This window comes from Triticum aestivum, chromosome 1D (genome assembly GCF_018294505.1).
Source record: "Triticum aestivum cultivar Chinese Spring chromosome 1D, IWGSC CS RefSeq v2.1, whole genome shotgun sequence".
Taxonomy (NCBI): Eukaryota; Viridiplantae; Streptophyta; class Magnoliopsida; order Poales; family Poaceae; genus Triticum; species Triticum aestivum.
Genome location: NC_057796.1, coordinates 113,483,133 through 113,555,221, shown reverse-complemented (window position 1 = coordinate 113,555,221; position 72,089 = coordinate 113,483,133).

Below are 72,089 nucleotides of genomic sequence, written 5' to 3'. Positions count from 1 at the left end.
GTGCACATCAACATACCGGGCCGGACCTGTCTGCATGAGCTGTTTATTGAGTATGAGCAAGTCACAGCTTGGGTAGCCCGGTTTTCTTTCAAATTGGAGGCAAATTATCATCAACTGCCGTTTGCACTGGATGGCTCAATGGAAAGGCGCACAAGTCGCCGCCACTACAGTTTTGTTAACTTCAGATCGCTAGTTGGAAGGAACCATTGGCCGAGTTGCTGACACGGCTCATACGGGATCATTTATAACCCGCCGCAGTCACCTCAACCTTCTGTGGATTCACATCGTGCTATCAACACCAATGATATACAAGTTATGCCGGCTTATATCACGGTCAAGTATGGAGAATCTCAAGCCAACTCCTTGAGTCACCTTGAGACTCGGGGGCTAGAATGATATGACTCAGCAAATGTTGCCGGTTTTCAGTGCAGTCAAGAACCCCAGGACGTTGGAGGGAAAGATAACCCGGTCCCGGAGGCTACTACCATATGAATGAAAATTTAAAGGCCGTCAGAAAATTTCTGGTTTAGAAAATATATGACAGTTACAAAAACCCGGCTTAATGAAGAAGGTCCGGGTCATCAGAAAGGATTCCAGTTTAAAATCCGGCTCAAGGGAAGTCAGTTTCACTGAAGCTCTCGAATATCCGGTTTACAATCCGGTTCAAGGAAAATCTGTTCTCCCACAAGGCTCTGAAGCTCTCAAATCTGGTTTAAGAATTTCCGGTTCAAAAAGAATTAATCTCTCGCAAGTTTGAGTTTAAATGCCATCAGAAAATTTCTGGCTGAAAATAAAGATTCCGGTTTAAAGTCCGGTTCAAGTGAAAGATGTCTCCCACAAAGCTTTGAAGCTCTCAATATCCGGTTTAAAAATCCCGGTTCAAGAACAATTTATCTCTTGCAAAAAGTTAAAGGTTGCCGAAGAGGGCATGTTGGCATGATGCGCGGTTCAAACATGGGTATTCCGCCTTATTGGCTTATCATATTATTGATCACTTGGGGGCTTGGTCGTATCCGAACCATAGCTACACCTCTTGATCGGCGCAATGCCACAAAGTCACTTGGGGGCTTGGTTGTATTCGAACCATAGCTACACCTCTTAATCCACGACAGTAAGTCACTTGGGGGCTTGGTTGTGTTCAACCATAGCTACACCTTTTGGCTGGCGCAATGCCATTACTTAGGGGCCAAAGAGTGTTGTCAAGAACAACTCAAACATAGGCACCCGTTGAGCACAGCTCAAAATGTTGCTTGGGGATTCTTTGCTATCGCAATGAACAAATAAATCTACACTTGCAATAGGCTATCAAGCCGTGGCTTGGAAGCCTGGTATATACACCTAAAACCCCGGGTTAACCTGCCTTCATTAAGTAAATCACTCCACCTAGGTAAGCCTGGTATGACCCGCCAACTTGACAAGTCAATCGCATATGACCCTGAACTTGTCAATGATAGACCGGCGATTGGTTAAAGATGGAGGACCATCTTAAAAGGCTTTGTGAAATGGTTTAACTCAGTGGCCTGGCAGCCCATGAAAAGCCTCGAATTTGGGGCCTGGTAGCCCGTGAAAAGCCTCGACTACAAGTTTTTCATATGCTTTTGTTTGCCAAGTTTTTTCTATTTTGGTGACATTTATAATGTTTTGATAAACCGGTGTTCATTAAACCGGCTTGACTTTCAACTACAAGTTGTCAGTACATGATCAGTTATAATCCGGTGTTTATTAACCCGACCTGGCTTTCGACTATAAGTCGGCAGTATATATTTGGATTGCGCCATTGGAATCATGCGCTTATAAGTCATTGGATTATATTATTCAAAATAGCCAACATGGCTGGATTTTTATTATGGTTATCAATAGCCAATATCATGATGGAGGTCTTCAAAGTCGCTTCAGCGCAATGGTTATTATTTTATTAATGGACATGATTTATTTTTACAATGGAGGGAATAGTCCCGAGTCGCTGCAGGCTCACGACCCGGCGCTTGGGGGCTACATTATTCAAATTGAGATTACATCAAATATGCAAGTCCCATGTCGCTGCCAGCATGCACCATGGCACTTGGGGGCTAATGCAAAGTCATTTTTTTGCTCACTTTATGGAAGACCCGAATCGTCACATTGTAATGAGCCGGCCCTTGGGGGCTACCAATTGCTCCTGTCAACAATTCAAGGCACACAAGTCTTAAAACCATTATATTGAAAGGTCCATTGCTCAGTTGGTAAAGCACAAAGCTCTTAACCTTGTGGACGTGGGTTCAAGCCCTACGATGGAAGCTACATTATAAGATGTTATTTTCATTGAAGTATATATCAAGTCCCGGTTCAGTATTATTTTACTAAGCCGACCCTTGGGGGCTACACTGATTGAAGTTTTTATAAGCAATTACAAGTCCCAGGTTGCTGCAAGCATGACAACCCGGCACTTGGGGGCTACATATATGGAGTATTCAGTTTATATGATTGAGATGAACAAACCGGATTTCTTCAAGGTTGAAAACACTTATTGGAGCAAGTCTTATGTTATCACTATGTTCTCCTCTTAAGACTTGGGGGCTACAGGTATTATGCATATAAAGGAGGAACGTCTTCAGTTTATCAGTTTTGAGCAAATCAGGAAGATCAATTACATGACCCGGTGTCGACAACAATTATGACCCGGTGCCATCAATATTTATAAACCGGCAATTTTGGTAATATTAAACCGGCAAGTTCTACATCTTCAAACCGGTTGAATATCAGATGAGTATTTCAAGACCAATATTTCTTAAACCGGCGCTTTGGAAGCCGACTCAAGTGGATTATTCTTCACAATATTTCTCTGTGAGAAACCAATGTCAGCAAATTGAGTATGAAGCTGGCTTGTTGACCCGGATTTTCTAGAAGGAGGAAATGACAAGGACTTAAGGATGATCAAGTGCCGGTTTATAAGAATATTTAAACCGGAGCACAACCCGCCAAATTTGTTCTTGTGTTCATGTTGCAGATCAGTTTAACATGGATAAATCCAAATTAAACTGGGGGCTAATGTCGGGGATATACCCCGCGGCGTAACCCGGCCGGAAGTATAACCCGGCCGGACTGGACGACTCACTGGTAACCCGCCCGGAGCTTGGTGATTCACGGGTAACCCGCCCGATCTTGGCGGTTCATTAGTAACCCGGCGGGCGGGTCAAATGGATGACGAGGCCCAAGGCCCAGAAGGCCGGTTCACGTTTAATGGTGTGGGCCGGTTTATGAGGAAGGCACAAGGAATATTCCCTTACAAAGGAAGCAAGACTAGGACTCCACTTGTAATAGAGTAATCCTAATCCAACTAGGATTAGTCATGTAAACCGCCCCTTCAACATATATAAGGAGGGGCAGGGCTCCCCAAAAAGGGAGGGGCAACAATCAATAATCTCTAGGGCTAGACACAATTAGAGGAGAGCCGGTTTATGGCGACTCCCTCATGAGCGTAATGAGATCTAGCCTCAAACATCATGTAGGGTTATTACCGGATGATGTTTCCCGGGGCCCGAAGCTGTCTAAATTCTCGTCTTGTGTTGCGTCTCTCGATTCCGCTCAACCCCTCTCAAGCTACCACATAGATGTGTTGGCCTCGCGACTAAGTCCTCACCCTAAGGACATCTGCCGTGACAAAACCACGACACAGGCCGTGCCGCAATGCTGAACTAGACGTCTGACAAAGCTTCGGCTGATACCACGACGTCGAGGCCCATAACTATTTTCGCATGGTGGTTAGTGCGTGAAGGCCAATGGCCAACTCAGAACAAATACCCAAACCATAGTGTATTATTAGCTTGCGGAGACGAGCAGAGACTCATGATAATGTGACCCCGTCGCCCCATCTCGAGGAAATACGGCAAGGGCTAGCCCAGCCCACTCGGGGGCGGCCTGCCTGCCCGGCCGTGCCTTGTAACCATCTTGCGGGTGCTCTCCGGGCCCGCCTGACTTTCCCAAAGGTCTCAAGTAAAGTCAAGGTAACCGTGTGTCCAAACATCAAGGGGAAAACCCGAGGAATCACCCCCGGAGGATTCCACTCGATGTGATCATCAAGGTGAACGTAAGAGGATCCACCCTCGAGGTTCACACTTGAGGCGTTGCACGACGGAGCCGTATCGGGAATGGTGAAAGAGGAACCACCCTCGATGACCACGACCGAGTAGCGACACTACATAGATCTCATCATGAGTGATGTATGAGGTTCCACCCTCGGCACTCGATGGTAACTCTGCACAGTCGAGCAACAAAAGGGGCGTGATGTGATGTGAGGTGTCGGGCTTTGGTCATCGATCACGTTGATCGAGTCATTGATGATGAAGCAGGGGCAACAAGGACAAGGTGGGGGTCACTGATGGATCTCTAACCAACCTATACTAAGCAGTTTAGGGTAAGCAGGTAGGTAACAATAGTAGGTACAAAAGCAGGCTATGCATTAGAATAGAAGCAATCAATAACAGTAGCAAAATCTAATGCAAGCATAAGAGAATGGAATGGCCTATATCGGGATGATCAAAGGGGGGGCTTGCCTGGAAGCTCCGCTGAAAGGGAAGAAGGGTCGTCGTCGACATAGTCGATCACAGGGGCATCAGCAGCGGTCTCGGGGTCTACCGGAGAGAAGAGGGGGAAGAAACAGTAAATATAATGCAAACAGATGCAACACAGATGCATGACAGGGGTAACACGCAGGGCTAGGGGTGTTCTAACGCGGTGTTACGCGATACCGACGAAGGGGGAAAACATCCGGGAAAGTTTTCCCGAAGTTTGGCATTTTCGGACAAACGAAACGGAGGGGGGAGGTTGCATGTTTTCCATGCTAGTGACGTGTGGCGGATGAACGGACCACTTATTCGGATTTGTCTCGTCGTTCTGAGCAACTTTCATGTATAAAACTTTTTCATCCGAGTTACGGATTATTTTATATTAATTTCCAAAGTTTTAATTGATTTTCTAATAATATTAATATTTAAGTTAATTCGAAAAAGGAGCATTATTACATCAGCATGATGTCAACATGACATCAGCAGTCAACATAGTTGACCAGGGTCAACCCTGACGTGTGGGGCTGTTCAGTCATTGTCTGTTTGAACTAACTACATGTTTAATTAACTAACTAGGTAATTAGGTTAATAAAGCAGGTTAATTAGATTAAGTTAATTAACTAATTCGCTAATTAATTAATTTTATTTACTTATTTATTATTATTTTAACAGGGTGGGGTCCACTGTCATTGGCCCGAGGGGCCATAGCGGGCGTGCGGTGCGGGTGCTGGGCGCCACCGGGCGCGGTTGCGAGCGTAACCCGTGCGGCGCCGAGCCCGACCGGGGGGGGGGGGAACGGGGCGAGGCCACCGGGGCGCGGTGCGGCGCCACCAGCGGGCGGCAGGTGGAGGCAGCGAGCGGGGCCGTGGGGCAGCGGCACGGGCAAACGAGAGGGCGGCCGCGACGGCGCGGCAGATGGCGGACGGCGCGGGCGAGCGAGGAAGCTGCAGGGACGCTGTGAGTGCGCCGGGGAGGGCAGCGGTGCGCGGGCACGCGCGTCAGGCGTGGCACGGGCGCGGTCGAGGCGTGCACGAACGATGTCCAACGGCGCAAGACACGGAAGGGGGAGAGGGGGAAACGAACAACAGCTCACATCGGAGCCGTAGGGAGGTGGCAGCGAGCTCGAGGGAGGCTCGGGGTGGTCGATGACGGTGACGTTGGTCGGCGACGGCGAGGCAGAGGCCTCAGGCGGGCGACACGCGACGAAGAAGGAGGGGCGAGAAGGCGACAGGGATGGGCGCCGGCGTCGGGGGCACGGGATCGGGCGTCGGGGTCGCGGGATCAGGCGTCAGGGTCGCTGGATCGAGCGTCGGGGTCGGGGCGCCGTGCCTCGATCCAGAATCGTGGGGAGGGAGTGGGGAAACGAGGAGGATCGTGGGGAAGTGGGGTTGGGCTAGGGTTAGGTCGGGGGGAGCTAGGCCATATAGGTCAGGGAGGGGTGTGGGCAGTGGGCCGGCCTGACTGGTGGCCAGGTTGGCCATGGCCCATTAGGGGGGTTCTTTTCCCCTTTTTTTTGGTTTCTTTTCTTTCAAATTTTTTCTGTTTTATTTATTTTTAGAGCATTTAGCCATTTTGTAAAAAGATGTTTTCTCCACTAATATTACCAAATGATTATTTGCAACAACTTGAACATTTTTTTGCATGTTTAATAAATTTGAATCCTGACTTTAAATTGGATTTGAAATTTGAAAGATGTTTGAAAACCAGTGAGGATTAGCAACAGTAAGAGCGATGACATGGCATCATTAGTAGGGGATTACTGTAGCTTAATTACCCGAGTGTTACAACCATATTGTTTCTTGTGATATATCTTGCTATCATTTAGTTTTTTATCAAGTAGACCAAAACGGTTCTGCATCTGCTACTATTACTCCACACATCGACCGCTATTCAGCATGCATCTAGAGTATTAAGTTCATAAAGAACGGAGTAACGCATTAAGCAAGATGACATGATGTAGAGGAATTAACTCAAGCAATATGATGAAAACGCCATCTTTTTATCCTCGATGGCAATAATACAATACCTGCCTTGCTGTCCCTACAGTCACTGGGAAAGGACACCGCAAGATTGAACCCAAAGCTAAGCACTTCTCCCATTGCAAAAAAAACCAATCTAGTTGGCCAAACCGATAGTTTGAAGAGAATTACAAAGATATCAAATCATTCATAAAAGAATTTCGAGAAGATTCAAATAATATTCATAGATAAGCTTATCATAAATCCATAATTCATCGGATCTCAGCAAACACACCGCAAAAAAGTATTACATCGAATAGATCTCCAAGAACATCGAGGAGAACATGGTACTGAGAGTCAAAGAGAGAGAAGAAGCCATCTAGCTACTAGCTATGGACCCGTAGGTCTGTGGTAAACTACTCACGCTTCATCAGAAGGGCAATAGAGTTGATGTAGAAGTCCTCGATGATCGAATCCCCCTCCGGCAGGACACCGAAAAAGGTCCCTAGATGGGATCTCACGGGTACAGAAGTTTGCGGCGGTAGAAAAGTGTTTTCGTGGATGCCTTTGTTAGTTTGGGGATATATGGGAATATATAGGCGAAGAAATCAGGTCAGGGAGTGCACGAGGGGCCCACAAGGGTGGGGGTGCGCCCTCTGTCCTTTTGGCCGCCTCGTGGATCTTTTGACTTCATCTCCAAGTCTTCTAGGTGTCTTCTGGTCCAAGAAAAATCATCGCGAAGGTTTTATTCCGTTTGGACTCCGTTTGGTATTCCTTTTCTGCGAAACTCAAAAACAAGGGGAAAACAAGAATTGGCACTAGGCTCTATGTTAATAGGTTAGTCTCAAAAATAATACAAAATATCATATTAATGCATATAAACATCCAAACAGATAATATAATAGCATGGAACAATAAAAAATTATAGATACGTTGGAGACGTATCAAGCATCCCCAAGCTTAATTCCTGCTCGTCCTCGAGTAGGTAAATGATAAAAATATAATTTTTGATGTGGAATGCTACCTAACATATTTATCCATGTAATTTTCTTTATTGTGGCATGAATATTCAGATCCGTACGATTCAAAACAAAAGTTTAATATTGACATGAAAACAATAATACTTCAAACATACTAACAAGGCAATTATGTCTTCTCAAAATAACATGGCCAAAGAAAGTTTATCCCTACAAAATCATATAGTCTGGCTATGCTCCATCTTCATCACATAAAATATTTAAATCATGCACAACCTCGATGACATGCCAAGCAATTGTTTCATACTTTTGATGTTCTCAAACTTTTTCAACTTTCACGCAATACATGAGCGTGAGCCATGGACATAGCACTATAGGTGGAATAGACGGTGGTTGTGGAGAAGACAAAAATAAGGAGATAGTCTCACATCAACTAGGCGTATCAACGGGTTATGGAGATGTCCAACAATAGATATCAATGTGAGTGAGTAGGGATTGCCATGCAACGGATGCACTAGAGCTATAAGTTTATGAAAGCTCAAAAGAAAACTAAGTGCGTGTGCATCCAACTTGCTTGCTCACGAAGACCTAGGGCAATTTGAGGAAGCCCATCATTGGAATATACAAGCCAAGTTCTATAATTAAAAATTCCCACTAGTATATGAAAGTGACAATATAGGAGACTCTCTATTATGAAGGCACAAGTGTGGTAAAAGGATAGTAGCATTGCCCCTTCTCTCTTTTCTCTCATTTTTTTTGTTGGGCCTTCTCTCATTTTTTTGGCCTCTTTTTTTTCGTACGGAGTCTCATCCCGACTTGTGGGGGGATCATAGTCTCCATCATCCTTTCCTCACATGGGACACTGCTCTAATAATGATGATCATCACACTTTTATTTACTTACAACTCAAGAATTACAACTCAATACTTAGAACAAAATATGACTCTATATGAATGCCTCCGGCGGTGTACCGGGATGTGCAATGAATCAAGAGTGACATGTATGAAAGAATTATGAATGGTGGCTTTGCCACAAATACGATGTCAACTACATGATCATGCAAAGCAGTATGACAATGATGGAGCGTGTCATAATAAGCGGAATGGTGGAAAGTTGCATGGCAATATATCTCGGAATGGCTATGGAAATGCCATAATAGGTAGGTATGGTGGATGTTTTGAGGAAGGTATATGGTGGGTTTATGGCACCGGCATAAGTTGCGCGGTACTAGAGAGGCTAGCAATGGTGGAAGGGTGAGAGTGTGTATAATCCATGGACTCAACATTAGTCATAAAGAACTCACATACTTATTGCAAAAATCTATTAGTTATCGAAATGAAGTACTATGCGCATGCTCCTAGGGGGTTATATTGGTAGGAAAATACCATCGCTTGTCCCCGACCGCCACTCATAAGGAAGACAATCAATAAATAAATCATGCTCCGACTTCATCACATAACGGTTCACCATACGTGCATGCCACGGGAATCACAAACTTTAACACAAGTATTTCTCAAATTCACAATTACTCACTAGCATGACTCTAATATCACCATCTTCATATCTCAAAAAAATCATAAGGAATCAAACTTCTAATAGTATTCAATGCACTTTATACGAAAGTTTTTATTATATCCCTCTTGGATGCCTATCATATTAGGACTAAATTTATAACCAAAGCAAATTACAATGATGTTTAAAGACTCTCAAAATAATATAAGTGAAGCATGAGATTTCATCAATTTCTATAAAATAAAACCACCACCGTGCTCTAAAAAGATATAAGCACTAGAGCAGAATTGCCTAGCTCAAAAGATGTAAGTGAAGCACATAGATTATTCTAATAAATCACGATTCATGTGTGTCTCTCTCAAAAGGTGTGTACAGCAAGGATGATTGTGGCAAACTAAAACGTAAAGACTAAAATCATACAAGACGCTCCAAGCAAAACACATATCATGTGGTGAATAAAAATATAGCCTCAAGTAAGTTACTGATAGACGAAGACGAAAGAGGGGATGCCTTCCGGGGCATCCCCAAGCTTAGGCTCTTGGTTGTCCTTGAATATTACCTTGGTTTGCCTTGGGCATCCCCAATCTTAGGCTCTTGCCACTCCTTATTCCATAGTCCATCAAATCCTTACCCAAAACTTGAAAACTTCACAACACAAAACTCAACAGAAAATCTCATAAGCTCCGTTAGTATAAGAAAATAAATCACCACTTCTGGTACTGTTGTGAACTCATTCTTTATTTATATTGGTTTAATATATACTGTATTCCAACTTTTCCATGGTTCACACCCCCTGATACTACCCATGGATTCATCAAAATAGGCAAACAACACATAGAAAACAGAATCTGTCAAAAACTGAACAGTCTGTAGCAATCTAGATAGTTTGAATACTTATGTAACTCCAAAATTTCTGAAACATTAGTACAACATGGGAAATTTGTATATCAATCTTGTGTAAAAAATTCAGAATTTTATCATGCTTCTGTGATTTTTAAAAATTCTTGGACTAGGCGCAAAAGTTTCTGTTTTTCAGCAAGATCAAATCAACTATCACCGTAAGCTACGCCAAAGGTCTTACTTGGCACAAAAACTAATTAAAACACAAAAAAATCTAACCAGAGGCTAGATGAATTATTTATTGCAAAACAGAACCTAAAAAGAAAAAGAAAAGAAATAAAATTGGGTTGCCTCCCAACAAGCGCTATTGTTTAACGCCCTTATCTAGGCATAAAACACAAATAGATCTAGGTATTGTCATCTTTGGTATGCAATCCATAAGTGGCTCTCATAATAGATTCATAAGGAAATTTAATTTTATTTCTTGGAAAGTGTTCCATGCCCTTCCCTAAAAGAAACTGAAATTTAACGTTTCCTTCTTTCATATCAATAATTGCACCAATCGTTCTAAGGAAAGGTCTAGCAAGAATAATAGGACATGTAGGATTGCAATCTATATCAATAATAATGAAATCTATGGGCACATAATTCCTATTTGCAACAATAAGAACATCATTAATCCTTCCCATAGGTTTCTTAATAGTGGAATCCGCAAGACTCAAATTTAAAGAACAATCATCAAATTCATGGAAACCTAACACATCACATAAAGTTTTTTGGAATCGTGGAAACACTGGCACCCAAATCACACAAATAGTAGGCTCCCACTCATCATAAAGTTTTCTAGGAATAGAAATTTCCAATTCAATCTTTTCTTTAAAAGATTGCATCGTAGCATCAACGATATGTTTAGTAAAAGCTTTGTTTTGATTATAAGCATGAGGAGAATTCAACATGGATTGCAACAAGGAAATACAATCTATTAAAGAACAATTATCATAATTAAATTCCTTGAAATCCAAAAGAGTGGGTTCATCGCTACTTAAAGGTTTGACCTCTCCAATCCCACTTTTATCAATTTTTGCATCAAGATCTAAAAACTCCGAATCATTGGGACACCTTTTAACTAAAGTTGACTCATATCCAGTCCCATATTTATCAAGATTTATATTGGAAAACAAAGATTCAATAGGAGTCACATCAATCACTTTAAGATCTTCATCATTATTTTCACAGAAACTAGAAAAACACATTTTTACAAACCAATCTTTTTTAGCACGCATCTTAGCGGTTCTTTCTTTGCACTCATCAATGGAAATTCTCATAGCTTTGAGAGACTCATTGATATCATGCTTGGGTGGTATAGATCTAAGTTTCAAAGAATCAACATCAAGAGAAATTATATCCACGTTCCTAGCCAAATCATCAATCTTAAGCAATTTTTCTTCAATCAAAGCATTGAAATTCTTTTACGACAAGAATTGTTGTAGGAATTACCATAATTATTAGAGGAATTACTAGGAAATAGCCTAGGATTAAAATTACCTCTATACGCGTTATTACCAAAATTGTTCCTACCAACAAAATTCACATCCATAGATTCATTATTATTCTTAATTAAAGTAAACAAAGGCATATCATTGGGATCAATAGAAGCACTCTTGCTAGAAAATAATTTCATAAGCTCATCCATCTTTCCACTCAAAACGTTAATCTCTTCAATCGCATGCACTTTTTTACTAGTAGAAGATCTTTTGGTATGCCATTAAGAATAATTAACCATAATATTATCTAGGAGTTTAGTAGCTTCTCCTAAAGTAATTTCCATAAAAATACCTCCCGTGGCTGAATCTTAAAGATTTCTAGAAGCAAAATTCAAGCCGGCATAATTTTTTTGTATAATCATCCATAAATTCAAACCATGAGCAGGGCAATTTTGAATCATCAATTTCATCCTCTCCCAAGATTGTGCAACATGTTCATGATCAAGTTGCTTAAAATTCATAATATCATTCCTAAGGGAGATGATCTTAGCGGGAGGAAAATACTTGGAAATAAAAGCATCTTTACACTTATTCCATGAATCAATACTGTTTTTAGGCAAAGATGAAAACCAAGTTTTAGCATGATCTAGAAGCGAGAACGGAAATAGCTTCGATTTAACAATATCATTGTCCACATATTTTTTTCTTTTGCATATCACACAAATTAACGAATTTTTTTAGATGGGATGCGACATCTTCACTAGGAAGGCCGAAAAATTGATCTTTCATAACAAGATTCAGCAAAGCGACATTAATTTCACAAGATTCCACATTAGTAATGGGAGCAATCGGAGTACTAATAAAATCATTATTATTGGTGTTGGAAAAGTCACACAATTTTGTATTCTCTTGAGCCATCGTGACAAAGCCAGCAATCCAACACACGAGCACACAAAAAGCAAGCGAAGAAGACGAACGGAAGAGGGGCAAAGAAAAGGCAAATCTTTTCCAAAATTGTTTTAGAAGTGGGGGAGAGCAAAACGAGAGGCAAATGGCGAATAATGTAATGCAAGAGATGAGAGTTTATGATGGGTACTTGGTATGTCTTGATTTTGAGTAGATCTCCCCGGCAATTTCTTGAGCTTGCATTGGTTTTTCCCTTGAAGAGGAAAGGGTGATGCAGCAAAGTAGAGATAAGTATTTCCCTCAGTTTGAGAACCAAGGCATCAATCCAGTAGGAGATAACGCACAAGTCACCGAATACCTGCACAAACAATCAAACAACTTGCACCCAACACGATAAAGGGGTTGTCAATCCCTTCACGGTTACTTGCAAAAGTGAGATCTGATAGAGATAGATAAATGGTAAAGTAAATATTTTTGGTATTTTTGGTTTATAGATCGGAAAGTAAAAGATTGCAAAATAGTAGATCAGAAACTTATATGATGGAAAATAGACCCGGGGGCTATAGGTTTCACTAGAGGCTTCTCTCAAGATAGAAAATATTAGGTGGGTGAACAAATTACAACCGAGCAATTGATAGAAAAGCGCAAAGTTATGAAGATATCTAAGGCAATGATCATGAATATAGGCATCACGTCCGTGTCAAGTAGACCAAACCGATTCTGCATCTACTACTATTACTCCACACATCGACCGCTATCCAGCATGCATCTAGAGTATTAAGTTCATAAAGAACGGGGCAACGCATTAAGCAAGATGACATGATGTAGAGGAATTAACTTAAGCAATATGATGAAAACCCCATCTTTTTATCCTCGACGACAACAATACAATACGTGCCTTGCTGCCCCTACCGTTACTGGGAAAGGGCACCGCAAGATTGAACCCAAAGCTAAGCACTTCTCCCACTGCAAGAAAAACCAATCTAGTTGGCCAAAACAAAATGATAGTTCGAAGAGAATTACAAAGAAATGAAATCATGCATAAAAGAATTCACAGAAGATTCAAATAATATTCATAGATAAGCTGATCAATCGACAATTCATCGGATCTCGGCAAACACACCGCAAAAAAGTATTACATCAAGTAGATCTCCAAGAACATCGAGGAGAACATGGTATTGAGAATCAAAGAGAGAGAAGAAGTCATCTAGCTACTAGCTATGGACCCGTAGGTCTAAGGTAAACTACTCACGCTTCATCGAAATGGCAATAGAGTTGATGTAGAAGCCCTCTGTGATCGAATCCCCCTCCGGCAGGACGCCGGAAAAGGTCCCAAGATGGGATCTCATGGGTACAGAAGGTTGCGGCGGTGGAAAAGTGTTTTCGTGGATGCCTCTGTTGAATTGGGGATATATGGGAATATATAGGCGAAGAAATTAGGTCAGGGAGTGCACGAGGGGGCCCACAAGGGTGGGGGCGCGCCCTCCGTCCTTGTGGGCGCCTCGTGGCTCTTCTGACTTCATCTCCAAGTCTTCTCGGTGTCTTCTGGTCCAAGAAAAATCATCGCGAAGGTTTTATTCCGTTTGGTATTCCTTTTCAGCGAAACTCAAAAACAGGGAAAAAACAGGAACTGGCACTGGGCTCTAGGTTAATAGTTTAGTCCCAAAAATAATATAAATAGCATATTAATGCATATAAAACATCCAAAACAGATAATATAATAGCATGGAACAATAAAAAATTATAGATACAATGGAGACGTATCAATGCTTGAATCTCCATTCGTGATCAGGTCAAGGAGGGAGACATAGAAATTTGCAAAATACATACGGATCTGAATGTAGCAGACCTGTTGACTAAGCCTCTTCCACGAGCAAAACATGATCAGCACCAAGACTCCATGGGTGTTAGATTCATTACAATGTAATCTAGATTGTTGACTCTAGTGCAAGTTGGAGACAAAAGGAACCCTAGAGGCAATAATAAAGTTTTTATTTCATATTTTCTTATTCATGATAAATGTTTATTATTCATGCTAGAATTGTATTGACCGGAAACCTTAACACAGGTGTGAATACATAAACAAACACCGTGTCCCTGGTGAGCCTCTACTTGACTAGCTCGTTGATCAAAGATGGTTGAGGTTTCCTAACCAGAGACATGAGTTCTCATTTGATAACGGGATCACATCATTCGGAGAATGATGTGATGGACAAGACCAATCCATTAGCTTAGCATAATGATCGTTCAGTTTTATTAGTTTTATTGACATTGCTTTCTTCATGTCAAATACATATTCCTTCGACTATGAGATTATGAAACTCCCGGATACCGGAGGAATGCCTTGTGTGCTATCAAACGTCGCAACATAACTGGGTGATTATAAAGATGCTCTACAGGTATCTCCGAAGGTGTTTGTTGAGTTGGCATAGAGAGAGATTAGGATTTGTCACTCCGAGTATCGGAGAGGTATCTCTGGGCCCTCTCGGTAATACACATCATAAGAAGCCTTGGAAGCAAAGTGACTAATGAGTTAGTTGTAGGATGATGTATTATGGAATGAGTAAAGAGACTTGCCGGTAATGATATTGAACTAGGTATGGAGATACCGACGATCGAATCTCGGGCAAGTAACATACCGACAGACAAAGGGAATAACGTATGTTGTCATAACGGTTCGACCGATAAATATCTTCATAGAATATGTAGGAGCTAATATGGGCATCCAGGTTCCACTATTGGTTATTGATCGCAGAGGTGTCTCGGTCATGTCTACATAGTTCTCGAACCCGTAGGGTCCACACGCTTAACGTTCATTGACGATATAGTATTATATGAGTTATGTGATTTGGTGACCGAATGTTGTTTGGAGCCCGGATGAGATAACCGACATGATGAGGAGTCTCAAATGGTCGAGAGGTAAAGATTGATATATAGGACGATGGTATTCGGACACTGGAAGCGTTCCGGATGGTATCGGGTATTTATCGGAGTACCGGAGGGGTTACTGGATACCCCCGGGGGAATATATGGCCCATATGGGCCATGAGTAGGGAGCACACTTGCCCACAAGGGGTGGTACGCCCCCTATGGCAGGAGGCCGATTGGGAGAAGGAAAAGAGGGAGTTCGGACCCCCCTTCCTTCTCTCTTCCCCCTTCCCTTTTCTCTCCGGTGTTTTATGGAAGGGGGCGCCACTTGGGGAAACCCCAAGTAGGATTCAGATCCTACTGGGGGCGCACCCTGGCTTCCTCCCCTCTCCCTCCCACCTATATATATGTGGGGGGCGCCCCTAGCACACCCCACACAATTGCCTAGCCGTGTGTGGCGCCCCCTCCACCGTTTACACCCTCGGTCATATTTTCGTAGTGCTTAGGCGAAGCCCTGCGATGATCACTTCACCATCACCGTCACCACGCCGTCGTGCTGACGGAACTCATCTACTACCTTGACGTCTTGCTGTATTAAGAAGGCGAGGGACGTAACCGAGCTGAACGTGTGCAGAACACGGAGGTGTCGTGCGTTCGGTACTTGATCGGTTGAAGCGCGAAGAAGATCGACTACATCAACCGCGTTGTGAAATGCTTCCGCTTGTAGTCTACGAGGGTACGTAGACACACTCTTCCCCTTGTTGCTATGCATCTCCATGGATAGATCATTGTGTGTGCGTAGAATTTTTTGTTTTCCATGCAACGTTTCCCAACAGTACCGCCTACCATGGTACCGCCCAACAGCGACGCAACACTAGCATGGTCTACACCGAGAGATAGCATGGTCCACACACACAGAGAGAGAGAGAGAGGGGGGAGAGAGAATCATGAGTCGAACCACGATCCTTGTCGCCACTTTCCTCGGGGCCGGGCAGGCTTGCCTGTCAAGGAAATATGCCTTAGAGGCAATAATAAAGTTGTTATTTTCTATTTCCTTATTCATGATAAAGGTTTATTTATTCATGCTAAAATTGTATTGATTGGAAACTTAAACGCATGTGTGGATACATAAACAAATACCGTGTCCCTAGTAATCCTATACTAGACTAGCTCATTGATCAAAGATGGTTAAGGTTTCCTAACCATAGACATGTGTTGTCACTTGATAACGGGATAACATCTTTAGGAGAATGATGTGATGGACAAGACCCATCCGTTAGCTTAGCATATGATCATTCAGTTTATTGCTATTGCTTTCTTAATGTCAGATACATATTCCTTCGACTATGAGATCATGCAACTCCTGGATACCGGAGGAATACCTTGTGTGCTATCAAACGTCACAATGTAACTGGGTGATCATAAAGATGCTCTACAGGTATCTCCGAAGGTGTTTGTTGAGTTGTCATGGATCGAGATTAGGATTTGTCACTCCGTGTATCGGAGAGGTATCTCTGGGCCCTCTCGGTAGTACACATCATAAGAAGCTTGCAAGCAAAGTGACTAAGGAGTTAGTTACGAGATGATGTATTACGGAACGAGTAAAGAGACTTGCCGGTAACGAGATTGAACTAGGCATGAAGATACCGACAATCGAATCTTGGTCAAGTAACATACCGATAGACAAAGGGAATTACGTATGTTGTCATAAGGTTCGACCGATAAAGATCTTCATAGAATATGTAGGAACCAATATGGGAATCCAGGTTCCGCTATTGGTTATTGACCAGAGAGGTGTCTCGGTCATGTCTACATAGTTCTCGAACCCGTAGGGTCCGCACGCTTAACGTTCGTTGACGATATAGTGTTATATGAGTTATATGATTTGGTGACCGAATGTTGTTTGGAGTCCTGGATGAGATCGCGGACATGACGAAGAGCTCCGGAATGGTCCGGAGGTAAAGATTGATATATAGGATGATGATCAATGTTTGTACACCGAAAGAGTTTCAGGAGGTACCGGGTAATCATCGGATCACCGGAAGGGGTTCCGAGAAGCCCCGGGAGGATTATGAAGGAAATATGCCCTAGAGGCAATAATAAAGTTATTATTTATTTCCTTATTTCATGATAAATGTTTATTATTCATGCTAGAATTGTATTAACCGGAAACTTGATACATGTGTGAATACATAGACAAACATAGTGTCACTAGTATGCCTCTACTTGACTAGCTCGTTAATCAAAGATGGTTGAGTTTCCTAGCCATAGACATGAGTTGTCATTTGATTAACGGGATCACATCATTAGGAGAATGATATGATTGACTTGACCCATTCCGTTAGCTTAGCACTTGATCGTTTGGTATGTTGCTATTGCTTTCTTCATGACTTATACATGTTCCTATGACTATGAGATTATGCAACTCCCGTTTACCGGAGGAACACTTTGTGTGCTACCAAACGTCACAACGTAACTGGGTGATTATAAAGGTGCTCTACAGGTGTCTCCGAAGGTAGTTGTTGGGTTGGCGTATTTCGAGATTAGGATTTGTCACTCCGATTGTCGGAGAGGTATCTCTGGGCCTACTCGGTAATGCACATCACTTAAGCCTTGCAAGCATTGCAACTAATGAGTTAGTTGCGGATGATCAATTATAGAATGAGTAAAGAGACTTGCCGGTAATGAGATTGAACAAGGTATTGAGATACCGACGATCGAATCTCGGGCAAGTAACATACCGATGACAAGGGGAACAACGTATGTTGTTATGCGGTCTGACCGATAAAGATCTTCGTAGAATATGTGGGAGCCAATATGAGCATCCAGGTTCCGCTATTGGTTATTGACCGGAGACGTGTCTCGGTCATGTCTACATAGTTCTCGAACCCGTAGGGTCCGCACGCTTAAAGTTCGATGACGGTTATATTATGAGTTTATGTGTTTTGATGTACCGAAGGTAGTTCGGAGTCCCGGATGAGATCGGGGACATGACGAGGAGTCTCGAAATGATCGAGACGTAAAGATCGATATATTGGACGACTATATTCGGACGTCGAAAAGGTTGCGAGGGATTCGGGTATTTTTGGAGTACCAGGAGTTACGGGAATACGTGAAAGAAGTATTGGGCCTTAATGGGCCTTAGTGGGAAGAAGAGGCAGCAACCAGGAGGTGGCGCACGCCCCTCCCAAGCCCAGTCCGAATTGGACAAGGGGTTTGGGGCGCGGCACCCCTCTCCCTTCCTTCTCCTCTTCCCCCCTTTCCCCCTTCTCCTAGTTGGACTAGAAAGGAGGAAACCTACTCCAACTAGGAGTAGGAATCCTACTCCCTTGGCGCGCCCCTCCTAGGGCCGGCCTCCTCCTCCCTTGCTCCTTTATATACGGGGGCAGGGGGCACCCCATAGACACAACAATTGATCGCTTGATCTTCTAGCCGTGTGCGGTGCCCCCCTCCACCATAGTCCACCTCGATAATACTATAGCGGTGCTTAGGCAAAGCCCTGTGTCGGTAGAACATCATCATCGTCACCACGCCGTCGTGCTGACGAAACTCTCCCTCAACACTCGGCTGGATCAGAGTTCAAGGGACGTCATCGGGCTGAACGTGTGCTAAACTCGGAGGTGCCGTGCGTTCGGTACTTGATCGGTCGGATCGTGAAGACGTACAACTACATCAACCGCGTTGTGCTAACGCTTCCGCTTTAGGTCTACGAGGGTACGTGGACAACACTCTCCCCTCTCGTTGCTATGCATCACCATGATCCTGTGTGTGCGTAGGAAATTTTTGAAATTACTACGTTTCCCAACAGTGGTATCAGAGCCTGGTTTTATGCGTTGATGTTATAAGAACGAGTAGAACACAATGTGGGCGATATAAGTCATACTGCTTACCACCATGTAACACTTTGGTTCGGCGGTATTGTTGGATGAAGCGGCCCAGACCGACATTACGCGTACGCTTACGCGAGACTGGTTCTACCGATGTGCTTTGCACACAGGTGGCTGGCGGGTGTCAGTTTCTCCAACTTTAGTTGAACCGAGTGTGGCTACGCCCGGTCCTTGAGAAGATTAAAACGGCACTAACTTGACGAACTATCGTTGTGGTTTTGATGCGTAGGTAAGAACGGTTCTTGCTCAGCCCATAGCAGCCACGTAAAACTTGCAACAACAAAGTAGAGGACGTCTAACTTGTTTTTGTAGGGCATGTTGTGATGTGATATGGTCAAGACGTGATGGGATATAAGTTGTTGTATCACATGATCATGTTTTGTTGAATTTATCGGCTACTGGCAAGTTTCATGGTTGTCTCTTTATTGCATAAGATGCAAGCACCAAATAATTGCTTTACTTTATCGCTATGCGATAGCATTAGTTGCAAGAGCAATAGTTGGCGAGACGACCATGTGACGACACATTGATATAGATCAAGATGATGGAGATCATGGTGTCATGCCGGTGATGATGGAGATCATGACGATGCTTTGGAGATGGAGATCAAAGGCACAAGATGATGATGGCCATATCATGTCACATATTATGATTGCATGTGATGTTTATCTTTTATACATTTTATCTTGCTTTGATTGACGGTAGCATTATAAGACAATCTCTCACTAAATTATCAAGGTATAAGTGTTCTCCCTGAGTATGCACCGTTGCGAAAGTTCTTCGTGCTGAGACACCACGTGATGATCGGGTGTGATAGGCTCTACGTTCAAATACAACGAGTGCAAAACAGTTGCACACGCGGAATACTCTGGTTAAACTTGACGAGCCTAGCATATAACAGATATGGCCTCGGAACACTGAGACCGAAAGGTCGAGCATGAATCATATAGTAGATATGATCAACATAGTGATGTTCACCATTGAAACTACTCCATCTCACGTGATGATCGGACATGGTTTAGTTGATTTGGATCACGTGATCACTTAGAGGATTAGAGGGATGTCTATCTAAGTGGGAGTTCTTAAGTAATATGATTAATTGAACTTTAATTTATCATGAACTTAGTCTTGGTAGTATTAGCATATCTATGTTGTAGATCAATAGCTCGTGTTGTTGCTTCCCTATGTTTTATATATGTTCCTAGAGAAAACTAAGTTGAAAGATGTTAGTAGCAATGATGCGGATTGGATCTGTGATATGAGGTTTATCCTCATTGCTGCACAGAAGAATTATGTCCTTGATGCACCGCTAGGTGACAGACCTATTGCAGGAGCAGATGCAGACGTTATGAACGTTTGGCTAGCTCAATATGATGACTACTTGATAGTTTAGTGCACCATGCTTAACGGCTTAGAATCGGGACTTCAAAGACGTTTTGAACATCATGGACCATATGAGATGTTCCAGGAGTTGAATTTAATATTTCAAGCAAATACCCGAGTTGAGAGATATGAAGTCTCCAACAAGTTCTATACCTAAAAGATGGAGGAGAATAGCTCAAGCAGTGAGCATGTGCTCAGATTGTCTGGGTACTACAATCGCTTGAATCATGGGAGTTAATCTTCCAGATAAAATAGTGATTGACAGAATTCTCTAGTCACCATCACCAAGTTAGTAGAACTTCGTGATGAACTATAGTATGCAAGGGATGACGGAAACAATTCCCAAGCTCTTCGCAATGCTAAAATCGGCGAAGGTAGAAATCAAGAAAAACATCAAGTGTTGATGGTTGACAAGACCACTAGTTTCAAGAAAAGGGGCAAAGGAAAGAAGGGGAACTTCAAGAAGAACAGCAAGCAAGTTGCTGCTCAAGTGAAAAAGCCCAAGTCTGGACCTAAGCCTGAGACTAAGTGCTTATGCTGCAAAGGAACTGGTCACTAGAAGCAGAACTACCCCAAGTATTTGGCAAATAAGAAGGATGGCAAAGTGAACAAAGGTATATTTGATATACAGATTATTGATGTGTATTTTACTAGTGTTCGTAGCAACCCTTCGGTATTTGATACTGGATCAGTTGCTAAGAGTAGTAACTCGAAACAGGAGTTGCAGAATGAACAGAGAGTAGTTAAGGGTGAAGTGACGATGTGTGTTGGAAGTGGTTCCAAGATTGATATGATCATCATCGCACGCTCCCTACACTTTCGGGATTAGTGTTGAACCTAAATAAGTGTTATTTGGTGTTTGCGTTGAGCATGAATATGATTTGATCATGTTTATTGCAATACGGTTATTCATTTAAGTTAGAGAATAATTGTTGTTCTATTTACATGAATAAAACCTTCTATGGTCATACACCCAATGAAAATGGTTTGTTGGATCTCGATCGTAGTGGTACACATATTCATAATATTGAAGCCAAAAGATGCAAATTTAATAATGATAGTGCAACTTATTTGTGGCACTGCCGTTTAGGTCATATTGGTGTAAAGCGCATGAAGAAACTCCATGCTGATGGGATTTTGGAATCACTTGATGCTTGCGAACCATGCCTCTTGGGCAAGATGACTAAAACGCCATTCTCCGGAACAATGGAGCAAGCAACAGATTTGTTGGAAATCATACATACTGATGTATGTGGTCCAATGAATATTGAGGCTTGTAGCGGGCATCATTATTTTCTGACCTTCACAGATGATTTGAGCAGATATGGGCATATCTACTTAATGAAACAGAAGTCTGAAACATTTGAAAAGTTCATATAATTTCAGAGTGAAGTGGAAAATCATCGTAACAAGAAAATAAAGTTTCTACGATCTGATCATGGAGAAGAGTATTTGAGTTACGAGTTTGGTCTTCAGTTGAAACAATGTGAAATAGTTTCACTGCTCATGCCACCTGGAACACCACAGTGTAATGGTGTGTCCGAACATCGTAACCGTACTTTATTAGATATGGTGCAATCTATGATGTGTCTTACCGATTTACCACTATTGTTTTGGGGTTATGCATTAAAGACAACTGCATCCACGTTAAAAAGGGCACCGTCTAAGTCCGTTGAGATGACACAATATAAACTGTGGTTTGGCAAGAAACCGAAGTTGTCATTTCTTAAAGTTTGGGGTTGTGATGCTTATATGAGAAAGTTTCATCCTGATAAGCTCAAACCCAAATCGGAGAAATATGTCTTCATAGGATACCCAAAGGAGACTGTTGGGTACACCTTCTATCACAGATCCGAAGGCAAGACTTTTGTTGCTAAATTCGGAATCTTTCTGGAGAAGGAGTTTCTCTCGAAAGAAGTGAGTGGGAGGAAAGTAGAACTTGATGAGGTAACTGTACCTGCTCCCTTATTGGAAAGTAGTTCATCACAGAAATCTGTTCCTGTGACTCCTACACCAATTAGTGAGGAAGCTAATGATGATGATCATGTAACTTCAGATCAAGTTACTACCGAACCTCGTAGGTCAACCAGAATGAAATCTGCACCAGAGTGGTACGATAATCCAGTTCTGGAGGTCATGTTACTTGACCATGACAAACCTACGAACTATGAGGAAGCAATGATGAGCAAAGATTCTGCAAAATGGCTTGAGGCCATGAAATCTGAGATGGGATCCATGTATGAGAACAAAGTGTGGACTTCGGTTGACTTGCTCGGTGATCGGCAAGCCATAGAAAATAAATGGATCTTCAAGAGGAAGACGGACGCTGATCGTAGTGTTACTGTCTACAAAGCTAGACTTGTCGGAAAAAGGTTTTTGACAAAGTTCAAGGTGTTGACTATGATGAGATTTTCTCACTCGTAGCTATGCTTAAGTCTGTCCGAATCATGTTAGCGATTGCCGCATTTTATGAAATCTGGCAAATGGATAAACAAAACTGCATTCCTTAATGGATTTATTAAAGAAGAGTTGTATATGATGCAACCAGAAGGTTTTCTCAATCCTAAAGGTGCTAACAAAATATGCAAGCTCCAGCGATCCATCTATGGACTGGTGCAAGCATCTCGGAGTTGGAATATACGCTTTGATAAGTTGATCAAAGCATATAGTTTTATACAGACTTGAGGTGAAGCCTGTATTTACAAGAAAGTGAGTGGGAGCACTACAGCATTTCTGATAAGTATATGTGAATGACATATTGTTGATCGGAAATAATATAGAATTATTCTGCAAAGCATAAAGGAGTATTTGAAAGGAGTTTTTCAAAGAAGGACCTCGGTGAAGCTGCTTACATATTGAGCATCAAGATCTATAGAGATAGATCAAGACGCTTGATAAGTTTTTTCAATGAGTACATACCTTGACAAGATTTTGAAGTAGTTCAAAATGGAACAGTCAAAGAAAGAGTTTCTTGCCTGTGTTACAAGGTGTGAAATTGAGTAAGACTCAAAGCCCGACCACGGCAGAAGATAGAAAGAGAATGAAAGTCATTCCCTATGCCTCGGCCATAGGTTCTATAAAGTATGCCATGCTGTGTACCAGATCTATTGTATACCCTACACTGATTTTGGCAAGGGAGTACAATAGTGATCTAGGAGTAGATCACTGGACAGCGGTCAAAATTATTCTTAGTGGAATAAGGATATGTTTCACGATTATGGAGGTGACAAAAGGTTCGTCGTAAAGGATTACGTCGATGCAAGATTTGACACTGATCTAGATGACTCTAAGTCTCAATCTGGATACATATTGAAAGTGGGAGCAATTAGCTAGAGTAGCTCCGTGCAGAGCATTGTTGACATAGAAATTTGCAAAATACATACGAATCTGAATATGGCAGACCCGTTGACTAAACTTCTCTCACAAGCAAAACATGATTACACCTTAGTACTCTTTGGGCGTTAATCACATAGCGATGTGAACTAGATTATTGACTCTAGTAAACCCTTTGGGTGTTGGTCACATGACGATGTGAACTATGGGTGTTAATCACATGGTGATGTGAACTATTGGTGTTAAATCACATGGTGATGTGAACTAGATTATTGACTCTAGTGCAAGTGGGAGACTGAAGGAAATATGCCCTAGAAGCAATAATAAAGTTATTATTTATTTCCTTATTTCATGATAAATGTTTATTATTCATGCTAGAATTGTATTAACCGGAAACTTGATACATGTGTGAATACATAGACAAACATAGTGTCACTAGTATGCCTCTACTTGACTAGCTCGTTAATCAAAGATGGTTGAGTTTCCTAGCCATAGACATGAGTTGTCATTTGATTAACGGGATCACGTCATTAGGAGAATGATATGATTGACTTGACCCATTCCGTTAGCTTAGCACTTGATCATTTAGTATGTTGCTATTGCTTTCTTCATGACTTATACATGTTCCTATGACTATGAGATTATGCAACTCCCGTTTCCCGGAGGAACACTTTGTGTGCTACCAAACGTCACAACGTAACTGGGTCATTATAAAGGTGCTCTACAGGTGTCTCCGAAGGTAGTTGTTGGGTTGGCGTATTTCGAGATTAGGATTTGTCACTCCGATTGTCGGAGAGGTATCTCTGGGCCCACTCGGTAATGCACATCACTTAAGCCTTGCAAGCATTGCAACTAATGAGTTAGTTGCGGATGATCAATTATAGAATGAGTAAAGAGACTTGCCGGTAATGAGATTGAACAAGGTATTGAGATACCGACGATCGAATCTCGGGCAAGTAACATACCGATGACAAAGGGAACAACGTATGTTGTTATGCGGTCTGACCGATAAAGATCTTCGTAGAATATGTGGGAGCCAATATGAGCATCCAGGTTCCGCTATTGGTTATTGACCGGAGATGTGTCTCGGTCATGTCTACATAGTTCTCGAACCCGTAGGGTCCGCACGTTTAAAGTTCGATGACGGTTATATTATGAGTTTATGTGTTTTGATGTACCGAAGGTAGTTCGGAGTCCCGGATGAGATCAGGGACATGATGAGGAGTCTCGAAATGATCGAGACGTAAAGATCGATATATTGGACGACTATATTCGGACATAGGAAAGGTTCCGAGTGATTCGGGTATTTTTCGGAGTACCGGGGAGTTACGGGAATACGGGAAAGAAGTATTGGGCCTTAATGGGCCTTAGTGGGAAGAAGAGGCAGCAACCAGGAGGTGGCGCGCGCCCCTCCCAAGCCCAGTCCGAATTGGACAAGGGGTTTGGCGCGCGGCTCCCCTCTCCCTTCCTTCTCCTCTTCCCCCCTTCCCCTCCTTCTCCCAGTTGGAATAGAAAGGAGGAAACCTACTCCAACTAGGAGTAGGAATCCTACTCCCTTGGCGCGCCCCTCCTAGGGCCGGCCTCCTCCTCCCTTGCTCCTTTATATACGGGGGCAGGGGGCACCCCATAGACACAACAATTGATCGCTTGATCTTCTAGCCGTGTGCGGTGCCCCCCTCCACCATAGTCCACCTCGATAATACTGTAGCGGTGCTTAGGCAAAGCCCTGCGTCGGTAGAACATCATCATCGTCACCACGTCGTCGTGCTGACGAAAATCTCCCTCAACACTCGGCTAGATCGGAGTTCGAGGGACGTCATCGGGCTGAACGTGTGCTGAACTCGGAGGTGCCGTGTGTTCGGTACTTGATCGGTCGGATCGTGAAGACGTACGACTACATTAACCGCGTTGTGCTAACGCTTCCGCTTTCGGTCTACGAGGGTACGTGGACAACACTCTCCCCTCTCGTTGCTATGCATCACCATGATCCTGTGTGTGTAGGAAATTTTTGAAATTACTACGTTTCCCAACAAATTATGGGCTTAATGGGCCAAAGGGGAACACACCAGCCCACAAGGGGCTGGTGCACCCCTCTCCCTGGCCGCCGGCCCTAGGGGAAGGAAAGGGGGAGGGTTGGCATCTCCTGCATTTCCCTCCTCATGAGAGAAAGGAAAGGGGGCGCCACCCCCCTGCCTTGCTCCCACGCACAAACAAGGAAAGGGGCGGCCAAGGGGGATTCAGCCACCCTTGGGGCGCCTCCTGGCTGCCTACCCTCTCCCCCCACCTATATATATGAGGGAGCGGCGCCGAACAACACTACGACAAACTCTTAGCCGTGTGCGGCGCCCCTGTCCAGAATTTCGTTCCTCGGTCATATTTTCGGTGTGCTTAGGCGAAGCCCTGCGGAGATAGAATCACCACCACCGTCACCACACCGTCGTGCTGCCGTAACTCATCCACTACCTCGCCCGTCTTGCTGGATCAAGAAGGCGATGACGTCACCGAGCTGAACATGTGCTGAACGCGGAGGTGTCGTACGTTCGGTACTTGATCAGTTGGATCGCGAAGAAGTTCGACTACATCAACCGCGTTATTAAACGCTTCCGCTTACGGTGTACGAGGGTACATAGACACACTCTCCCCTCTCGTTTCTATGAATCTCCATGGATAGATCATGCGTGTGCATAGAATTTTTTTTGTTTTCCATGCAACATTCCCCAACGGTGGCATCTGAGCCAGGTCTATGCGTAGATGATATGCACGAGCAGAACACAAAGAGTTGTGGGCGGTGATAGTCATACTGCTTACCACCAACGTCTTATTTTGATTTGGCGGTATTGTGGGATGAAGCGGCCTGGACCAACCTTGCATGTCCGCGCACATGAGACCGGTTCCACCGACAAACATGCAACAAGTTTTGCATAAAGGTGGCTGGCGGGTGTCTGTTTCTCCTACTTTAGTTGAATTGAATTTGACTGCGGCCGGTCCTTGAAGAAGGTTAAAACAACAAACTTGACGAAACACCGTTGTGGTTTGATGCGTAGGTAAGAACGGTTCTTGCTTGAAGCCTATAGCAGCCACGTAAAACTTGCAACAACAAAGTAGAGGACGTCTAACTTGTTTTTGCAGGGCATGTTGTGATGTGATATGGTCAAGACATGATGTGATATATGTTGTTGTATGAGATCATCATGTTTTTTAATATCAACAACCTGCAGGAGCCTTAGGGTTGTCTCTTATTATTGTATGAAATACAAGCGTCATGTAATTGCTTTACTTTATCGATATACGTTAGCAATAGTTATAGAAGCAATAGTTGGCGAGACGACCCCGACGCAAAGATGGAGATCAAGGTGTCAAGCCGGTGACGATGGAGATCATGGCGATGCTTTGGAGACGGAGATCAAAAGCACAAGATGATGATGGCCATATCGTGTCACATATTTTGATTGCATGTGATGTTTATCCTTTATGCATCTTTATTTTGCTTAGAATGGCAGTAGCATTATAAGATGATGCCTTCACTAAATTTCAAGATAAAGGTGTCCCCGAGTATGCATTGTTGCCAAAGTTCGTCCTTTCGAAGCACCCCATGATGATCGGGTGTGATAGACTCTACGTTCACATACAACGTGTTTAAGACAGTTTTGCACATGCAGAGTACTTGGGTTAAACTTGACGAGTGATATGTCTCCAACGTATCTATAATATTTGATTGTTCCATGCTATTGTATTATCTGTTTTGGATGTTTTATATGCATTAATATGCTATTCTATATTATTTTTGGGACTAACTTATTAACCTAGAGCCCAGTGCCAGTTTCTGTTTTTTCCTTGTTTTTGAGTTTACAAAAAAATGAATATCAAACGGAGTCCAAACGGAATAAAACTTTCGTGATGATTTATCTTGGACCAGAAGACATCCACGGAGCTTGGAGAGGGGGCCAGAAGAGTCCCGAGGACTCCAGAAGCCCTCAGGGCACGCCCCCTGGCTTGTGGGCCCCACGGGACTCCTCCAACGGTGATTTTTGCTCTATAAATTCCCAAATATTCCCAAACGACCAGAAGCGTCCACCAAAATACGTTTGCGCTGCCGCAAGCCTATGTTTCTGCGAGATCCCATCTTGGGGCCTTTTCCAGCACCCTGCCAGAGGGGGATTCGATCACGGAGGGCATCTACATCAACTCTATTGCCCTTCCGATGAAGCGTGAGTAGTCTACCATAGACCTACGTATCCATAGCTAATAGCTAGATGGCTTCTTCTCTCTCTTTGATCTTCAATACAATGTTCTCCTCGATGTTCTTGGAGATCTATCCCATGTAATATTCTTTTGCGGTGTGTTTGTCGAGATCTGATGAATTGTGGATTTATGATCAGATTATCTATGAATATTATTTGAGTCTTTACAGAATTTTTATGTGATAGCTATATTGTTTAATTTGATTATGATCCTACATGTAATTATTATGAGAGAGGAAAATATGGTTGTAGAAATTTTCAAGTTACTAAATTACCTCTCGTTATGTTGATATTCCTATTGTTTCTTTCTTTTTCCTTGCATATGCTAGCTTTTGCTTGTCTTGATAATTTGTTTGCTTATAAAATGCCTATGCATAGGAAGTATGTTAGACTTAAACTTGTTTTTTCACATGCTACATGATGCTCTCTTCGTGTTTCAATTGCTATCTTTCATGTGAGCATCATTAAAATTATCAATGCCTAGCTAAAAGGCTTTAAAGAAAAGCGCTTGTTGGGAGACAACCTAATATTGTTCTTTTATGTTTATACACGTTATTACCTCTGTAGTAATTGTGTTTTGGTGTCTTAATTAGTGTTTGATCTATGTAAAGCCTTTGGGATACTTTGGTATATCATTGATTTGATCTTCCTGAAAAACAGAAACTTTTGCGCTCATTGCAAGAATTGTTAAAAATCACAGGAGCGTGCTAAAATCCTGATTTTTTTTACAAAAGATTGATATATGAATTTCCTCTGTTGTCCTAATTTTCAGAATTTTTAGAGTTACAGAAGTATACGAACTTTACAGATTACTACAGACTGTTCTGTTTTTGACAGATTCTGTTTTCTTTGTGTTGTTTGCTTATTTTGATGAATCTATGGGTAGTATCGGGGGATATGAATGGAGAAGTTGGAATACAGTAGATATTACACTAGTATAAATAAAGAATGAGTTCACAACAGTACCAAAAACTGGTGATTTATTTTCTTATACTAACGGATCTCATGAGTTTTTTGTTGAGTTTTGTGTTGTGAAGTTTTCAAGTTTTGGGTAAAGATTTGATGGACAACGGAATAAGGAGTGGCAAGAGCCTAATCTTGGGGATGCCCAAGGCACCCCAAGGTAATATTCAAGGACAGCCAAGAATCTAAGCTTGGGGATGCCCCAGATGGCATCCCCTCTTTCGTCTTAGTCTATCGGTAAATTTACTTGAGGCTATATTTTTATTCACCACATGATATGTGTTTTGCTTGGAACGTCTTGTATGATATGAGTCTTTGCTTTTTAGTTTGCCACAATCATCCTTGCTGTACACACCTTTTGAGAGGGGCACGCATGAATCGCGAATTTATTAGAATACTCTATGTGCTTTACTTATATTTTTTGAGCTAGGCAATTTGCTATAGTGCTTCACTTATATCTTTTTAGAGCATGGCGGTGGCTTTATTTTATAGAAATTGTTGAACTGTCATGCTTCACTTATATTATTTTGTGAGTCTCTAAATAGCATGGTAATTTTCTTAGGTATGAATTTAGTCCTAATATGATGGGCATCCAAGAGGGATATAATAAAAACTTTCATATAAAGAGCGTTGAATACTATGAGAAGTTTGATTCCTTATGATTGTTTTGAGATATAAAGATAGTGATATTAGAGTCATGCTAGTGAGTAATTGTGGATTGGTAGAAATACTTGTGTTAAAATTTGTGATTCCCGTTGCATGCACGTATGGTGAACTGTTATGTGATGATGTCGGAGCATGATTTATTTTTTTATTGTCTTCCTTATGAGTGGCGGTCGAGGACGTGTGACTTCCTACCAATCTATCCCCCTAGGAGCATGCGTGTAGTACTTTGTTTTGACAGCTAATAAATTTTTACAATAAGTATGTGAGTTCTTTATGACTAATGTTGATTCCATGGATTATACACACTCTCACCCTTCCACCTTTGCTAGCCTCTCTAGTACCGTGGAATTTTCGTCGGTGCATTAAACCCACCATATACCTTCCTCAAAACAGCCACCATACCTACCTATTATGCCATTCCGAGATATATTGCCATGCAACTTCCACTGTTCCGTTTATTATGACACGCACCATCATTGTCATATTGCTTTGCATGGTCGTAAGATAGCTAGCGTGATGTTTTGATGTTATTGCCGCGCTAGATCATTGCACATCCCAGTACACCGCCGGAGGCATTCATATAGAGTCATATTTTCTTCTAGTATCGAGTTGTAATTCTTGAGTTGTAAGTAAATAAAAGTGTGATGATCTTCATTATTAGAGCATTGTCCCATGTGAGGAAAGGATGTTGGAAGCTATGATTCCCTCACAAGTTGGGTTGAGTCTCCGGACTTTATAAAAAAATAAAAGAGGCCAAAGAATCCCAAATAAAAAAATATAAGAGGCCAAAGAAGCCCAAACAAAAAGAATGGGAGAAAAAGAGAGAAGGGACAATGTTACTATCCTTTTCCACACTTGTGCTTCAAAGTAGCACCATGATCTTCATGATAGAGAGTCTCCTATGTTGTCACTTTCATATACTAGTGGGAATTTTTCATTATAGAACTTGGCTTGTATATTCCAATGATGGGCTTCCTCAAATTGCCCTAGGTCTTCGTGAGCAAGCAAGTTGGATGCACACCCACTTAGTTTCTTTTTGAGCTTTCATACACTTATAGCTCTAGTGCATTCGTTGCATGGCAATCCCTACTCACTCGCATTGTTATCTATTGATGGGCATCTCCATAGCCCGTTAATACGCCTAGTTGATGTGAGGCTACCTCCTTATTTTTTGTCTTCTCCAGAGCCACCATATTCTATTCCACCTATAGTTCTATATCCATGGCTCACGCTCATGTATTGCGTGAAAGTTGAAAAAGTTTGAGAACATCAAAAGTTTGAAACAATTGATTGGCTTGTCATCGGGGTTGTGCATGATAAAATACTTTGTGTGATGAAGATGGAGCATAACCAGATTATATGATTTTGTAGGGATAACTTTCTTTGGCCATGTTATTTTGAGAACACATGATTGCTTTATTAGTATGCTTGAAGTATTATTGTTTTTATGTCGATATTAAACTTTTATTTTGAATCTTATTGATCTGAATATTCATGCCACAATAAAGAAAATTACATAGATAAATATGTTAGGTAGCATCCCACATAAAAAATTCTGTTTTTATCATTTACCTACTCGAGGACGAGTAGGAATTATGCTTGGGGATGCTTGATACGTCTGCAACGTATCTACAATTTTTTATTGTTCCATGCTATTATATTATTTGTTTTGGATGTATTATATGCATTAATATGCTATTTTATATTATTTTTTGGACTAACTTATTAACCTAGAGCCCAGTGCCAGTTTCTGTGTTTTCCTTGTTTTTGAGTTTCACGGAAAAGGAATATCAAACAGAATAAAAATTTCGCGATGATTTTTCTTGGACCAGAAAACATCCACGGAGCTCGGAGAGGGGGCGAGAAGAGTCCCGAGGACTCCACAAGCCCTCAGGGAGCGCCCTAGGGGGCACGTCACCTGGCTTGTGGGCCCCTGATACGTCTCCAACGTATCTATAATTTTTTATTGTTCCATGCTGTTATATTATCATTCTTGGATGTTTTATAATCATTTTATAGTCATTTCATATCATTTTTTGGTACTAACCTATTGACATAGTGCCAAGTGCTAGTTGCTGTTTTTTGCATGTTTTTTTACATCACAGGAAATCAATACCAAACGGAGTCCAAACGCAGCGAAACTTTTTGTGGATTTTTTTATGGACCAAAAGACATCCAGTGGGCCGAAGAAGCACCTGAGGGCTGCTCCGAGGGGAGCACAACCCACCAGGGCGCGCCTGGAGGCCCAGGCGCGCCCTGGTGGGTTGTGCCCACCTTGGGTGCCCCCCGGACCGCCTCTTTACTCTATAAATACCCCAATATTCCAGAAACCCTAGGGGAGTTGACGAAAATCAATTCCAGCCGCCGCAAGTTCCAGAACCACCAGATCCAATCTAGACACCATCACGGAGGGGTTCATCATGTCCATTGGTGCCTCTCCGATGATGCGTGAGTAGTTCCTTGTAGACCTACGGGTCCGTAGTTAGTAGCTAGATGGCTTCCTCTCTCTCTTTTGATTCTCAATACAATGGTCTCTTGGAGGTCCATATGATGTAACTCTTTTTGCGGTGTGTTTGTTGGGATCAGGTGAACTTTGAGTTTATGATCAGGTCTATCTTTTTATCCATGAAAGTTATTTGTGTCTTCTTTGATCTCTTATATGCATGATTGCTTGTAGCCTCCTATTTCTTCTCCGATATTTGGGTTTTGTTTGGCCAACTTGATCTATTTATCTTGCAATGGGAAGAGGTGCTTTGTGATGGGTTCGATCTTACGGTGCTTGATCCCAATGACAGAAGGGGAACCGACACGTATGTATTGGTGCTATTAAGGATAACAAGATGGGGTCTATAACTACATAAATAGATCTTGTCTACATCATGTCATTATTCTTATTGCATTACTCCGTTTCTCCATGAACTTAATACACTAGATGCATGCTGGATAGCGGTCGATGTGTGGAGTAATAGTAGTAGATGCAGGCAGGAGTCGGTCTACTAATCTTGGACGTGATGCCTATATAATGATCATTGCCTGGATATCGTCGTGATTATTTGAAGTTCTGTCAATTGCCCAACAGTAATTCGTTTACCCACCATTTGCTATTTTTCTCGAGAGAAGCCACTAGTGAAATCTACGGCCCCCGGATCTCTTTCTCATTATATTTGCCTTTGCGGTCTATTTTTATTTGCTTTTATTTTCAGATCTATTAATCCAAAAATACAAAAATACCTTGCTGCAATTTATTTTATCTCGCGTTCCCGTGAGATCAATCTATCAAATTATTACAACTTTCTCACGTCCGTTTGCCAATATCTGGCGCCGTTACCCGAAAGGGATTGACAACCCCTTTAACGCATCGGGTTGCGAGTATTTGTTATTTGTGTGCAGGTGTTGTTTACGTAGTGTTACTTGGTTCTCCTACTGATTCGATAACCTTGGTCTCATCACTGAGGGAAATACCTACCGTCGTTGTGCTACATCATCCCTTCCTCTTTGGGGAAATACTGACGTAGTCTAGCAGACATCAAAATGAATTTCTGGCACCATTGCCGGGGAGACATCATCAACATCTACCAGGTTCCTAATCACAAATCTCATCTCCTTGCAATTTACATTATTTTCCATTTGCCTCTCATTTTCCTCTCCCCCAGTTCCCAAAAATTTGCCGTTTTATTCGCCCTCTTTTTCATTCGCCGTTTTCTTGCCGGATCTGTTTTTGAGTGCAATCTTGTTGCGTAGTCACAATGACTCAAGAGAACACCAAGTTGTGTGATTTCTCAAATACCAACAACAATGATTTTATTGGCACTCCGATTGCTCCTGCCACTAGTGCGGAATCTTGTGATATTAATACTGCTTTGCTGAATCTTGTTATGAAAGATCAATTTTCCGGTACTCCTAATGAGGAAGCCGCATCCCATCTTAACACATTCATGGAATTATGCGATATGCAAAAGAAAAAAGATGTGGAAAATAATGTTGTGAAGATGAAATTATTTCCGTTTTCTTTGCGAGATCATGCAAAAATTTGGTTTTCTTATTTGCCTCGCAATAGTATCGATTCTTGGAATAAGTGCAAAGATGCTTTTATCATTAAGTATTTTCCACCCGCAAAAATTATTTCCCTTAGAACCCAGATCATGAATTTCAAGCAACTTGAACATTTGCATGTTGCACAATCTTGGGAAAGGATGAAAATGATGCTAAGGAATTGCCCAACTCATGGGTTAAATCTTTGGATGATCATACAAAAATTGCGGGGTTGAATTTTGTTTCTCGTAATATTTTAGATTCCGCCGTGGGTGGTACTTTTATGGAAATTACTTTGGGTGAAGCCACCAAATTGCTTGACAATATCATGGCAAATTATTCACAATGGCATACCGAAAGAGCTCCTACTAGTAAAAAAGTTAATTCGGTTGAAGAAATTTCTTCTTTGAGTGAAAAAGTTGATGCTCTTATGAAATTGGTTGCTAGTAAAAGTGTTCCTATTGATTTCAGTGATATGCCTTTGTCTACTTTTATTGAGCAAAATAGTGATGTCGTAGATGGGAATTTTATCTCGCGAAACAATTTTAGTAACAATGCTTATAGAGGTAATTTTAATCCTTGGCCTTTTCCTAGTAATTCCTCTAATAATTATGGTAATTCCTATGGAAATCCTTCTTATAATAATAATAGGAACACCTCTGATCTTGAGAATAATATTAAAGAATTTATCAACACTCAAAAAGTTTACAACACTACAATAGAAGAAAAGTTGAATAAGATTGATGATTTGTCTAGAAGTGTTGACATAATTTCTCATGATGTAGAAAATCTCAAGATGAATTTTTTTTGCCTAAGGTTGAGGAATCAATTAAAGCTCTTTATGTTTCTATGGATGAAAGTAAGAAAAGAACCACCATGCTTCGAGCTAGAAGAAATTTTTAGAAAAGGCGTTTTCTAGTGATTACTTTCATAAAAGTGATGAAGATCTTAAAATGATTGGTGTTTCTTCTATTGATTCCTTGTTTAGTAAAATTAAGATTGATGAAAAAGGGACTGAATAGGAGTCAACTTTAGCTAGAAGGCATCCCGATAATTCGGAAGGTGAAAATCTTGTTGAGAAAATTGATAAAAGTGGGTTTGAAGAGGTCAAAACTTTAACTAGTGATGTGCCCACTCTTTTGGATTACAAAGACTTTAATTATGATAGTTGCTCTTTGATTGATTGTATTTCTTTGTTGCAATCCATGATAAATTCACCCCATGCCTATGAACAAAATAAAGCTTTTACTAAACATGTTGTTGATGCTATGATGAAAGCTTTAGAAGAAAAGTTGGAATTAGAAGTTTCAATTCTTATAAAATTACATGATGAGTGGGAACCTACTATCAAAGTCAAGATTAAAAATTATGAGGGTTTTGCTTTGTGTGACTTGGGTGCTAGTGTTTCTACAATTCCGAAATCTTTATGTGATGTGCTTGGTCTTACCGATATTGAAGAATGTTCTTTAAATTTGCACTTGGCGGATTCTACTATTAAAAAGCCTATGGGAAGAATTAATTATGTTCTTATTCTTGCAAATAGGAATTATGTGCCCATAGATTTTATTATTCTTGATATTGATTGCAATCTATCCTGTCCAATTATTCTCGCTAGACCATTTTTATGCACTATTGGTGCCGTGATTGATATGAAAGAAGGCAATATTAAGTTCCAATTTTCAATAAGGAAGTGGGTGGAACATTTCCCTAGAACAAGAATTAGGCCACCATATGAATCAATCATGAGGGCATCTTATGGATCTATAAACAAAGATGACAAAACTTAGATCCTTGCTTTATGCCTAGCTAGGGGAGTGAAACAATAGCGCTTGTTGGGAGGCAACCCAATAAATAAAATTTATTTTTGACTTTTGCTTTCTGTTCTTGAGTGTTTGCACAATTATGCTACTGTTATGATTGTGTTTTTTGTGTTTTAGTTAGTTTTTGTGCCAAAGCCTTTAGGATCTTCTTGGGTGATAGTTGTTTGATCTTGCTGAAAAACAGAAACTTTTTCGTCCAGAGTTACAATTTTAAAAAATCACAGAAGCGACGAAAAATCCTGAAATTTTTACAGTAGATTGATATACAAATTTCTCAGTTGTCCTAATTTTTAGAATTTTTGGAGTTACAGAAGTATTCGAACTATCCAGATTGATACAGATTGTTCTGTTTTCTTTGCGTTGTGTGCTTGTTTTGATGATTCTATGGTTTTCTTTGAAGAGTTTTTGCCATAGAAAAGTTGGAATACAGTAGATATAATGCAAGAATAAAATATGAATGGGTTGCAACAGTACTTATAGTAGTGATTTGTTTTCTTATACTAACGGATCTCACGAAGGTTTTGTTGAGTTTTGTGTGATTGAAGTTTTCAAGTTTTGGGTGATGTTGCGATGGATGAAGGAATAAGGAGTAAGAAGAGCCTAAGCTTGGGGGTGCCCATGGAATCCCAAGCTATTATCCAAAGAGAAGCAAGCAACTAAGCTTGGGGATGCCCCGAGTGGCATCCCCCCTTTCTTGTAACAACCATCGGTATTTTACTCGAAGCTATATTTTTATTCGTCACATACTATGAGTTTTTGCTTGGAGCGTCTTGTATGATATGAGTCTTTGCTTATTTTTCTTTTTATTTAGTCTTGAATACTTGCTGGACACACTTATTTGAGAGAGCCAAAATTATGCCATGACTTGTTAGAATCGCTCTCTATGTTTCACTTAAATCTTTATGAGCTATGGAATTGCTCTAGTGCTTCACTTATATATTTTTGAGCACGGTGTGATTTAGTATTTTTGAAGAAATGCTATATTATTTCACTTAGATTTATTTGAGAGTTAGTAAAATTTTCAAGAAATTCTCTCTTGCTTCACTTAAATTAATTTGAGAGAAAGAAAAATTATGCTCATGATCTTCACTTATATTTGTTAGAGCTTATCAAAAGCAACACATGAAAATTAGTTCCAAAGTGATAGATATCCAAGAAGGATATAATAAAAACTTTCATGAAGATCATTGGACAAAATAAACTTGATCCCTTGTAATAGTTTTGAGATATGATGATGTGATATGTGGGTCATGTTGATGAGTAATTGTGCTTTAGTAAGAATATTGGTGTTAAGGTTTGTGATTCCCTATGCAAGCATGAAAGTAAATAGTTGTGCAATGAAATTACATCCTACTTGTGGAGCATTATTCGGTGTTAATTATGCTCAATGCTTGCTTATGATATTATTCGTTTCTTGGTTGGTCGCTTCTCAATCTTTTGCTAGCCCTCATTTTGCACTAAGTAGGATCACTTGTGCATCCAAAATCGTTCAAACCAGTTTTGCCACATGAGTCCACTATACCTACCTACACGCGGTATTCTTTTGTCGTTCTAAGAAAATTTGTATGTGCCATCTCTAATTTTCAAAATAAATTTCTCTTTTGTGTGCTCGTACCGCTCCTGAGGCGGTGAGGGGTGGCCAATATTTTCCATGCTAGATGTGTTATTCTCACGATGAGTGTTTATTCACTTGTCATTGCACGAAAGTAAGGCAAAGGTATTAGGGATGCCCAGTACCGAAATGAAAAATGAATTTACTTTATGTTGTCAAATAATAAATTCCTTGGAAAGTGTTGGTATGGAAGGCACCCGTGGATACGACTAGCCATGGAAAGTGAAAGTATGGTGGAAAAAGGAATAAATTTTATTTTCTATGTGGGAACCACCTATGATATATCTAGCATGGAAAGTGTTGGGAGCTCTAATACGTTTTTCGTTGGTGAGCAAAGTATGCCTCTCAAAATGTTTCTATATCTCAATTTTCGCTTTGAGCTCTGGCACCTCTACAAATCTCTACTTCCCTCCGCGAAGGGCCTTTCTTTTACTTTATGCAATTTTTATTTTTAATTTGAGTCTCCATCTTCTCTTATAAAGCACCAACTAGGGGCACTATGATCGTACTTGAGCATTGGGTGTAGCTAATATGCGAGTGTGTTTCATGAATGGAACAATGATTGAGCATGATGGGCTAGGGATAACTTATTTTAGCGTTGATATTTTGAAAGACATGGTTGCTTGTTGGTATGCTTGAGTATTTAAGTCCTCATGTCAAAACTAGACTATTGCTTTGAACCATATAAAAGTCCAAATGTCCATGCTACAAAGAAAAGAATATGAGATGACATGTTAGGCAGCATTCCACATCAAAAATTCTATTTTTATCATTTACCTACTCGAGGACGAGCAGGAATTAAGCTTGGGGATGCTGATACGTCTCCAACGTATCTATAAATTTTTATTGTTCCATGCTGTTATGTTATCATTCTTGGATGTTTTATAATCATTTTATAGTTATTTTATATCATTTTTTGGTACTAACCTATTTTATTGTTCCATGCTGTTATGTTATCATTCTTGGATGTTTTATAATCATTTTATAGTTATTTTATATCATTTTTGGTACTAACCTATTGACATAGTGCCAAGTGCCAGTTGCTGTTTTTTGCATGTTTTTTTACATCGCAGAAAATCAATACCAAACGGAGTCCAAACGCAGCGAAACTTTTGTGGATTTTTATGGACCAGAAAACATCTAGTGGGCCGAAGAAGCACCTGGGGGCTGCTCCAAGGAGAGCACAACCCACCAGGGCGCCTCTGGAGGCCCAGGCACGCCCGGGTGGGTTGTGCAAACCTCGGGTGCCCCCCGGACCGCCTCTTTACTTTATAAATATCCCAGTATTCCAGAAACCCTAGGGGAGTCGACGAAAATCAATTCTAGCCGCCGCAAGTTCCAGAACCACCAGATCCAATCTAGACACCATCACGGAGGGGTTCATCATGTCCATTGGTGCCTCTCCGATGATGCATGAGTAGTTCTTTGTAGACCTACGGGTCCGTAGTTAGTAGCTGATGGCTTCCTCTCTCTCTTTTGATTCTCAATACAATGGTCTCTTGGAGATCCATATGATGTAACTCTTTTTGCGGTGTGTTTGTTGGGATCGGATGAACTTTGAGTTTATGATCAGATCTATCTTTTTATCCATGAAAGTTATTTGAGTCTTCCTTGATCTCTTATATGCATGATTGCTTATAGCCTCGTATTTCTTCTCCGATATTCGGGTTTTGTTTGGCCAACTTGATCTATTTATCTTGCAATGGGAAGAGGTGCTTTGTGATGGGTTCGATCTTATGGTGCTTGATCCCAGTGCAGAAGGGGAACCGACACGTATGTATCGTTGCTATTAAGGATAACAAGATGGGGTCTATTTCTACATAAATAGATCTTATCTACATCATGTCATCGTTCTTATTGCATTACTCCGTTTCTCCATGAACTTAATACACTAGATGCATGCTGGATAGCGGTTGATGTGTGGAGTAATAGTAGTAGATGCAGGCAGGAGTCGGTCCACTAATCTTGGACGTCATGCCTATTTAATGATCATTGCCTGGATATCGTCATGATTATTTGAAGTTCTCTCAATTGCCCAACAGTAATTCGTTTACCCACCGTTTGCTATCTTTCTCGAGGGAAGCCACTAGTGAAATCTACAGCCCCCGGGTATCTTTCTCATTATATTTGCCTTTGTGATCTATTTTTATTTGCTTTTATTTTCAGATCTATTAAACCAAAAATACAAAAATACCTTGCTGCAATTTATTTTATCTCGCGTTCCCGCGTGATCAATCTAACAAATTATTACAACTTTCTGAAGGAAATATGCCCTAGAGGCAATAATAGAGTTGTTATTTATATTTCCTTATATCATGATAAATGTTTATTATTCGTGCTAGAATTGTATTAACCAAAAACTTGGTACATGTGTGAATACATAGACAAAACAGAGTGTCCCTAGTATGCCTCTACTTGACTAGCTCGTTAATCAAAGATGGTTAAGTTTCCTAACCATAGACATGTGTTGTCATTTGATGAACGGGATCACATCATTAGGAGAATGATGTGATGGACAATACCCATCCGTTAGCTTAGCATAATGATCGTTAAGTTTTATTGCTATTTGCTTTCTTCATGACTTATACATATTCCTTTGACTATGAGATTATGCAACTCCTGAATACTGGAGGAACACCTTGTGTGCTATCAATTGTCACAACGTAACTGGGTGATTATAAAGATGCTCTACAGGTGTCTCCGAACGTGTTTGTTGGGTTGGCATAGATCGAGATTAGGATTTTTTTACTCCGAGTATCGGAGAGGTATCTCTGGGCCCTCTCGGTAATGCACATCATGATAAGCCTTGCAAGAAATGTGACTAATGAGTTAGTTACGGGATGATGCATTACAGAACGAGTAAAGAGACTTGCCAGTAACGATATTGAACTAGGTATGAGGATACCGACGATCGAATCTCGGGCAAGTAACATACCGATGACAAAGGGAATAACGTATGTTGTCATTGCGGTTCGACCGATAAAGATCTTAGTAGAATATGTAGGAACCAATATGAGCATCCAGGTTCCGTTGTTGGTTATTGATCGGAGATATGTCTCGGTCATGTCTACATAGTTCTCGAACCCGTAGGGTCCGCACGCTTAACGTTCGATGACGATTTGTATTATGAGTTATGTGTTTTGGTGACCGAAGATTGTTCGGAGTCCTGGATGTGATCGCGGACATGACGAGGAGTCTCGAAACGGTGGAGAGGTAAAGATTGATATATTGGACGAAAGTATTTGCACACCGGAATGGTTTAGGATGTTTCGGATATTTATCGGAGTACCGACGGGTTACCAGAAACCCCCCGGGGAAAGTAATGGGCCTTATGGGCCATAGGAGAGAGAAGAGGCAGCCCACAAGGGGTGGCCAACCCGCGGCGCCCCCTTTCCTTCTCCTCCTCCTTCTCCCTTCCCTCTTTCCCCCTCCATGAGAAGGAAGGGGGAAACCTACTAGGACTAGGAGTCCTAGTGCGTTTCCCCCCCCCACTTGGGCGCGCTCCTAGGCGGGCGGCCTCCTCCCCTCCTCCTTTTTATACGGGGGCAGGGGGCACCCCATAGCACATCAATTGTTCTCTTACCTGTGTGCGGTGCCCCCCTCCACAGTTTACTCCTCCGGTCATAGGGTCATAGTGCTTAGGCAAAGCCCTGCGCGGATCACATCACCATCATCGTCACCACGCCACCGTGCTGTTGAAACTCACCCTCGACACTTTCCAGGATCAAGAGTTCGAGGGACGTCATCGAGCTGAGCGTGTGCTGAACTCGGAGGTGTCGTACGTTCGGTACTTGATCGGTTGGATCGCGAAGACGTTCGACTACATCAACCGCGTTAAAATAACGCTTCCGCTTTCGGTCTACGAGGGTACATGGACACACTCTCCCCCTCTCGTTGCTATGCATCTCATAGATAGATCTTGCGTGATCGTAGAAATTTTTTGAAATTGCATGCTACGTTCCCGAACAGTGGCATCCGAGCCAGGTTTATGCGTAGATGATATGCATGACTAGAACACAAAGAGTTGTGGGCGATCATAGTCATACTGCTTACCACCAATGTCTTATTTTGATTCGGCGGTATTGTTGGATGAAGCAGCCCGGACCAACCTTACATGGCCACGTTCAGGAGACCGGTTCCACCGACAGACATGCAACTTGTTTTGCATAAAGGTGGCTAGCGGGTGTCTGTTTCTCCAACTTTAGTTGAATCAAATTTGACTACGGCTGGTCCTTGTTGAAGGTTAAAACAATACACTTGACAAAAAAATCGTTGTGGTTTTGATGCGTAGGTAAGAACGGTTCTTGCTAGAAGCCCGTAGCAGCCTCGTAAAACTTGCAACAACAAAGTAGAGGACGTCTAACTTGTTTTTGAAGGGCATGTTGTGATGTGATATGGTCAAGACATGATGTGATATACGTTGTTGTATGAGATGATCATGTTTTGTAATAGTTATCGGCAACTGGCAGGAGCCTTATGGTTGTCGCTTTATTGTATGAAATGCAGACGCCATGTAATTGCTTTACTTTATCACTATGCGTTAGCGATAGTTGTAGAAGCAACACTTGGCGAGACGACCACAACGCTACGATGGAGATCAAGGTGTCAAGCCGGTGACGATGGAGATCATGACGGTGCTTTGGAGATGGAGATCAAAGGCACAAGATGATGATGGCCATATCATGTCACATAGTTTGATTGCATGTGATGTTTATCTTTTATGCATCTTATTTTGCTTAGTACGGTGGTAGCATTATAAGATGATCCCTCACTAAATTTGAAGGTATAAGTGTTCTCCCTAAGTATGCACCGTTGCTAAAGTTCGTCGTGCCGAGACACCACGTGATGATCAGGTGTGATAAGCTCTACTTCACATACAACGGGTGTAAGACAGTTTGGCACGTGCGGAATACTTAGGTTAAACTTGATGAGCCTAGCATGCACAAACATGGCCTCCGAACACTGAGACCGAAAGGTCGAACGTGAATCATATAGTAGATATGATGAACATAGAGATGTTCACCATTGAAAACTACTTCATCTCATGTGATGATCGGACATGGTTTAGTTGGTATGGATCACGTGATCATTTAGATGACTCGAGGGATGTCTATCTAAGTGCGAGTTCTTTAGTAATATGATTAATTGAACTTAAATTTATCATGAACTTTGTCCTGATAGTTTTTGCATATATATGTTGTTGTAGATCAATGGCCCGTGCTACCGTTCCCTTGAATTTTAATGTGTTCCTAGAGAAAGCTAAGTTGAAAGATGATGGTAGCAACTACACGGACTGGGTCCATAACTTGAGGATTATCCTCATTGCTGCACAAAAGAATTACGTCCTTGAAGCACCGCTAGGTGCAAGGCCTGCTGCAGGAGCAACTCCGGACATTATGAACGTCTTGCAAGCTAAATCTGATGACTACTCGATACTTCAGTGTGCCATGCTTTACGGCTTAGAATCGGGACTTCAATGACGTTTTGAATGTCATGGAGCATATGAGATGTTCCAGGAGTTGAAGTTAATATTTCAAGCAAATGCCCGAGTTGAGAGATATGAAGTCTCCAACAAGTTCTATAGCTGCAAGATGGAGGAGAACAATTCTGTCAGTGAACACATACTCAGAATGTCTGGGTACCATAACCACTTGACTCATCTAGGAGTTAATCTTTCGGATGATAGTGTTATTGACAGGGTTCTTCAATCACTGCCACCAAGCTATAAAGGCTTTGTGATGAACTATAATATGCAAGGGATGGAAAAGACAATTCCCGAGCTCTTCACAATGCTTAAGGTTGCGGAGGTAGAAATTAAGAAGGAGCATCAAGTGTTGATGGTTAACAAGACCACTAGTTTCAAGAAAAAGGGCAAAGGGAAGAAGGGGAACTTCAAGAAGAATAGCAAGAAAGTTGCTGCTCTCGGGAAGAAGCCCAAGTCTGGACCTAAGCCTGAAACTGAGTGCTTCTACTGCAAAGGGACTGGTCACTGGAAGCGGAACTGCCCCAAGAATTAGGCGGATAAGAAGGATGGCAAAGTGAAAGGTATATTTGATATACATGTTATTGATGTGTACCTTACTAATGCTCATAGTAGCGCCTGGGTATTTGATATGGGTTCTGTTGCTCATATTTGCAACTCAAAATAGGGGCTATGGATTAAACGAAGATTGGCTAAGGACGAGGTGACGATGCGCGTCGGAAATGGTTCCAAGGTCGATGTGATCGCCGTCGGCACGCTACCTCTACATCTACCATCGGGATTAGTTTTAGACCTGAATAATTGTTGTTTGGTGCCAGCGTTGAGCATGAACATTATATCTGGATCTTGTTTGATGCGAGACGGTTATTCATTTAAATCAGAGAATAATTGTTGTTCTATTATATGAGTAATATCTTTTATGGTCATGCACCCTTGATGAGTGGTCTATTTTTGTTGAATCTCGATCGTAGTGATACACATATTCATAATATTGATGCCAAAAGATGCAAAGTTAATAATGATAGTGCAACTTATTTGTGGCACTGCTGTTTAGGTCATATTGGTGTAAAGCGCATGAAGAAACTCCATGCAGATGGGCTTTTGGAATCACTTGATGCTTGCGAACCATGCCTCATGGGCAAGATGACTAAGACTCTGTTCTCTGGAACAATGGAGCGAGCCACTGACTTATTGGAAATAATACATACTGATGTATGCGGTTCGATGAGTGTTGAGGCTCACGGCGGGTATCGTTATTTTCTGACCTTCACAGATGATTTGAGCAGATATGGGTATATCTACTTAATGAAACACAAGTCTGAAACATTTGAAAAGTTCAAAGAATTTCAGAGTGAAGTGGAAAATCATCGTAACAAGAAAATAAAGTTTCTACGATCTGATCGCGGAGGCGAATATTTGAGTTACGAGTTTGGTCTTCATTTGAAACAATGTGGAATAGTTTCGCAACTCACACCACCTGGAACACCACAACGTAATGGTGTGTCCGAACGTCGTAATCGTACTTTATTAGATATGGTGCGATCTATGATGTCTCTTACTGATTTACCACTATCGTCTTGGGGTTATTCTTTAGAGACGTCTGCATTCACGTTAAATAGGGCACATCTAAATCCGTTGAGACGACACCATATGAACCGTGGTTTAGCAAGAAACCTAAGTTGTCGTTTCTTAAAGTTTGGGGTTGCGATGCTTATGTGAAAAAGCTTCAGCCTGATAAGCTCGAACCCAAATTGGAGAAGTGCGTCTTCATAGGATACCCAAAAGAAACTATTGGGTACACCTTCTATCATAGATCCGAAGGCAAGATATTTGTTGCTAAGAATGGATCCTTTCTAGAGAAGGAGTTTCTCTCGAAAGAAGTGGGTGGGAGGAAAGTAGAACTTGATGAGGTAATTGTACCTTCTCTCGAATTGGAAAGTAGCACATCAGAGAAAACAATTCCAGTGATACCTACACCAATTAGTGAGGAAGTTAATGAATGATGATCATGAAACTTCAGATCAAGTTACTACTGAACCTCGTAGGTCAACCAGAGTACGTTCCGCACCAGAGTGGTACGGTAATCCTGTTCTGGAAGTCATATTACTAGACCATGACGAACCTACGAACTATGAGGAAGCAATGATGAGCCCAGATTCCGCGAAATGGCTTGAAGCCATGAAATCTGAGATGGGATCCATGTATGAGAAAAAAGTATGGACTTTGGTTGACTTGCCCGATGATCGGCAAGCCATAGAAAATAAATGGATCTTCAAGAAGAAGACTGACGCTGATGGTAATGTTATTGTCTACAAAGCTCGACTTGTTGTGAAAGGTTTTCGACAAGTTCAAGGAGTTGACTACAATGAGACCTTCTCACCCGTAGCGATGCTTAAGTCTGTCTGAATCATGTTAGCAATTGCCGCATTTTATGATTATGAAATTTGGCAAATGGATGTCAAAACTGCATTCCTTACTGGATTTCTTAAAGAAGAGTTGTATATGATGCAACCAGAAGGTTTTGTCGATCCTAAAGGTGCTAACAAAGTGTGCAAGCTCCAATGATCCATTTATGGACTGGTGCAAGCCTCTCGGAGTTGGGATATACGCTTTGATAGTGTGATCAAAGCATATGATTTTATACAGACTTTTGGAGAAGCTTGTATTTACAAGAAAGTGAGATGGAGCCCTGTAGCATTTCTAATATTATATGTGGATGACATATTGTTGATTGGAAATGATATAGAATTTCTGGATAGCATAAAAGGATACTTGAATAAGAATTTTTCAATGAAAGACCTCGGTGAAGCTGCTTATATATTGGGCTTCAAGATCTATAGAGATAGATCAAGACGCTTAATTGGACTTTCACAAAGCACATACCTTGATAAAGTTTTGAAGAAGTTCAAAATGGATCAGTCAAAGAAAGGGTTCTTGCCTGTGTTACAAGGTGTGAAGTTGAGTCAGACTCAATGCCCGACCACTACAGAAGATAGAGAGAAAATGAAAGTCATTCCCTATGCCTCAGCCATAGGTTCTATCATGTATGCAATGATGTGTACCAGACCTGATGGGTGCCTTGCTATAAGTTTAAGTTTAGGAGGGAGGTACCAAAGTAATCCAGGAGTGGATCACTGGAAAGCGGTCAAGAACATCCTGAAATACCTGAAAAGGAGCAAGGATATGTTTCTCGTTTATGGAGGTGACAAAGAGCTTGTCGTAAATGGTTACGTCGATGCTAGCTTTGACACTGATCCGGATGACTCTAAGTCACAAACCAGATACGCATTTATATTGAATGGTGGAGCTGTCAGTTGGTGCAGTTCCAAGCAGAGCGTCGTGGCGGGATCTACGTGTGAAGCGGAGTACATAGCTGCTTCGGAAGCAGCAAATGAAGGAGTCTGGATGAAGGAGTTCATATCCGATCTAGGTGTAATACCTAGTGCATCGGGTCCAATGAAAATCTTTTGTGACAATACTAGAGCAATTTCCTTAGCAAAGGAATCCCGTTTTCACAAGAGAACTAAACACATCAAGAGACGCTTCAACTCCATCCGCGATCAAGTCAAGGAGGGAGACATAGAGATTTGCAAAATACATACGGATCTGAATGTTGCAGACCCGTTGACTAAGCCTCTTCCAGAGCAAAACATGATCAGCACCAAAACTCCATGGGTGTTAGAATCATTACAATGTAATCTAGATTATTAACTCTAGTGCAAGTGGGAGACTGAAGGAAATATGCCCTAGAGGCAATTATAAAGCGGTGCCCCCCTTTCCTTCTCCTCCTCCCTCTCCCTTCCCTCTTTCCCCTCCATGAGAAGGAAGGGGGAAACCTACTAGGACTAGGAGTCCTAGTGGGTTTCCCCCCACTTGGGCGCGCCCCTAGGCCGGTGGCCTCCTCCCCTCCTCCTTTATATACGGGGGCAGGGGGCACCCTATAGCACATCAATTGTTCTCTTAGCCGTGTGCGGTGCCCCCTCCACAGTTTACTCCTCCGGTCATAGCATCGTAGTGCTTAGGCGAAGCCCTGCGCGGATCACATCACCATCACCGTCACCATGCCGTCGTGCTGACGAAACTCACCCTCGACACTTTGCTAGATCAAGAGTTCGAGGGACGTCATCGAGCTAAACATGTGCTGAACTCGGAGGTGCCATACGTTCGGTACTTGATCGGTTGGATTGCGAAGACGTTTGACTACATCAACCGCGTTAAACTAACGCTTCCACTTTCGGTCTAAGAGGGTACGTGGACACACTCTCCCCCTCTCATTGCTATGCATCTCATAGATAGATCTTGCGTGATGGTAGAATTTTTTTTTAAATTGCATGCTACGTTCCCCAACACTTTCTCACGCCCGTTTGCCAATTTCCGGCGTTGTTACCCGAAAGGGATTGACAACCCCTTTAACACGTCGGGTTGCGAGTATTTGTTATTTGTGTGCAGGTGTTGTTTACGTAGTGTTGCTTGGTTCTCCTACTAGTTCGATAACCTTGGTCTCATCACTGAGGGAAATACCTATCGTCGTTGTGCTGCATCAACCCTTCCTCTTTGGGGAAATACCGACATAGTCTAGCAGGCATCAACCCCACGGGACTCCTCCAACCCTAATTTTTGCTCTATAAATTCCCCAATATTCCCAAACGACCAGAAGCGTCCACCAAAATACTTTTCCACCGCCGCAAGCCTTTGTTTCTGTGTTATCCCATCTTGGGGCCTTATCCGGCACCCTGCCGGAGGGGGATTCGATCACGGAGGGCATCTACATCAACTCTATTGCCCTTCTGATGAAGCGTGAGTAGTTTACCATAGACCTACGGGTCCATAGCTAGTAGCTAGATGGCTTCTTCTTTCTCTTTGATCTTCAATACAATGTTCTCCTCGATGTCCTTGGAGATATATCCGATGTAATATTCTTTTGCGGTGTGTTTGTCGAGATCCGACAAATTGTGGATTTATGATCAGATTATCTATGTATATTATTTGAGTCTTTACTGAATTCTTATATGCATGATTTGATATCTTTGTATTTCTCTTCGAATTATCGGTTTGGTTTGGCCAACTAGATTGGTATTTCTTGCAATGGGAGAGGTGCTTAGTTTTGGGTTCAATCTTGCGGTGTCCTTACCCAGTGACAAAGTAGGGGTAGTGTTGGGGATATAACTATTGAGTATAAACCGCCCAGGAGGGGCTGGATTATACTCAGGACGATTTACCAATGTTGAAGCCTATGAAGACATAAAAGATGGCGACTTACGAAGGAGATTTAATAAGAAGGCCCAAGGCCCAGAGGCGGGTTAGGGCCCATAGATGTAAACCACCATAGATGTATGACTTGTATTGTAAGACAGGAAAGAGTAGATATCGAGCCGGACACGTTTATGAGCCGTCCGGGATTCTGTGAACCGCCGGGCATCAACCTGAGTATATAAAGGGACGACCCGGCGGCGGTTTAGGGACAAGAAACAACAGATCGAGAGCCAGGCTAAGCATATTCGCTCCCTGGTCATCGAAACCCTAGCAATACCATCTCAAACTAGATTAGGCTTTTACCTTCACCGCAAGGGGCCAAACCAGTATAAACTCCTCATGTCCTTTGTCCTGATTAACCCCTTTAAGCTAATCTCATTGTGATGGCTCCACGACTAAGTCCTCACACTAGGACATCTGCCGTGATAATTCCACAACAGTTGGCGCCCACCGTGGGGCTATCGCATGATGGTTTCAAGTTCTTAGAGGGCAACTTCGAAGGGATCAAGGGATACGCTGTGGGCCGGATGACCAAGAGTCGTCACAGCAAGCTCTACATCGATGACGCGGGCTGGAGTCCTGAGGCCGGCTCAATCGAGTACGGGTACTGGGTCCCCTTTGGCGAAATCCACATCTTCATCGGCAAGATCGGCGAACCAGGCCCTAAGCCGGACATCTGCACCGACATCATCGATACGGCTCAGCGTGCAAGACCCGCCCGAGTTCAGCCCGCCAGGAATCGTGCTTTTGTGGGATTCATCCACGAAGCGGAATCTGAGGATAGATCAGCGTCTGGTGACGAGACAGTTGTCTATTCTAACGGCGAGTCATCCACCGGTGAGACCGAGTCATTGTATCAACTGCAAGACGGCCGGCTTGGGGGCTGTTCCGATGGCGACAGTATTCCGGACCCCTATGAACCGCCAAACAGGGTCGCGATCTTCATGGCCGAAACACAGCCAGTGCAGCACTCATCAACTACAGCAGAGATGATTTCCGGATCAGCAGCGGCATCGGCTGCCGGGGCAGGAGGCCCTGTGCGCCTACCGGCTCAGGCTCTAACCGACTTGTTGGATAAGCTGACAGCATTGTTAACAACGGTGGTTAATCCGGCAGATCAGGATCAGCATAACGCGGACGGTTGCAAAGTTGCGGGATGAGATAGCACATGCCAAGGAAGAGATGAATGCAGAAAACACTAGGATGGCCGTGGAGCGGTCCGCTTTAGATGTTCAGGCACATCGGATTCAATTAGAGTCTTTCCGGCTCATGCTAGATCAGAACGCGTCAAATGATGTCATGAGGAGAAGGCATCAGACTCGCCTGCCGCCGGTTTACGAGGTGAGAAATCTCTTTAACATGCCCGGAGCAGGGACCAGTAACCAGCCAGTGGTGAACTGGGTCGAAGCACCTGGAATGGGAGCGCCGGTTCAGCCGTGCACGACGGACCCGCCTCGTCAAGACAATATCCCGCTGCAGCACATGCTGACGCCACCGGGTCATTATTCTAACCCCTTGGATAACAGGATCGCTGCCGCATCACGACTGGGGCTCTCCTGGTTGAAGGCGAATCTCCCACAACGGTGGAGATGCGAAGGGCTAGAGAGCTTCTTCGGACAGCTTTGGTTCAGCAGCAGGCTTATTCTTACAATCGTGATAGGATTCATTCAACCCCTCGCCCAAGCCGGAGTTATAGCAGGCATATTGAGGAACCGACCATGTCAAGTAGTGGGCGGAACTGTAACCCGCCCCGTGGACATAACCAGACAGGTGGTGGGGTTAATGCCCAGAACGTCGTGGATCAAGGAAGAGCGCGTCGGGAAGCCGAGCTGGCGGCCTAGTATACGGCTCATCAGCATTCCCCAGTTCGTCTGACAACTTTAGTGGAGACAGGCGTGACTTTCAGGACTTTGGGTGTGCCGTGTTTGTCTCCAGCTCTACGCAACGTACGGTTGCCCAAGGATTTCAAGGGTCCCCGTAAGGTGCCCAATTACACTGCCGACTTACCTCCTGGGGCATGGGTTAAGAGCTATGAGATGGCGATGGAACTGCTGGATGTTGATGATGCTGCATGTGCTAAGTATTTCACCATGATGTTGGAAGGGACAGCCTGTACTTGGTTGAAGGGGTTGCCGGCCAACTCTATTGGGTCATGGGCCGAGTTAAAAGCCCGGTTTATCCAGAATTTTAAAGATACGTGCAAGCAGCCCATGTCAATCATGGATTTGGCTTCCTGTGTCCAAGAAGAAGGTGAATCGACAACCCATTGGGTACGCCAGGTTTCAACGATCCTGCACTCGTCGGATCGCATCAATGCCGATTCAGCAGTCTTGATGTTGGAGAACAATTGTCGTTTCACACCCCTGAAGCAGAAATTAGGGCGGCTTAAGCGTCAATGCAATGACATGGGGACACTTATGGCGGCTCTGGTTAAGTTTGCTGACTCTGATGGTACCAAGGACCCCGAGTCTGATGATGAAAGGTCGGGTAAGGGAAAGAAGAGCAGCAGCACCAAGGGGCAGCAACATAACCCGACGAGCCATGGAAACAATGGTAAGCGCAAAGCTGATAATAGTTTGGATTTTGTGGCTAACACCAATACGCGGAATAATGGTCAGCATCATAAGGGTAAACCTCCGCCCTCACGGACTGGAGGGTCAGGCATCAATCTTGAGCAGCTGCTAAATCAACCCTGCCCGAGACATGGGACACGAGAAAGACCGTCTAGGCACCTCTGGAAGGATTGCTTCATTATGAAAGAGTTCAAAAATTCAAATCTTTTTCAAGATAGTCATGGGCCGGGTGGTGGCTCAGGATCCTGCTCTCATGGACCGGGTTATGGTGGTGGCGGTTCTAGCTCTGGATTCCAAGGTAGTCAAGGCAATCAAGGTCATCAGGGTGGCTATCATCAGCAATCAGGTCAGGGGAATCAATAGCAGCAATCTGGGTATCAGAGTAACCCAAAGCAGTTGATAGTGGGCAGTACCATGTTTTCACCACAAGTTTATGCAAACGGGATCAGAAGCTTCATAAAAGGGCGGTGAACGTCGTTGAACCGGCAGTTCCCCGTTACTTGCGCTGGTCTGAGCAGCCCATTGTGTGGAGTCGGGAAGATCACCCGCCCCGGGTTGATAATCTGGGTCAGTTAGCGTTGGTGGTCGCACATTAGGTTGGAGGGTACAAGTTTACTAAGGTACTCATGGACGGAGGGAGCAGCATCAATATCCTTTATTATGAAACTTTCCGTCGCATGGGGTTGACAGATAAAAATCTTAAACCATCGAACACTGTTTTCCACGGCGTGGTGCCTGGTAAATCGGCATACCCAGTTGGTAAGATAGCTCTGGAAGTTGCTTTTGGAGATGAGCATGACTCTAGGTTAGAGACATTAAACTTTGAAGTAGTCAAGATTCACAGACCGTATCACGCTCTGTTTGGACGGCCGGCTTATGCCAAGTTCATGGCACGACCTTGTTATGTTTATCTGTAGCTCAAGATGCCGGGTTACAAGGGGACTATCACTGTGCACGGAAGCCGGAAGATCGCTTTGGAGTGCGAGGAAGGTGATGCAGCTTATGCTGAGGCGGTTTGTGCAACAGAGGAGTTGAAATTTTACTAAGATAATGTTGACCCGGCTGACATGACATCTTTGAAAAAGCCAACCACAGAGCATGACCCGGTCTTGAAGTTTAAGTCAGCAGATGATACTAAGATGGTTGATTTCATTCCTGGCGATTCATCCAAGCAGTTCAGCATCAGTGCTAATCTGGATCTGAAATAGGAAAGCGCGCTCATCGAGTTCATCCGTGAGAACCGAGACATCTTTGCATGGAAACCTTCTGACATGCCAGGTGTACCGAGGGAACTCGCTGAGCACACTCTTAATGTTGATCCCAAGTTTAAACCGGTCAAGCAATTTCTTCGTTGTTTCAATGAAGAAAGGCGTAAGGCCATTGGTGAGGAGGTAGCCCGGCTCTTGGCAGCTGGGTTTATTGTGGAAGTTTTTCATCCTGAGTGGCTAGCTAACCCGGTGCTGGTACTTAAGAAGAACGACACTTGGCGTATGTGTGTGGACTACACAGATTTAAACAAGGCTTGTCCGGCTGGTCCTTTTTCTCTCCCTCGTATTGATCAGATTATTGATGCTACGGCGGGTTGTGAGCGGTTGAGTTTTTTGGATGCTTATCCTGGTTATCATCAAATCAAGATGGCAATTAAGGACCAGGAGAAGACAGCTTTTATAACTCCCTTTGGAGCCTTCTGCTCTGTGTCTATGCCTTTTGGGCTCAAGAGTGCCCAGGCAACTTACCAACAATGTGTGCAGAATTGTCTTCATAATCAGATTGGGCGCAATGTTCATGCTTATGTAGATGACATTGTGGTGAAGTCAAGAGAGAAGGAGACCCTGATTGATGGTTTGAAGGAGACGTTTGACAATCTTCGGGTTTACAAGATGATGCTTAACCCGGCCAAATGTGTCTTTGGAGTGCCAGCAGGCAAGCTCTTGGGTTTCCTGGTCTCCAACAGAGGGATTGAAGCTAACCCAGAGAAAATCAAGGCCATTACTTCATTGGCTAAACCGGTGTGTGTTAACGATGTTCAGCGTCTGGCGGGTCGTATTGCGGCTCTGAGCCAGTTCATAAGCCGGCTAGGTGAGAAGGCTATTCCTCTTTATCAGATGATGAAGAAGACGGATCACTTTGTTTGGAGTGATGTTGCTAATCAAGCATTTGAGGATCTGAAGAAACAGTTGGCTGAGCCACCCGTTCTTGCTGCTCCTGTTGATAAAGAGCCGTTATTGTTATATCACTACAGGAAACAGCTACTTTGCCGTCTGCCACGGCGGACGGCAAAGGCACGAACGGCGGACGGCAAAGGCCTTTGCCGTCAGCCGCGGACGGCAAAAGGCTCCGGCAAAGTAGGCTACGGTAAACAGCTGCTTTGCCGTCTGCTTCCTGGCGGCTGACGGCAAAGGCCCTTTGCCGCCTGCGGCGGACGGCAAAGAGAGCGGACGGCAAAAATTGTGCTCTCAGTCCGTTAAGTGGCTAACGGCAGGCCTTTGTCGTCCGCCAGCGGATGGCAAATTTTCTAGTGTCTTTGCCGTCCGCCGTATGATGTCATCTACACGTCACCACATGGCAGGCCTTTGCCGTCTGCCACTGTAGGCAAATTGACCAAATGGGTCAGCTCCCAGGAAGCACAGCTGGATGCCACGTGGCCTCTTTGCCGTCCGCGGCAGACGGCAAAGAGCCCGTTGCCGTCGGTGGCAGACGGCAAAGAGCCTGCATATTGGCTCTTTTTCTGTTTTTTATTAAATCCAACAATTTTCATCACAAATATATATGACATATACAGATATATTTCACAGCAAACATATAAGATATATATGATATATATGACAACAATTTTCACAGCAAACATATAAGATATCCAACATGCAGAGTTCCATCATACATAGTTCCATCACATATGTTCCATCCAACTACCAAGTTCCATCATACATAGCATAGTTCATCCAACTACCAAGATACATGCGATACAAAAGAAACAGAGAAAGGGATAAGGAGCACTCCATCTATGCAAGCTTTCGTCAAGTGAATGAAATCTGCAAAATGAAAAATAAGAAAGTTAGAAATAGGTGACTAGAACAAGAAGAAGACTAGAACAAGAAGAGTATGTCATTTATGGGCTAACTTACGTGAAATGGATCATATATGAGCTAACTAAGTTGAAATGGGTCGTTTATGAGCTAACTAAGGTCAAATGGATCGTTTTTTAGGTAACTAAGGTGAAATTGATCGTTTTTAGCTCACTTAGGTCAAATGGATCATTTATGAGCTAACTTAGTTGAAATGGATCTTTTTGAGCTAACTTTGTTGAAATGGATCATTTATGAGCTAATTTAGTTGAAATGGATCTTTTTGAGCTAACTTAGGTGAAATGGATCATTTAAGAGCTAATGTAGGTGAAATGGATCGTTTTTTAGCTCACTTAGGTCAAATGGATCATTTATGAGCTAAATTAGTTGAAATGGATCGTTTATGAGATAACCTAGGTAAGATGGGTCATTTTGGAGTTAACCTACGTGAAATGGGCCATTTTAAAGCTAACGTAGGTAAAATGGATCATTTAGGAGCTAATCTAGGTAAAATGGGTCATTTTTGAGCTAACTTGGATGAACTGCATCATTTATAAGCTAACCTAGGTAAAATGGGTCATTTTGGAGGAAAAGAAGCTAACTCTAGGTCATTATGGTAAGCATATTGGATGAAATAAAGCTAAGTCTAGGTCTTTATGCATTTTTTAAGCAAAACACTAGAGAAACTTACCGTGATCAGGGAGGTGTAGGAGCGGGGTGGCTAGTGCCGCTACCTGGAGAAGGATTGTGCGATGCGTTTCTGGAGTTTAGCTGCACCAAAGATCATTTCCAATGTCTCGTTAGTATTATGACACTCAAATGTTAAGACTAGCAAGTAATGTCCATTCAAATTAAACTCACCGTGCTCCCAGGAGCAATCACTGGCATCGGCGGAGCGGGCTGACCGGACTTCTCGCACACAGACTGCACATTTGGTTTTCACAACAGAGTCATACTAGTTAGTAATGAGACTCAAATGTTAAGACTAGCAAGTAATCTGCAGAAGAAACTTACCACAAGGAGCTCGTACATGGCCCTTGCCTGCATGTCATTCCGTGCCCTCTCCTCCTCCATCATCTTTCTCGTCCTCTCCTCCATCTCCCGCTGCCTCTCTGCCGCCTCCGCCAGAAGTTTCTCCGTTCTATCTCTCTCAGTCTGTATAGCAGCCTGCAACACCACTCACATGACCATTTGTAATCATTGATGGAAGCGCACACAATGTAATGGAGAAAGATAACTTAGTACGTATCACTAACCTTGATGGCGAGTTGCACTGGCCGTTCACGAGGCCTTATCTCAGGAGCGGAGCTCGACTGGCGCGCCTTGATCTCCGGGAGAGTGCTAGGACAACGGATAAGTCCATCTCCAATGGCTATGGAGCCATGGGACCTCCCGTCACCAGATATCATCACCAGCTCTGGATCAATGGGACCCTGGCTCGGGTTAAAGTCCTCCCCTTTCCTCGCCTTCCCCTCATCTCTATATCTCACGAGCTTGTTGTGGGAGGAGATGTTGGTGAAGTTGTTTGCATCATCGAGGTCAGACTGAGAGAAAGCCTTGACTTTCTTGAAAGAGGCAGTGTGGGCCATGGCATACAGGTCGTACACCTCTGGCACCTTATCCGCCTTATTGTAGCGTGCCTGAAAGAGAGAAACAATGAAAATTAGTAATTAAAGGGCTCAAGCTAGCATGATGAATGAATTCCATGAATCATGAAGCAAACCACATACCCAGTTGCGCCCGAACTGATATAAGTTGGAGCTGCCTTGATGGTGTGGCACACCTTCCATTTGGGCACGTTTGTCCTTGGCCTCGTTGTGGAGGGCTAGCCATTCTTTTGAGCACCACTCATCGACCAACACCTCCCAACAATCCATCCGATCCGCACACCATCTCGGAGGCGCCTAAGTTAGCAAATAGAAACTTGAGCGCTACGGCTAAGAATTACTAAATGAAGGAACTTAAGTAGAAGGCCTTAAGAATTACCTTCATATACTGCTCCTTACTCAGGAACTTATCGCGGCACGCCGGCTTGGTCTTCTTGATACCACGCAAGGCGTAGTAGTCTCGAACAGCCTGCACCCGAGCCTCGTGCCGTAAGTTCTGGAGTAGGCGCTTGGAGACGTTCTCGATAACATGTGACGCGTCCTCCTCGTATCCCTCCTCACACCTGTAGAATGTCTGCAATCAAATGAGACAATATTGATTAGTACAATTAATAACTAGCTAGTTGAAGATTTTTAAATGTGTAAAGGAGAAATTACCCAGAACTTTCTGATCACCATGTCTGCCCTCGTGTCGCACACGACACCGTCGATAATCTCATCCGGCGGGGCCGGGGCAGCCACGTAGTGCTCCCAGCTCAATCCAAGCTCTGGAAGCCTACCCTCACCAGGCAACGTGACAAACCCCGGGAAGTTTTGCCGGCAAAGAACTCCAAGGACGGAGTTGGGCCGGCGGACACTATGATGGTGGTCCCAACCCCTGCAGCATGACAAGGCCAACGCATTAGTTATTTGAAGAAACGTGAATGCAGAAGGTACAAAAATATTAAATGCACTTACGTACCTCTCCCCATCAGGGAAAATCAACCACCTCTGCTCGCGGGTCGCCGGCACGGACGGGAGCCGTGTAGCACCATGCTGGTAGACGGTGCCACCCTCCTCCTCAAGATCAGTCGGCTCCCCGCCATCATCAGCATGGCCACTCGGCTCCTCGGGCTGATCCGGCCAGGTACCCCATCCGGACGTGTGCTCCTCCGGGGTCTCGTGGGCCGAACTCTCGTGGGCCGAAGGCCAGTCGACCCGAGGCTCATGGGCCCAAGACCCATGGACCGAAGGCTCGTGGACCGGAGTCCGTGTAGCCTCCTCCTTGGACGAGTCCACCCTAGCAGTCACGTGCTCGGGTGAAACAGCTGGGGGTGGCGGCGAGGAAGGCGCCGTAGCAGTCACCCTACCTCCTCTCCCGCGACCACGTGCCCCACCTCCTCTCTTCCCACCTCGTCCCCTGCTGGGCACCGCGGTCGACGAAGAAGGGCCCGGCGGTGTGGACATACTGTCCAGCAACGCTCGGCGGAGAGGTGCGTCTGGAATCGAAGACCTCAGACCACGCGCCGACGAAGAAGGGGCCTTGGCGCGCTCCCGACCAGCGCCCACCATCTTCCAACACCTGCCATGACAAACAGTAAAAGAAATTAGTACAACATAAAAAAAGACCGACATGAATAATAATATGTGTATCACTTAAGTGTATCATCATCAAGTACAACATTTGAAGACTACGACATTCGGTGGGTTTTCACCATAGAATAGAAGTTCATAAATTGCTTCAACTCTCCCATAATACTCGGTACCTCCTTCGCCGATAGCAGATACACAACAATTTGTAGACTTTCGATCGGCCATAGATAGCTCTTTGCCATAGGTACGAAAGCGATACCCGTTGATGTCGTATTTGTCAAATGAACGGACCTTATAGTCAAAACCATTAGCGACTTGTCTCAATTCGGCGTCCATAGACTCTGAATTAGCCTACAAGTTTAATATGAAAGGATTGTTGCATTACGCACAAATTAGCGAATGAAACCGGGATAGCCGCCTACAAATTAGCCTACAAGTCTAATAGAAATTACCGTTTGTTTGAACCAAGAGATGAAACCGGGATAGCCGCCTCCTTGCTTTGCGAGAAGCTCATACTCTTCGACAGAATCCTTTTGGATCACCGCTCCATACGAGAATAAGGCGACGTATCGACTGTATGAAATATCCAGGAATAAGAGCAGATCAAAGGAAATAGAAGTTGCGAAACTATGTACCGAGAACTTACTCGATGTACGGCCGCACTTCTATCAGGTTGTTGAAGATATACAACGAAATGGTCCGCCATTGTTCGTTATCCAAAGATACTGGATTTGAAACACTGGCTGGTGCGAGATTCCCTTTGAATAGGCTGAGGTTGGATCCACCCTTTTTAGGGTCGTCAGCATTGTACCGAGGCTTCTGATTATGCAAATGACGATTTTTGGCTTCGTAGTGTGCTGTCACGAAGTTTGCCGCCTCCTCAGTGATGAATGCCTCAGCCATCGATGCTTCAATTCTACGTTTATTTTTACATTTTTGTCGAAGCGTCTTCTGCATCCTCTCAGTTGGGTAGCACCAACGATTTTGCACGGGCCCCCCCAATCTTGCCTCGGTCGGGAGATGCAAAATCAAATGTTGCATTGGATTAAAGAAGCCCGGTGGAAAGATCTTCTCTAACTTGCAGATCAACTCCGGCGCCAACTCTTCCATTTCTTCTAGCACGCCAGGCGATAGTTCTTTCGCACAAAGAACACGGAAGAAATAGCTGAGTTCTGCCAGTACTAGCCATTCATCCTCAGGGATGAAGCCATGCAACATCACCGGCATTACCCGCTCAATCCATATGTGCCAATCATGACTCTTGAGACCAAATATCTTCAATTTATCAAGACTGGCTCCCCTCTGTAGATTCGCTGCATACCCATCGGGGAACATCAACTGCATTTTCACCCACAAGATAATTTCCCTCATAGCTGGCCTTCCAAGATTGAACCATGCCTTTGGCTTCGTCCAGTTCTGCTTTCCTTTCGGTTCTTTCATGTTTTGTAACGGCCTATCACATAGCGCCTCCAGATCAACTCTAGCCTTAGTATTATCCTTTGACTTCCCATCTATGCTGAACAATGTACCAAAAAGTGCCTCGGCGATATTCTTCTCAGTGTGCATCACGTCGATGTTGTGTGGGCAAAGGAGGTCTTTGAAGTAAGGCAGATCCCATAAGCATGTTTTGTGAGTCCAGGCGTGCTTAGAATTATACCCCTTGAAGTACCCTGGACGCTCTGGATCTGGCTCGAGAGCGTTTAACTGATCCAGGGTCTGTTGGCCTGTCAATGCAGGTGGTGCAGAGTTTTTGACAACTCTACCTCTGATGAAGTTCTTCTTGTCTTTCCTGAACTTATGGCGAGGATTCAGGAACTGTCTATGCATGTCGAAGCAAGAAAACTTGCGACCGGCCTGAAGCCAACGAAACTCAAGAGCTCCCTTGCATATACCGAAGAACACTAACGGGGATTTTGGTCTGTGTCTTCTCACCCATACCGTTGTCTACCACAACATACCTGGAAGACTTGCAAATGGGACAATAGTTCAAGTCCGCATAGTCAAGCCTAAACAAGACACATCCTTTCTCACAGGCATGTATCTTATCTTAGGGCATCTTCAGTGCACGGAGGATTTTGTCCGACTGGTACAGGTTTGCAGGCATTACATGGCCTTTGGGTAGAAAGCGTCCAAATACTGTCATCATAGCATCGTAGCATTCTCTGCCCAAGTTGAACTGAGCCTTCAGAGCCATTACTTGTGAGATGGCATCCAACTGACAAAGCTCAGTGTGCTCATGGAGCGGACGTTTTGAAGACTCCAACATTTCATTGAAGGCCTTTGCAGATGCCTCCATCTCCTCGTCCGAATCCCGAGCATCATCAAAGTCTTGCACCATGTTTTCCATCCCGGTACCATGCTCGTCGGTGCGACGACGATCCACCTCAGCTCGGTCACGTTGGGCAGACTCACCATGAAATGTCCACACCGTATAATCGGGCGTAAAACCACTCTTCTGCAGGTGTTTGCCCATTTCAGCCTCTGTCCTCTTTTCCCAATTGCCGCACCGTAAACAGGGGCACCAGGTTTTCCTCTGGCCATTTGCAAATGCGGCTCGCACAAACCCCTTGGTTTTTGTGAACCATTCAGTGCTCCATTTGTTCTGACCAGTGTGACCGGTGTACATCCACGCACGATCACTCATCTTGACTTTCAGAGCTACTAGACACACAACAAATATATATATATATATATATATATATATATATATATAATTCACCATGTATATATTCATCAGTTGATCTACTTTGTCAATTTTATTACGTCCATGCAACCTACACTCTAATAGGTAATGATAGGTCCTAATCCCACCCGAGTATGTTTAGATTGGGTTCATTTTCCCATGCTATGCTCCGGATCCTACGCAAAATTTCGGCAGCACCTCCCCGCTGTTCTCCTGGTACACGTCTCTGCAATAAACAGAGAGGATGTGTACCCGGAGAACAACAGGGGAGGCACTGACGAAATTTATGCGCCGGATCCGGAGAAAAGCATATGGGAAAACGAACCCAATCTAAACATACTCGGGCTGTCCATGGATAGCGTTGGACAATTCGAAAGAATCAAGGTTATAAATATGCAAATGCATGCATATTTATAACTATGACGCTTTCGAACGGGAGACACATATTGGTTACGCATACTGATGATTCAAGACACATATATAGCTAGCTATCAAGTTTCATCGGAATAGATCAAATAATTAATGGGGGAGGAGGACATGTCATTTGTGCTCACCCACGAATGAAGGGGCAGAGCTCGTCAAACGCACGGCGAGGTCGTCGAACACCAAACCTCGCAGCGATGAAACAACTGCACATTTAAAACTACCCGATCAACACAATTATATATGATGTTTTTCATAACAAAATCGAAAAATATATGACCTAACTAATAATTCACAAATATATGACCCCGTCGGCCTCTGGAAGGCCAAAGAACACCTTTTCGGGAGGTGTCGGGGGTCGGGGTGCCGTGTCGGTGTCGGGGTCGGGGTGTCGGGTCAGGCTCGGGGTCGGCGTGTCGGGGTCGGGGTCGGGGTCGGGGTCTCGGGGTCGGGGTGTCGGGGGTGTCGTGTCGGGGGTCGGGGTGTCGTGTCGGTGTCGGGGTGCCGTGTCGGGGTCGGGGTGTTGTTTCGGGGTCGGGGGGTCGGGGTGTCGTGTCGGGGTCAGGGGGTTAGGGGGTCGGGTGTCGGGGTGGAGTCGGGGTCGGGTGTCGGGGTGTGGTGTCGGGGTTGGGGGGTCAGGGGGTCAGGGGGTCTTCTCATTCTTCTACTACTTCTACTTCTTCTCATTCTTCTACTTCTTCTCATCCCCCGTCTTCTACTTCTTTTCTTCTTCTTCTTCTTCTTCTTCTTCTTCTTCTTCTTCTTCTTCTTCTTCTTCTTCTTCTTTCTCCTCCTCCTCCTCCTCCTCCTCCTCCTCCTCCTCCTCTTCTTCTTCTTCTTCTTCTTCCCCCTTCTACTTATTCTACTTTTCGTCTTCTTTTTTCATCTTTTTTCACTTCCTTTAATTATGACTATTTAACTAAAACCTAACACTATCTAATATAATCCAATCTAATTAATCTAATCTAGCTAACTATATAACCTAAACCTAAACTAAAAACCTAAACTAATTAAAACTAAACTATTTAAACTAATTAAACCTAAACTAATTAAACTAAATAACCTAAACTAATTAATTCTAAACTGAAAAAACTTAAACTAAAAAACCTTATCTAAACAGAAAAGAAAAACAAAAAAACAGAAAAAAAAAATAGGACACAAGGGGGCGGCAGGGGCTCACCGTGGGGGGCGGCGACGGGTCGGGGAGGGGGCGCCGATGGGGCGGCAGCGAGGCGGCGCAACGATGGGGAGGGGAGGGGCAGCGATGGGCGGCGCTCCTCGGGGGGCGGTCGACCCGCGGCTGCAGCGGCAGCGGCGGTTGGTCGGGGGTCGGGGGCGGGGACAGGCGCGGCGGTTGGTCGGGGGTCGGGGGTCGCTGGCCGACGTGGAAGGAGCGGCGGGGCCGCGATGGAGGTTGGGGAGGGGTGCGGGGCGGCGGGGAGGCCGGCTACGCCGGACGGGGTCGGCGGCGGCGGCACGGGCTGGTGTGGGCGGGGCGATGTGGAAGAGGCGGCGAGGGTGCGGTGGAGGTCGGGCCGGGGCGGCGGGGGGCCGGGGCGGGGCGGGCAGCGGCGGCGGGGTGGGAGGAGAGAACGGCGAGGAGAGAAGAAGTGAGTAACGGGCGGGGGGTACGGGCCGTTAGGTAGTGCCCTCTTTGCCGTCCGCCTATCTTTGCCGTCCGCCCTTTTGCCTCTTTGCCGTCTGCTGGCGGACGGCAAAGAGGTGGGCCGTTAAGTTTTTTCCAAACGGGCGGGGGGTGGGGGCCACCTCACTCTTTGCCGTCTGCCAGCGGACGGCAAAGATTCTTTGCCGTCTGCTGGCTGACGGCAAAGAGCTCGCAGATGGCAAAGAGCTTCTTTGCTGTCTGCCGTTTCTTTGCCGTCCGCTTTTGGGTAGCTGATGGCAAAGAGCTTCTTTGCCGTCAGCTAGCAGACGGCAAAGAGCTGGCAGATGGCAAATTAGCTGATTCCAGTAGTGTATGTGGCTGCTAATGCCTGGGCTGTCAGCGTAGCCGTTGTGGTGGAGCGGAAGGAGGTAGGCAAAGAGTACCCGGTTCAGAGGCCGGTTTACTACATCAGTGAGGTGTTGATCGAATCCAAGCAGAGGTATCCGCATTGGCAGAAGCTGGTGTATGGGGTGTTTATGGCTAGTCGGAAGCTTAAGCAATATTTTTTGGGTCATCCCATCACTGTGGTTAGTTCTGCTCCCTTAGGGGATATTATTCAAAACAGAGAAGCCACAGGTCGGATAGCCAAGTGGGCCATCGAGCTTGGACCTCATGGTTTGAAATATGTGCCCCGCACAGCCATCAAGTCTCAAGCACTGGTGGATTTCATCAATGACTGGACAGAGCTGCAGATGCCCAAGGAGAAGCCAGATAACACATATTGGACCATTCACTTTGATGGGTCCAGGCAATTGGAGGGCTCGGGGGCTGGAGTTGTGCCACTTCCCCTCGAGGTGATAAATTTTGTTATGTTCTCCGTTTGATGTTTCCTTGCACTAACAATGCAGCTGAGTATGGGGCCTTGCTCCACGGTCTTCGGGTGGCTAAGGAGATGAACTTAAGCCGGGTAAGGTGCTTTGGTGACTCAGATTTGGTGGCTCAACAAGTCTATGGTACTTGGGATTCTAAGGATCCACTCATGGCGGCTTATCGACGGGAGGTGGACGTTATTGCTGGTCACTTCAAGGGTTATCAAGTCGAGCATGTTGACCGGAGAAAGAATGAAGCGGCTGATGCATTAAGCCGGTTGGGTTCTCAACGTAAACCGGTGCCGCCTAACGTCTTTCTTGACATTTTGCATAACCCGTCGGTCAAGTTACCTACGGAGGAGGAGTTGGCTATTCCTGATCCGGAAGCTCAGTTGGTGGCGGCTATTCATGCTATCTCGGATTAGACAGTCCCTTATTTGGCTTATATGACCCGGGGCGAGTTACCAGAGGATGAAACCTTAGCCAGACAGATAACCCGGCGGTCTAAGTCAATGACAATTGTCAATGGAGAGCTGCATCACTGCAGTGTTACAGGGGCTTTTCAACGTTGTGTTTCTCCAGCAGAGGGCCGTGAGATCTTGCGTGAGATTCATGAAGGAGATTGTGGTCATCATGCCGGTTCAAAGTCTCTCGTGGCTAAAGCTTTTCGTCATGGATTTTATTGGTTGACGGCTCATGCTGATGCTGAGGATCTGGTCAGTAAATGTGATGGTTGTCAGAAGTTTTCACGACAAGCCCATGTGCCAGCTCAAGAATTGAGGATGATTCCAATTATTTGGCCGATTGTAGTCTGGGGGCTAGATATGGTTGGACCTTTCAAAAGGTCTGAAGATAAAAAGACACACATCCTGGTGGCAGTTGAAAAATTTACAAAGTGGGTTGAGGCAGAGCCGGTCAGTAATGTGACGCGGCGACTGCGGTTCAGTTCATGAAAAAGGTGATTTTCCGTTTTGGCTTTCCCCACAGTATCATAACTGATAATGGCACTAATCTGTCCAAGGGTGCTATGAAAGAATTTTGTCAATGTGAGCACATCCGGCTTGATGTATCATCAGTGGCTCACCCCCAATCTAATGGTCAAGCTGAGAGAGCCAATCAAGAGATCCTGAGAGGCATCAAGCCCCGGCTTATGGTTCCTTTACAGAGGACGCCGGGTTGTTGGGTGGAGGAGTTACCTTCCGTGTTATGGAGCATTAATACCACCCCCAACAGGTCTACGGGTTACACGCTTTCTTCATGGTTTACGGAGCAGAGGCGGTTCTCCCTAGTGACATCCATCATGACTCGCCCCGTGTGGTGGCTTATGTTGAAGCTGACAATGAAAAAGCACGTCGGGACGCACTTGACCTGTTAGATGAGGAGCGTGACATCGCAGCGGCTCGTTCGGCGATTTACCAGCAACATCTGTGCCGTTACCACAGCCGCCGGGTTAAAACTAGAACTTTCCAAGAAGGTGATCTAGTGCTCCGGCTCATCCAGGATCAGACTGATATGCACAAGTTATCCCCACCTTGGGAAGGACCCTTCGTGGTCAGCAAGAATCTGAACAACGGGTCATACTACCTTATCGATGTTCAAGAGCACAAAGACTCACGTAAGTCGGAGGAGGAGACCCACCGGCCCTGGAATATTGCTCATCTTTGGCCTTACTACACCTGAGCCACCGGCTCTTCTGATGTACATATTTTGACAATGTATATATTATGAGTAATATAATAAAGTCGGCATCCCTGTTAAAGCAGGGCCTCTGTCGTTTTCTCTTTAAAACAACGAGTTTTTGGTCACTTGGGGGCTTCTGCTTTATAGAGCAAAGTTATGATTACCCTTTGATCCGGCTTATAGGCCACATAGAAAAAAACTTGGGGGCTTGCTACCCAGGTAAAAGGGACCAAAGAGAGTCTGTTGCAAAAGCACAACTCAAACATAGGTGCCCATTGAGCATAGCTCAGAAATATTGCTTGGGGGCTCTTTTGTTCTAAAGAACAAGAGTTGCTATAACCCTTGTGATAGGCTTAAAAGCCAGGCTTGGAAGCCAGGTGTATTCACCTAAAACCTCGGGTTATCATCCCTTTTTAAGTAAGACACTCCGCCCAGGTATTCCTGGAATGACCCGCCGAACGTTTGACAAGTCAATCTTATGCAGACCCTGAACTTGTCAAAGTTAAAACGACGATTGGTTATGTGAGGTCCATCTTATAAAGTTTGTAAAACGGTTTAACTCAGTGGTCTGTGCAGCCCGTGAAAGCACTCGATTTTCGGCCTGGCAGCCCATGAAAAGCCTCGTTTTCGCTTGTTTTTCTTCGATAGAAATTTTGAGGTTTATTTGGTAAGGCTTATAAGGTTTTATCATTACAATTCGCCGGTGTGTATTAACCCAGCTCGGCTTTCGGCTATAAGTCGTTAGTGCATAATAAGATAATATCCGGTGTTTATTAACCCGGCCTGGCTTTGTTCATAAGCCGACAATATATGATGATTACCAGTACTCAAGTTTGGGTTATCACCCTTATTACGCTGGATTGGTAAGCTAACATTGTGATCAAATATCACATGTATGATATATTTTCAATTATATGGTTATCCTTAAGTCCAACCTTGGTTATAAACTATGTTAGTTTCCCATGGTTTTATATTGGGCATTGTAACCTGTCTAGCAGTAAACCGCCAGGACGCTTTTAATCTGTTGTATGCAGGAACAGCTTCAAAATTGCTACATATCATGCGCATACATGGCGTATCTTAAACATGGCATATTAGCAGTGTCATGCAAAGCAAAATATGCGCGATGGCATAGCAGATCAAGAGTTTAAACTAGCCTATTACAAGGCGTTTTGGTGCCCAAAAGAATAATTGTTTTCAACAAAGTCTTGTAGAAAGCAGATGCTAAATCGGCCCCTGGTTTATGAATCTTGGCCTGGCTGACTCGAAGGTTGCGGATCATCCAGCGCCGGTTCATCTTCCTCTTCTCTACCCAGTGGCTGGAAGTCAATGGTTGTCCAATCGATCCCAGTTAAGGCTTTGAAAACAGCTTCATCACTTATAAGTGTGGAGGGATCAACATCAGGGGCATAGGTATGCTTACGAATTGGAGGAATAAGATTTGGAGCATCATAAGTTGGCGCGTTAACTCTCTTGTTGTTGGCATCAGAAATCGACTGATAATGTGAAAGATCGGTCTCTTCAGCCAATTTGATAGCCAATGGGCCCATTTCCCTCATCAAGGCTCTGAGGTCATCATTATTAAAGTCTGACCCGTCCTCTTTTATGCTCGGATAGCCGTTTCCCACATCAGCCGGATCAAGATCAGATATCCATGCTTTGGCCCGAGCTAGCGCAGTAAGAGCACCCGCCCTGGTGGCTGATTTCTTCAGTTCTTCAAACCGGATAGGCATCATCGCCAGCCTTTCCAACATTTCCTTGATCAAGGTCAGGGGCGGTTTGTTATGGGAAGCTGTGCAGATAACCCGTTGTACGCCGATATATAACTGCTCTATAAGGGTATAGGCGGCTTTCAGTTTTTGCCGCATATCTGAGCCAAGATGAGCAACGCGCGTTCCTGCATCATAAAAGACATTTATAAACCGGCAGTTTGCTAGATAATACATGTTTAAAGCTTATGAAGAAGCTATTTACCAAAAACAGCAGTAGTCATGGCATTTATTTGCCTTTTCAAGCCAGTCAGCTCCTCTGCTACCGGATTAAGGGTCGTTTCAGCGTCATCATCCCTCTTCAGTAGAGTTGACTTTTCTGTATCCCAACCTGCCTGCTCGTTCTTGAAGCTCTCCTTCAGTTTTTCCATTGCTGATAAGGCACTGGTCAGTTCCTCCTTGGCCTTGGAAGTCTCTGTTTGTTGAGATTTGATATTTTCTTGAAGGTCGGCGATTTGGGATTCCTTCTTAATAAGCTCAGCCTACAAGAGACATGCAAGTTATGAGTTGACAGTGCATATTCGAAGTCCCAAGCACATAACAAGTAATATACTTGGTACTTAGGGGCTAATGTCTATTGCTTCTTCTCAAAAAAATTACAAGTACCAAGCTCAATACAAGTATTATTCTTGGCACTTGAGGGCTAATGCATATTTGCTCCAGTTAAAACTATGGATTTTTCTTCCACTGATCAACTTGGTGGTTAACCGGTTTACAAAGGTTCTAAACAAGCATTTTTGAGCCTTACAGCATAATTAGTCCCAACTTAACATATTTGTTAAGTCGGCCCTTGGGGGCTACAGTGGCGAAATTGAAGAGTTCTTATACTAAAGTCCCGGTTTATCTTGAAACTATAAACCGGCCCTTGGAGGCTACACAGGCAAAATTGAAGAGTTGTTATTCTACAAGTCCCAATTCATATTGCCAGTATAAATCGGCCCTTGGGGGCTACTGGAGTCGATCTATATGGTGTTTGAAAATTTACAAAACATTCTATTATGTCCAATAAATTTGGCGGCTAAGGGAAGAATATTTATGCAGAATTAACAGCATTTACCTCATATCGCTCCTTCATCATATTCACTAAACCGGCTTCATAATCACGGCTTGTGTACAAACGGTTTAAAAACCCAGAATGGATATCCTGGGCGCTGAGGTGGGCATAGCTTTCCAAATCTTCCTTCCACTTGCCTCTGTCAACAGCGGAGAATTCTTCTTTGGCACTATGTTTTGACAGAGCAGTGGGGTTGCCTGGGGCTGTATAACTAACACCAGTGACCATAACATCGTCAGTGTTGTCATCAGCAACTTTAGTTGGGCTTGGCGGTTTATCAGCATGAATCATCGGATCAACTTCCATATGTTCAACTTTAGTTTCATAATCTTGTGGTGGCGGATCATCAGGAATATTTTTAGCATTTGGATTAGATGGTTCAGGGGTCTTTTTCGGTTCAGATGGAATGGGGTCATCAGCCGGATTATTCACTTTAGCCTTTTTACTGGCTCTGGCTTTGGCCCTGAAAATAACAAGTGTACATCAGGTCAGTATAAAGATCAAGTATAAGATATGAAGGGTCAATTAAATATGCTCACCCAGGAACCGTTTTGAGGGTTGGAATTTGTGTTCATGTTGACTCGCCACAGGAAGAATGAGAAGTCCCCTGATAGTTTGAATCAAACGGGTTAAGAGGTTCTCGAAAATAACCCGCCTTGGGGTAAAGTATATCAGAAATATGTAAGACCTTTGGACGGCGTTTGCGAAGTGGAGTGTTTGGTAAACCGGCAGAGGTGATCACGTTGCCACTATGCCGGGTTGTGCGGCGAGCTTCATGTTGTTGTTTCTTCAAAAGAAAGTTTGGATCCAAGTGAGCTAGAGGGTGAGAAAATCTTACTTTCCAGCGTGCTTGACGGGTTTTCTGTGTTGGCAGAGGATCTGAGCCAGAGGAAAGAATAATTACCTCTACGTCACCAGCATGGCTAGCCTCAGCGTCATCCTGATAATAATCATTGTCAATGAGATGTATGAAAAAGGAGCCAAGTGAATCAAGTTCTACCTCTGACTCATTGTCAATGTTCAAATCGGTGGACTCGGCGGTTTTCTTCTTGGCAGGCTTCTTGGTGACCTTGGTCTTGGGGCGAGTTGTCTTGGCCGGTTTATCCTGCGGTTTCGTCTTCCAGAATGGATCATCACCCTGTTAAAAGTTGAAAAGGTCATAAGGGAATATTAAAAAATATGGATTAAGCAGGAGTTAGGCAATTCTTACTGCTGGCGGTTTATTTGAAGCGTAGAAAGGATTAAGCCCTGTTTTACTGCACTCGGCCACCGGTATATCCAACATTTTCTTGACGGCTTCGGTAACTTTAGCATCAGTCAGTTGAATATCAATGTGGAGTTGAAGGTCTTTCATATCCCCTGTGTATTCACACATTAAACCGGGGCGACGGCTTAAGGGTAAAATACTCCAAGACACCCAGCAACGGACGAAATCGACGCCTGTTAAACCGTTTGCCACAAAGGCTCTGAGCTTTGAAAGTTGTGGTGCATATTTGGCCCATTCCTTTGCGGTAAGTCTTTGGGGGAGTGGATGTGTACTGCTAAGCCGGTGAGCGCGATAACCCGGCAGAGGATTCTCACCAGCTGGAGATGTATCTCGGCAATAGAAGCAAGTTTGATTCCAGTCTTTGGGATGGCTATGATGGTTAGCGTGAGGGAAGCTAACATCTTTCCTCTTTTGGATTAACACCCCGCCAAGTTCTGTATTGGGCCCGTCCACAAATTTCCACTCTATGTTAACTCAAAAAGATGACATTTGAAAGCTATTAATCGAGAATATATGCTGGACAGATAGATGCTAGTTCTGCCAAAAAGAAAGAAGAGAACATATACCTCTCCATCTGTTCCTTTCAGAATCACTCGATAGACCACAGTAACAGTTCCACTGTTGGAATAAATAACATCACGAACTTCACCACACCAACCTGAAAATATAGTAATCGTTGATCACTTCTCTTTACTCCACATGGTACTTTCTGTACGGCGGTTTAAATAGTAGAAATGTCTGAACAGCTCGACCGTGGGCTCCTCTTGCAGGTAAGCTTCACAGAACACTTGAAAATTACAAATATTGGATACAGAGTTCGGTCCAATATCTTGAGGGTGAAGTTTGAGGAAATGAAGCACTTCACGGAAAAACTTTGATCCGGGAGGGCTGAATCCTCGACTCAGATGGTCAGCAAAAACGATCACTTCCCCTTCTTTGGGTTCAGGAGGATTTTCAGGACCAGGGCCTCTCCAGCGGATGACTTCTTTTTTGGCTAAAGCGCCAGTAGCAACATACCCGTTCAACTTTTCTTCTGTAACCCGGGATTGAACCCAGTTGCAGGAATAAAAGGACTTGGCCATCTATTCGATAACCTGGAAGAAGGTTTGTGCCGGTTTAAGATTTGTGGTTAATCCGTTAAAAGTTAAGAGGCAGAGAGTGTTAAAGCATGCAAAGGTGTTAAACCAGAGATTGACGTTATCAAGATTGCAGAATTGGCGGTTTAAGAGGGGACTAATGGTACTTGGTGGGTTATTATATTCTAAGTTAAACCGCCTACACAGATATTAAAAGCATAGATATGAAGTTGGAAAATTACTAAGTGAGGGAAAACAGTTTTCACAGATTGATATCACAGTTTTGGATCAGCCGCGTGTCAGAAAATGGAAATATATTCAGACCTAAATATTGGTTCTTGAACAGTTTATGAAGTTCCAGATTGGATTTTCTATCTAAAAAGATCCGATCTGATGGGAAAAAGGGCCACGACTATTGCCGCACAGAAGAATATCAAGTTCGAATCCGCCATTCATGCTACGGCGGAGAACAGGTGAAGAACAGCACTGAACTTCTATGAGTGCGTTCGAACCCTAATGAAATCTACGGAGGGGAGGAGGAAGAACTTACCGAGGCTATGGAGTGGCGGAGGCGCGCGAGAAAAATCTGGTCCGAACAGGTTGATGCAGCGGCCGTTGATGCAGCAGAGGCGAGGGTCGACGGTGGCGGCTGAGCTCGAGCGCTAGGGCGTCGCAAGGAAGAAGATGAGACAAGGAGGCACGGGGGGGGGGGAGTGAAAGGGACCCCCGGCCCTATTTATAAGGTGAATGGATAAGTGGCATGCGCGGGAATCGAGGAGTTCCAAATTGGATAGGTAACAGGGCCGACGCCTCAATTTTCGGAGGTTCATTAAATATGATTTTGGATTTGTATAGAATTAATGACAGGTGATGTCATGGCGACTTACCATAATCTCAGAAGATGACGTCACAGCGAGTTACAAGTCTGCGCGAAGGTAATGGAGAGATTTTTCCTAAGTGTTGAAGATTGACATGAACAAGTTCAAATCAACCTGGGGCCTAATGTTGGGGATATAACTATTGAGTATAAACCGCCCAGGAGGGGCCGGATTATACTCATGACGATTTACCAATGTTGAAGCCTATGAAGACATAAAAGATGGCGACTTACGAAAGAGATTTAATAAGAAGGCCCAAGGCCCAGAGGCGGGTTAGGGCCCATAGATGTAAACCGCCATAGATGTATGACTTGTATTGTAAGACAGAAAAGAGTAGATACCGAGTCGGACACGTTTATGAGCCGGCCGGGATTCTGTGAACCGCCGGGCGTCAACCTGAGTATATAAAGGGACGACCCGGCGGCGGTTTAGGGACAAGAAACAACAGATCGAGAGCCAGGGTAAGCGTATTCGCTCCCTGGTCATTGAAACCCTAGCAATACCATCTCAAACTAGATTAGGCCTTTACCTTCACCGCAAGGGTCCGAACCAGTATAAACTCCTCATGTCCTTTGTCTTGATTAACCCCTTTAAGCTAATCTCGTTACGATGGCTCTACGACTAAGTCCTCACACTAGGACATCTGTCGTGACAATTCCACGACAGGTAGCAAGGCACGTATTGTATTATTGCCATCAAGGGTAAAAAGATGGGGTTTCATCATATTGCTTGAGTTTATCCCTCTACATCATGTCATCTTACTTAAGGCGTAACTCCGTTCTTATGAATTTAATACTCCAAATGCAAGCTGGATAGCGGTCAATGTGTGGAGTAATAGTAGTAGATGCAGGCAGGAGTCGGTCTACTTGACACGGACGTGATGCCTATACTCATAATCATTGCCTTGGATATCATCATAACTTTGTGCTTTTTTATCAATTGCTCGACAGTAATTTGTTGACCCACCGTATTATTTTCTTTCAAGAGAGAAGCCTCTATCGAAACCTATGCCCCCCGGGTCGATTTTCCATCATATATTTTTAGATCTATAAACCAAAAAAACCCAAAAATACCTTGCTGCAATTTATTTACTTTAATTTTGTTTTATGTTTTAGTAATCTTTTATATCTATCTCTATCAGATCTCACCTTTGCAAGTGATCGTGAAGGGATTGACAACCCCTTTATCACGTTGGGTGCAAGTGTTTGATTGTTTGTGCAGGTGCATAGATTGGAGACTTGCGTGTACCTCCTACTGGATTGATACCTTGGTTCTCAAACTAAGGGAAATACTTATCTCTAGTTTGTTACATCACCCTTTCCTCTTCAAGGGAAAAACCAACGCAAGCTCAAGAAGTAGCAACGAGCCTAGCATGTACAGACATGGTCTCAGAACACTGGAGACCGAAAGGTCGAACATGAGTCATATAGTAGATATGATCAACATGGAGTTGTTCACCATTGATGACTACCCCATCTCATGTGATGATCAGACATGGGTTAGTTGATTTGGATCATGTATCACTTAGATAACTTGAGGGAAGTTTAATGAAGTGGGAGTTCATTAGTAATTTGATTAACTGAACTTAATTTATCATGAACTTAGTATTAATAGTTTTTCATATCTATGTTGTAGATCAATGGCCCGTGCTACCGTTCCCCTGAATTTTAATGTGTTCCTAGAGAAAGCTAAGTTGAAAGATGATGGTAGCAACTACACGGACTGGGTCCGTAACTTGAGGATTATTCTCATTGCTGCACAGAAGAATTATGTCCTTGATGCACCTCTAGGTGACAGACCTGCTGCAGGAGCTACTGCAGATGTTATGAACATCTGGCAGGCTCGATCTGATGACTACTCAATAGTTCAGTATGCCATGCTTTACGGCTTAGAACCGGGACTTCAAAGACGTTTTGAACGTCATGGAGCATTTGAGATGTTCCAAGAGTTTAAGTTAATATTTCAAGCAAATGCCCGGGTTGAGAGATATGAAGCCTCCAACAAGTTCTATAGCTGCAAGATGGAGGAGAATGGTTCTATCAGTGAACACATACTCAAAATGTCTGGGTATCATAACCACTTGACTCAACCGGGAGTTGATCTTCCAGTTGATAGTGTTATTGACAGAGTTCTTCAGTCACTGCCACCAAGCTACAAAGGCTTCGTGATGAACTATAATGTGCAAGGGATGACGAAAATGATTCCC